At 50.3% G+C, this 71,413-nt stretch overlaps 2 long non-coding RNA genes across 9 annotated transcripts; both read left to right on the top strand.

The window, feature by feature from the left end:
• The first annotated feature begins 11,780 nt into the window (after positions 1-11,780).
• On the top strand, positions 11,781-34,812 carry LOC120874960. 8 transcript variants are annotated; one of them, XR_005723779.1, is made up of 4 exons: positions 11,781-11,872; positions 28,103-28,853; positions 31,197-31,328; positions 33,735-34,812. It is a non-coding gene; the product is annotated as an uncharacterized LOC120874960 (long non-coding RNA). The 8 variants fall into 8 exon arrangements; XR_005723778.1 differs by lacking the exon at positions 11,781-11,872 and adding an exon at positions 24,939-25,293; XR_005723781.1 differs by lacking the exon at positions 11,781-11,872 and having other exon boundaries at positions 25,300-28,853; positions 33,735-33,904; positions 34,345-34,812.
• On the top strand, positions 11,998-18,598 carry LOC120874983. Its single transcript, XR_005723786.1, has 2 exons — positions 11,998-12,068; positions 18,411-18,598. It is a non-coding gene; the product is annotated as an uncharacterized LOC120874983 (long non-coding RNA).
• Positions 34,813-71,413: the final 36,601 nt, after the last annotated feature.

Genomic DNA, 71,413 nt, shown 5'->3' on the forward strand with positions numbered 1-71,413 from the left:
CCCAGCTTTATTGGCTGCGCTACTTGGCATGTGGGATCTTAGTTCCTGGATCAGGGATCAAACCCAGGCCCCCTGCAGTGGAATCATGGAGTCTTAAGTACTGGACCACCAGGGGAATTCTCTGACCAGCTATTTCAGTGTCCACTGTGGGTTCCCAGAAGGTACCAGAGGGGCTGGGGGTGGGAAGCACTCCACCAATTAGACCGCTTGGCAGCTTCTCCACCGTCCACCCACCTCAGTGGGAAGCAGCCCCTGGCCTCTCCCCAGACTGTCCCAACCTCCAGCCGGCCGGCCCCCCACACCATCAGTTATCTTCCTCAGACTGTCTCTCGCGGGTGTATCTCTGACCTGTCCAGGTTCCTTTTGACCTGTCCCCTCACCTGTTATCCTGACAGACCTACCAAGAAACCTTGTTACCAAGGCTAAGACAGAATTTTTCTGAGTCTTTGAGGGAGAGGCTGTGGCTATTTAAAAAAAGAATACTTTCTGTTCACAAGGCTGACCACTCTCATGGATGTGACCCAGCAACTTTGTTCCTTCCAAATCCGCAGCCCAGGACAGCCAGGGCAACCCTCCGCCCATCCCTGTTTGCCTGGGACTATCCCAGCTTTATCCCCGGAAACCCCTCAATTCTGGGCAAACCAGGATGCTGGGGTCTCCCCATTTCCTTTCTTGCCAAGGAAGCCAGTTTGAATGTCATCTCAGGGACTCTGTTAAGAGGCTTGGGGACAAGCCGCCACAGCTCTCATCATTCCTGTGAGGAATGACTGCCAGCTTCTGAACACCCAGAAAGGCCCTGCTCCTGCTGGAACCCCAGGCTCCACAGTTTTCCCTGATGAGGCCCCGAGCTCAAGTCTCACACCCCACCATCTTGATTTCCACCATACCCTGTGCCACCCACATGGTGTTCCACTAATATTTTCCTTTCACTTCACTCACCTTGATAACCTGGATGATTTTTATTTCAAAAGAAACACATTATCTCAGTTCCACATATGGAAAAAGAGCACCATCTGCCATAAATAGATGATAATTACTTTAAAATGCAATGAAAGCAAAATGGTGTTGGTACATTGCATATCAACGCTGCTACCAATGAAATGTTCTAAGCCAGAAGCTTGGGCTCCCTTCCTTAACAGAGGGCTTAATAAGGGTTAGGAAGGTATGAAGCAAAACCCAACTAAGACTTTCTTCTTCACAAGATCAGAAGAGGTATAGGAAAAGTGAAAAGGGAATGCATTTCTACTTGGTTATTCAGAGCTATCTAGTGCCTCCTCCATGCAGGATCTAAAATCAACCTAGTTCTACCATATAGGCCTTGTACATTAGCGGGGTGTGCTTAGTCGCCCAGTCCTGTCCAACTGTGTGAAACTCCATGGACTGTAGCTCGCCAGGCTCTGTCCATGGGAGTCTCCAGGCCAGAATATTGGAGTGGGTTGCCATGCCCTCCTCCAGGGGATCTTCCCAACCCAAGGATGGAACCCCAGTCTCCCGGAATAGGCAGATTCTTTACCGTTTGAGCCACCAGGGGTGTTAGAGCTAGGTCTCTCCAATAAGCCAATGGAGTGAGTGTTAGTTGCTCAGTCATGTCCAACTCTGTGAGACGCCATGGACTGTAGCTTGCCAGGCTCTACTCTGTCCTGATATTCTCCAGGAATCTTCAAAACTACTGGAGTGAGTTGTCATTTCCTTCTCCAGGGGATCTTCCCAACACAAGAATTGAATCTGAGTCTCCTGAATTGGCAGGTGGACCCTTTACCATCTGAGTCAACAGGGAATACTCAAAAGAGTAACCTGGTACCTAACCAGGAATTGAACCTGAGCTGCAGCGGTGAAAGTGCTGAATCCTAACCACTAGACCACCAGAGAGGGAGGGAGGACAATAAGCCAACAGCTGGCAGCAAGCCATCTGATCCTTCGGAGACTCTCAGAGTGTAGCGACCCCGCCATCAGCCAAAATCTACTGTGAACTCTCTGGATGCTGAGTCTGGGAGAAGGACCTTTACATGACGAGTCACCGAATCTTACAGCAGTGCTCATAGCAACCAGAAACGGAAGCTGAGAGAGGTTCGCTGGCTTGTCTAAGTTCACCCAGCTAAAAACTAGCAGAGCGAGGGCTCAGATCCATATCTGCTCATCTTGTGGTCAGTGTCACCCAAGGATTGCTGTATCCCCGAGAAGCAAGTAGAGATCCAGACCCTGGATGAGCCCACGTTGTCCCAGAAAGCACTGATAATTGCACATTGCATCCGTTAGTGGTAAAACAATTAAGGTCACATGAAGATCAGCTGGCTGAATTGACCTCAGCTCCAGCTGGAAAAAGAAAGCATTTTAGGTCAAGAGGTCAAAACTCAGAAACATATACAGCCAGGCAGGTGACCTAAGTGGACCAGTTTGGATATTTTATTCTACAAGGAACAGGAATTTCTTGGCTCAAGCTAGCTTAAACAGTAAGATAATTTATTATGCAATTCTCAGGAAATGTAGAAGTAGGGTAGATTTCTGGATTAGTTATTTAAGCAGCTCCATCAGGCCATTGAAGAACTGATGCTTTCAAACTATGATGCTGGAGAAGACTCTTGAGAGTCCCTTGGACAGCCAAGATCAAACCAGTCAATCTTAAAGGAAATCAACCCTGAATACTCATTGGAAGGACTGATGCTGAAGCTCCAATACTTTGACCACCTGATGCAAACAGCCTACTCACTGGAAAAGGCCCTGATGCTAAGAAAGATTGAAGGCAGAAGGAGAAGGGGGTGACAGAGGACGAGATGGTTGGAAGGCATCACCGATGCAACAGATATGAACTTGGGCAAATTCCCACAGATGATGGGGGACAGGGGTCTCGAAGAGTTGGACATGACTTGGCGACTGAACAACAACATATCAGGCCACCAGACACACGGGTTCCTTCTAGCTCTCTTTTCCGCCATCACTGGGTTGGTTTCAGCCCCCAAGGTGGGTCCCCATGTGGCTCCTGTTGTTCCAGGCATCGTATGCAAATCCATCTTGTCTCATTGGCTAGGATTGTAGCACATGACTCTTCTCCAACCAATGACAGTTTCCCTTGGGCCCAGTGACTGAGCTGGGGAGAGGTGAGGAAGGACAATGGGAAGAATAGAACTCCCACAACTAAGTGGAGAAAGCATGTGGGGCAGCCGCTTGCAACCGGGATGCTGCTGCTCATAAGCCTCTGTGTCCTCCTCTTCCTCCCGGTCCCTAGCCAGGCACCACATTTCACAGCCCTGTTGGGTCCCTTTTGGGCCTCATGGCTGGTTCCTACCACTGTGGGACACTTCCCAGTTGATGCAGTCAAAACCTAGTCTGCTTTCCTATAGCCTCCTTCCTGATCCTCCAGCTCAACGAAGGAAGAATGAAGACCTTGAAGACTGCCACGAAGTGGGAGACACTTGTGCCTAAAAAACACCCCCAACCCCTACTTCCTGGTATGATATTGTAATAAGGAATTTATAATCTATTACAAATTAATTCCTAAGGGGATGTTGCCTACAAGCTTAAATTATACGTAATAGCCCATCTCTGGAAACCCTGTTTCTCAAGTAATGAGCATTAAGTTAAAATACCTCTGTTTAGCTCACGGGAAACATCCTGACAGTACCGCCTATGAATGACTACAGGAAGGAAGAAATTAACTCATCTCCTCTGGAGGCTGATGGGAACCAGGAAACCTTTGACTTTGCTCCCTCCCCTTTCAGTATAAAAGAAGCCGGAACTCTAACTCAGGCAAGATGATTCTTTGGGACACAAGTCCACCTTCTTGGTCTACTGACTTTCTGAATGAAGTCGCTATTTCTTACCCCAACAACTCATCTCTCCATTTATTGGCCTGTTGGCGAGCAGTATGAGCTTGGACTTGGTAACAATATGAGCAAGAAATGAACTGATATTGTGGTAATCCACTGAAAGCTTGGGGATGTTAGTCATAGCTGCTGGCCTTTCCAGACTAACACTTTTTTATCCACTATTCTGCTCCAATCAACTGTGGCCCTGCAGGAAGTCAGGCCCATAGCGGCCAAATCTTCTGCTCATCAGTTTTGTTATTTTTTTTAAGCAGCTAGAAATCTGGATTATTTAAATATGAAATTTCCTGATTTAAAAATGTTGGCCACCAAATCAAATTTATTATTATTATCTCAAAGACTCTGTAGGCCAAACGAAACACATCTGTGGGCCCTGCTTGGCCTATGAGCTGCCATCTGCAACCTCACATCAAAAAAACTCCAAATTCAACAGCATTTATTTTCAAATCACTACTGGCCTGAGAGGTGGTACTGGGTCCACGGTCATGTGAGTTCCAGAGAAGAATTCTATGAAGGAGATGTTGGTCAACTCTTTCATTTCCACCTGGGGTGGGTGTGGAGCATTCTTCTAGTTTTGTGACACAATTTGGCCACCCATGTTGAAATTCCAAAAAGCCAACTCTGGGTGACACTTTCTGGGTGAGAGGTCTAGCTGGGCGGAGTTGGTCCACCCACCCAGACCCTGGACCTGCCTCCGCTTTGGCTTCATTGGGCTGAGAGGCGACCGAGGATGAAACTGATGGGCAGGGACACCAATCACATCTTAAAGGAAAAGCCCTTGCACTCGTAAATCTATTCCTACATCCCAGGCATGGCTGCTTCAACACCCCTACTGAAGGGCTAATGATAATTGCTACAATTTATTGAGCACTTAGTATCTGCCAGACCCAGACAAGCACTTCATGAAAATCATGCAATTTAATACTTTTAATATCCCCACTGCCGACAATGAGGAAACAGATTCAAGAAGACTAAGGATTTGTCCCAAGTCAGAGCCTGATTTCTACCTTCTCTCTTTTTATTTTTTTACTTTAAAAACCCCATGTATTTGGAAATTAAATGTCTACTTTTAAATGATGGGTGTACCTAAGAAGCCATAACAAGGAAATAGAAAATACTTGTAATAGAATAAAAATGAAAAGAGAATTTATCAGAATTTGTTGCATGTGGCTGAAGCTGCTCAATGCAATACAATGTGGAGTCTTGAATAAGGTATGAAAACAAATAATTCTACCTTTTCTTTTCATTACAAAGCCTCTCTTAACCAGCCTCTTGAGGACTGGGGTCATGATCCCCTTAGCAGGAGAAGATCCTGTTTCCAGCCCACCAGGAACCACTCACCTCTTGGTCTCACCAATGGTACTTTGTCCTTATGTCCACCCAGGGCCTGAAGTTACCCACCTCCTGAGGAATCTGACATCCCAGGTTCACTACCTCTCTTTCAGTACTTTTCCTTCCTTCTCTTATTCATTTTCTAACAAATCTTTATTTTGCCCTACCATGTGAGAGTTGGACCATAAAAAAGGCTGAGCGCCAAAGAATTGAGGCTTTCAAACCATGGTGCTGAGTCCCTTGGACAGCAAGGAGATCAAATCAGTCAATCCTAAAGCAAATCAACCCTGAATATTCATTGGAAGGATGGATGCTGAAGTTCCAATATTTTGGCCACCTGATACAAAGAGCCAACTCATTAGAAAAGACCCTGATGCTGGGAAAGATTGAAGGCAGGAGGAGAAGAGGGCGACAGGGGATGAGATGGTTGGATGGCATCACTGACTCAAAATGGACATGAATTTGAGCCAATGCTGGGAGATAGTGAAGGACAGGGAAGCCTGGTGTGCAGCCCATGGGGGTCGCAAAGCTTAGCAACTGAACAACAAATGTGCCAGACAGGCCAGGGTGGCGGGGCTACAGGACCTGAGTGAGCAGATTGTCCTCATGTTTCCCCACTTCATAAAGAAACACAAGGCTACAGACCCACAACAGACTGGTTCAAAATGGGGAAAGGAGTATGTTAAGGCTGTATATTGTCATCCTACTTATTTAACTTCTATGCAGAGTACACCATGAGAAATGCTGGGCTGGATGAAGCACAAGCTGGAATCAAGATTGCTGGGAGAAACATCAATAATCTCATATATGCAGTTGATGCCACCCTCATGGCAGAGAGAGAATAGGAACTAAAGAGCCTCTTGAAGGTGAAAGAGGAAAGTGAAAAAGCTGGCTTAAAACTCAAAAAACTAAGATCATGGCATCCTGTCCCATTATTTTATGGCAAATAGATGGGGAAACAATGAAAACAGTGTCAGACTTTATTTTTTTGGGCTCCAAAATCACTGCAGATGGTGACTACAGCCATGAAATTAAAAGATGCTTGCTCCTTGGAAGAAAAGCTATGACCAACCTAGACAGTGTGTATTTAAAAGCAGAGACATCACTTCACCTACAAAGGTCTGTCCAGTCAAAGCTATGGTATTTCCAATAGTCACGTATGGATATGAGAGCTGGACCATAAACAAGGCTGAGCGCTGAAGAAGTGATACTTTTGAACTGGGGTGTTGGAGAAGACTCTTGAGAGTCCCTTGGACAGCTAGGAAATCAAAGCAGTCAATCTTAAATATTCATTGAATGGACTGATTCATTTGGCCACCTGATGCGAAGAGCCAACTCATTAGAAAAGATCCTGATGCTGGGAAAGATTGAAGGCAGGAAGAGAAGGGGACAACAGAGGATGAGATGGTCGGGTGACATTACTGAATTTGAGCAACCTCCGGGAGATGGTGAAGGACAGGGAAGGCTGGTGTGCTCCAGTGCATAGGGTCGCAGAGTTGGACACGACTGAGCAACTGAACAACAGGCTCACAGGGACCTGTGACTCTTGGTGGCCTTAATAAAACTCAGGCAGGGGACTTCCCTCAAGGTCCAGTGGCTAAGACTCTGTACTCCCAATGTAGAGGGCCCCAGGTTCAATCCCTGGTCAGGGAACTAGACCCCACATGCCACAATAAGAGTTCACATGTCACAACTAAGACCCAGTGCAACCAAATGAAATAAATCAATATTAGAAAAAGAAAGAAAAGAAAACTCAGGTGGGCCAGGACATCTCCATCTGCCATCACAGAGCCCGAGGGCCAGGGCCATGGAAACTGGTTTCCCTCTCCTGCTCTTTGCCCCCCATTCCTGTTGTTCCCTACAGGGCACAGGCACCACTGTGGCGGGTGGGCAGAGCCAAATGTAAGGCCTTGCAGTTGCTCCCACCCACTCAGCAACCTGTTCAGGGACCTAGGCTAGGGTAGGGTGAGAGTGTGGGGACTGCTGGCTTTAAGGGAGCTTTGAACCAAACTTGTAAGGACCACTGGGCCTAAGGCCTGGTATTCAGAAAGCTATTTTAGGCTAGATTCTGAACATTATCTCCAGAAGTGTCACAAGGGCGGTCACTGTCGCCTCCTGATCAAACTTCAGACTTATGTCCCATGAACCTGGGTGGACACACCTAAGAATGTATTTTCTATAAATCCTGCCACTGTTTCAAGTCTGATGTAACCACTTCGCTACAACTGTAATCCTGTTTGTGTGTATCTGTTTTTTAAAAGTCCACACCTGTTTGATGCAAATGTTTAAAACCTGTTGTACAGGGGCTGCCCTGGTGGTTCAGTGGTAAAGTATCCACCTGCCAATGCAGGAGACAGAAGTTCAATCCAAGATCCGGGAGGATCCCACAGGCCTCGGAGCAACTAAGCCCAGGCGTCACAAGTACTGAGCCTGTGCTCTAGAGCCTCTGAGCCTCAACTACTGAGCCCGTGGGCCCTCGGGCCTGTGATCTGCAGCAAGAAGCCACTGCAATGAGAAACCGACGTTCTGCAACTAGAGGGTAGGCTCTACTTACCGCAACTAGAGAAAAACCCACGCAGCAACGGGTTTGGACCCAGCAAAGCCAAAAATAAGTAAATAATTTTTTTTAAAAAATTAGGGTAAAAGAAAGATTAAAAAAAAAATCTATTACACAATGATTTTTGTCTGCCTGCTTTGGAAGTCTTTCATTTTTGATATTCTAGGAGTCTCAGGAGATGGCCTCCTTTCTGCAGGCCCAGAGGAAAACCTACAAAGAGGCAGGGTGAGACCTGTGCCTGGCTCAGTCTCTCTCTCTCTCTCCGGGCCTGGGAGCCAGGAGTCCAGGCCTTTCCAGGAGGCTCGCCCTCCATCCCTATGGCCTCTCTGCACTCCTGGCCTGGGGCTTGGCACCCTCCCTGAGCCAGAAACCTAGGTGCGGGTGGGGCTCCTTCCTGGGAGAAGGCCAGAGCCGGCCTCTGGGGCTTCCGGCCCAGGAGCCGGTTGTTTTCGGGAGTCTGGCTGCACTTCCGGTGCTTAACTGGATTTCAGGCCCGCCACTAGCTTGAGTCATGGGAAGCTGAGCCAGAACAGGCAAGGGCAGGCCTCAAAGGGATCTGGGGGGCATCTTTTAGGGTGCTTTTAAAGTGCAAGGCAAAGGCAGGGCGCTTGCAGCCTTTGTGAGACTTTGCCCATGTCCCATTAGAACCTGCTTTTTCCTTCATCCAGCGCCCAGGGTGTGAACTGGGGAGTGATGAGGCGAGCTTCCAGAATCCTGCGGCTCAGGGCACAGATGTGGGTTGGGGGGCAGCTCCTGCCAGGACCTTGAGCCAGGCTGCTGTAGTCTGGGAGCCACTTCAAGCTCCCCAGAGGCGCTTCCCATGGGCTACACCACCCCTCTCACTGCCCCAGTATTTTTCCTCTTTCCACTCTCAGCACAGACATCCCCTCCTCCACGTTAATAACACGGGGCACAACCAATCATCTGATGAAGGCACTCAGAGGTCCTTCTTGATCAAATGTTAATATTACAGGAGAAATCCAGTTTTCAACTTTGAACTACCAACGAATTTGGCAAACTGGCTTCCTTCTGCAAAATGAGAGCAAAAAGAGAAGAAATCGGAAATATAACCCTGACGCTGCAGGAAGATCAGAGCAAAGAGAAAAAAAAGAAGCATAGGGACACTTACTCAACAGAAACATCTTTAGATGAAGGAACAGAACAGTATGTCAGCAGGATCTCCGAGTGACCATTTCTGATGTTTGTCAGTATTGCATTCAGACACTGAGTGACTTTCTACTTTGGGTATAGAGGGTGAAGACCTGAAATGCTTCCTATTTAGAGTGATTTGGAAATGTTAATCCATCTACAAAAGTCATATCACTAATTTCCAACAAAGAATGTATTAAGTAAATGTCTCAATATGTTAATGAAGCCCAGTTTTTCAGCAATTTTTTTTTTTCACTTCTTAAGAAGCTTTTGTTATGTTTTATCAATATATTTAAAACTGCAACTGGGGGCCTGGGTTCAATCCCTGGTCAGGGAACCAGATCCCACATGCCATAACTAAGAGGTTGTATGCCACAACTTAAAGAACCCACATGACCCAAACTAAAAAATACACTGCATAAGACAACAAAGATCAAAGATTCTGCATGCAGCAACCAAGACCCACTGCAGCCCCATGAACATTTTAAAAAACACTTCAACGTCTAAGCACAATATAAATAAAAAGAAAGTATTTAGAAGAGAAAAAGAAATTTTGATTGCCAAATTATCCTACATGAACTTTGTCTCGTTTATTTCCCCCAAAAGTCCCATACTGCTGGTATTGTTGTTTAGTCCTATTTTACAGATGAGAAAACTGAGGCCTGGAGATGCTAAACTGGGCCCAGGGACTTGCAACTGGTGAGAAGCAGCAGAGGGTAGAGAGCCTCTCTCTGGCTCTACCCCAAAGAGGGGAATGACCCAGAGGACAATGCAGCCTGAATGGAGGGACACTGACTGGGACCAGTATCGAGGCCCAGGTGGGACGTCCCAGCCCAGCCTCAGTCTCTCGTGTTCCCTGACCCCAAGCAGCTAGGCTCCAACGCTCATGTCCTGGACCAAGAGGGAAGCATGGTAACCCGCTGCTGACTTGGGTCTCTTCCTGGGACAATGAGTTTCTCGAGGGCAGGGACCTGTCCCGCTTGCCAGTGTGGTCCTAGCATCAGCTCTGTGCTCAGCAGAGGGCAAGCAAGCCTTAACTCAATGAACAACCTTTAAGCCTCAGTCAGCCTTCTAGCCTGACTGAGGAATGGGGTGAGTTCAGTAAGAGAGCATATATACTATGTGCTTGGCACATAGTAGGTCCTCAGGAGGAAATGGGGATTAATGATTACCAGTCCTCTGCCTTAAGAGGGGTCTGACTTAGTCTCCCTTTCGCTCAACCCTCGTCCAAACCCTTATTGGAGAAACCATACCGCCGGGGCGGAGGTTGGGAGGGTGTCCCCAAGCCGGGGGTGAGCCCAGAGGCCCCCACCTTGCCTCTCCTTGAGCACGACCCTCCCAGACTTCTGGAGTTGGAACCCAACAGGCCTTGGGGGGCGGGGAAGGGACATGAGCTGCAAGGCCAGTGGGTCAAAGTCCAGTGCAGAGGCTACAAGCCATCTCCCAGGGAGGTGGGGGGGGGGGGGCAGGGCAGGGGCGCAGCTGGGGCAGGAGAGGAGGGGGCTGTCTGTGTGGCTCACTTCCTCTGGCTGGGGTCCCTGGGAGCCACCCCTCCCCCCCAGTGGCATCAGGAGCGTCCACGGGGTTGGGCGATGTGTTTTCCGAGTGTGACACCCGGCCGCCAACAGAGGACAGCAAATACATTTTTTATGATCCTGGGAGGCTCAGGCCAGTCACGTTTGCGTGAAAAGAGGCTGGGCGGCCAAAGGGTACAAGTCATGTCTCAGTTATGTGGATACTCTTCGGGCAGGAGGGGTCACTCGTGGGATGACCTGGGGGTTCTGAGAAAGGGGTGCAGCAGCGCGGGGGCAGACTTGAGGAGGGGGCTGGGTTGTGGGAGAGGGTCCCCCATACTCTTGGAACCTTCTGAAGTTTATGGAGCGGGAGTAGCTTATGCGGGGTTGGGGGTGGCGGTCAGCACCAGGCGCCGATCTTAGCCAGGTGGAGAGGGTACCCTCGTTAGCCAGGTGGAGAGGGTACCCTCATGCCCCACCCTTCAATTTCGAGACTATCTCCCAGAGCCTGGGACTCTGAAAGTATCAACAGGACTGGACTGGATGAGGGGAAGCACAACTTTAGGTTTGGGGTTGGTATTTTGGGGATTTCTTGGGAATAGAGCATGTCCGTCCAATTTCAACCCTGGGGCTTCTGGGGGACTCCCAGGAGGGGGTCAGGGGGCCGCCAAGGGGTGGGTGACCAGGTGTGGGGCCAGACTTGGTGCAGCCCCGACTTCTGTTGGTTCACGAGGGGTAGGGGAGTGAGAAGCAGCAGAGGAAGGGCTGAAAGCGCCTGCTGGCACTGTCGCTGAGTGTTCCCGAAAGTGGGGTGGTGGTGGTGATCTGGGGGCAAGGTCTGAATCTTAGGCAGATGTATCCCCATTCAGACACCCCCGGCTGAGGGATCCCGGGAGCACATTTGGGGGAACCCTATCCTCCCCCCCCCCCACCTCGGAGGGAGGCCCAGCCTAGGCTCCCTCCTCCGGGCCGCGGGGGTATTGGAAGTGGGGTATCTCCCATCTTCCCCGTTCCCCCCCAGTTTGGAGAACCCCAGCCTCTGCCCCCCCATAGGTCGGGGCTGACGTCGCCGCCGCATTTCGAGGAATGCCCCTATCCGCCGACTATATTTGGCGAGGGTTTCTAGGAAGGCCCCCCCACTCCAGACCCGGCCCCCGCCCCAGCCCCCACCCCGGGCCGGCGGGCACGCTCGGCTTCCAGGCTCTCGCCCTCTCTCCCGGGCCGGGGAGGAGCGGCCCAGCCTGCTGGGCCGCCGCCGCTGCCGCCGCCTCCCCAGCACGGCCAACCCCAGGCTGGCCCAGCCCCCGCCCCGGGCCGGCCATAGGGCGTGGGGGGTGGGGAGCGGGGGAGGGTGGGGGCCGGGCCGGGATTGGGGGGGGCGGGGGCGCGGCTTTGTGGCGGCAGCGGACCGTGGAGGCCGGGTGCAGCCCCGTCGGCTCCGCGCTCCCAGCAGAAAGGGCTTTTCTACGCCCCCCGCCCATCACTTGGATTTGGTCTGGGTAAGGAGGGTTTTTTTTTTTTTTTTGGGAAGGCCCCCCCCCCCCCACCCGCGGTGAAGGATTTGAGGCTGGGCTCCAATCTAGGCGGAGGCTGCTAGGGCCCGCGGGGCGCCCCCCGCCCCGCGCACGCCTCCCAGGAGCCCTGGAAGGCACAACCCTGGGGGCCCCCCTTGCACCCCCAGAGGCGGCAGCGGCGGTGAGTCTCCCCCCTTTTTTTCCTGCATGGCACCCCTCCCGCGGGCCAGGGCAGGGGCCGCGGCAGGTGGGTGCCCAGGCCCCCGGGACGGAAGGGGGTGCGGGGCAGCTGCCTGGGGGGTGGGTGGCGACACGAGAGGGGAGGTGGCGGCGGGGGAAGCGCGCGACTCTCCCGGGACGCAGCGCTAGACACTCGTCTGGGAGGGGATCCGCCGCCGCTGCGCGCCCCCCGAGGCGGCGGGGCTGGGCTCCCCCGCTCCCGACGCCCCTCCCTGGCTCTGGAGAGGGGCGTGTTAGGCGGGGAGGTGGAAAGGGGGCGAGGCAGCACCCCTCACCGCCCTAATGCCGGGGCTCGGAAATTAACGAGGCGCTTTGGAAGCCTCCCACCCCGCCCCCACCCCGGAAAGCCCGTTCGGGAAACTGACTCGCGGCGTGACCCCGATATCGGTGCCACGCGGAGCGCAGGCCGCCCCGCTCGCCTGTCCACGCCCGCCGCACCGCGCCGCTCCACGTGCGCCCGGGGCCGCGCTGGCACTGGCAGAGGGGCCCGGCTCTAGCCTCTGGGGGCTGGGCCCCGGGGACGACCAGAGAAGCCGGGAGCATCGTCCCCAGAGAGTTACCACCTCCCCGAAGTAAAGTTGGCCACCCCCTCCCTCCGAGGAGCAGGCAGCCATGGCACTGTTGGCTGTAGCTTTTGCTGGACAGGAGTTAAAAAAAAAAAAACAACTAGGTTCCGGGGTGCGGATCCGGGTGGCAGGGCCCGAGACCACACCAAGTTGCTCTGGCAAAAGTTAGGAGAGGGAAAAAGGAAAAGTCATTTTGATTTGGGGTTGGTGGGGGGGAGTGGCGTTTCTGGTTTCTCCTGCTTCCGAGCCCCACCGTGGGGAGCGTTGGAATGTGCCGCTAAGATCCTCTGAGGACACATCCATATTTATAATTTATTTTTAGGAGAAGTTGTGAAAAAGGGAGGGGGTTTAAAATGGGGAGAAAAGGTGTGTGTAGCCGGTGGCCTTTCCAGAGCCCAGAGGCTAATTGAGCTATTAAGATGGAAATCACTTCCCCCAGTCTGGGCAAGTTGCAAATTTGACTTTAATAAGACAATTAAGGGCACAAACAACTAAACTTTAGCTGCATTTGGGAAGGAGTAAGGGGGTGTGGGACCGCAGGAAGCGCCCGGCACTCCTTTTGCGTTTCGGCTGATGGACATTTTGGACGCTGAAAGTCTTTCTCTGAAGATGTCAGGCCCAGCTATGGGTCTGGGGGTAAGGGAGGGAAAAGATACCCCATGTGGCAGGCAGAAAACGCCCTCCGTTTCTACCAAGCAGCCCTGGCTTTGGGGAGAGATCAACTGTTCTCCCGTCATTCCTTCAGGAAAACCCAGTAATGATTCCTTTAATTATCCAGGATTCTCCAAAACTCTGCCTCAAACGCAGCCTGCCCCACTAGCTGTGTGAGCTGTGGAGGAGGACACCCTTCTGGAGAAAGGAGGCTTTGGACGCTGTGGTCCCAGAATCGGGGTTTTGAGGGCGAGATGAGTTTATGTTTTATCCAACTGGCCCACAAAGTCCCGCTTTTGGGGTCATTCTAGACGGCGAGGGATTCAAACTCCGGTGGCCCCTGTAGCGAAAGGGCAGAGAGCTAGTTGCACTGCGAAGGTGGTGGGGGTTGGGGGGCGGGTGGAGAAACGCTCTGGTGGGAGAAAAGAGGGGAGGTTTGCTACTTTTGGTAAAAGCGAAAGAAAGGCCGTGTCTAGATGGTCATTTTTGTGTATGTGTACGTATGTGTTCTCTGTTTGTTGAACCTGCTGTTTTCAGGGGCATTTCTTTGGGAGGCCCAGAAGCATAGGAGAAGGTGAAAGTAACCCCCCACCCCGCCCCCTGCCAGTGGTTTAATGAGATGTTTCAGTAGACAGGATTTTAAGGGAATGAGTGATAATGTGGGTCGTGTCAAACCGTTTGACACCCTCGAAACAAAACATTGCTGAAATCATGAATTGCAGTTACATTAGATTTGCCTGCTTGCCCCCACATGGAATTGCAGTGTTTCTTTGCAATTCTGTTATCCTGGATCTTAGTTATTTTATAAGGAACTCTGGATAATGTGTTATCAGGGAATTCTTAAGGCAAGGGTGATGGGAGTACAAATGTCCCTCCCATTAACCTTATTAAGTTCTGTTAATTTACACACACACACACCCCTACCCTCCAGTTGTAACCTATATGGATTTTCACATATCTTAAGTTTATTTATTTGCAAACCTGGATTTCAATCAGGTGTTCACAGCAGGGCATAGAAAAGGGAGCTGTACCTGAAAAACTTTTGAACACAAAGTCCCTAATAGAACATTCGAGTTGAATAGAAATGGCACGTAGACACACTGTTGACATGTGCGCTCCTGGGGCCTTGGCAAAAACCACTTCTTTACTTTTTAGAGTTCTTTCCCTTTGGTATGGGACACGATGAAACAGCACAATTTTCAGAAGTCCACAATCCCAGCGTGGCTGGGCGATGGGAAATTGTCATGTTGTGAATTGCTGAATCGTCACCCCCCATCGTAGTGCCAGAGAGCTGACTGTCAGGTCGTATTTGCTTTGCTAAATAAGGACATCTCACCAAATTAGCCTCTAATGATACTTCTACAAATAGGGTGTTTTACGTGAATTAACGAGGCCGGAACACCAAATGTCGCGCCAAGATACTGAGCTCTAATCGCAGCGATGAAGCTGCATGTTAAAATGACTGAATTGTTAAGTGTGGAAAATCAGAATTGAGTGCTGAATGTGAGCCGGGGGCTGCTTTCATGCAAGCATTTGCAACAGGAAAGCCCCTGCTTACACTCAGCCCTCTGAAAGGGTGCATGTAATTATGAATACGGTAAGCAAACTATGCCCGCCTCCCCCTGCAACACACACACACCTCCCTGCCCCAAGCCTGGAAACAGGCATAGTAGTATGGTGAAGAGATTATAAATCAGGACTTTGCAGTAAGAAGTGGTCATTAATTCGGCAAAGAATCACAGTTTCTTTTCATATTCTGACCACTGCCCTCCCCCCTACCCAACCAATAAGAAAAAAAAATAGCTCAAAGGTGGAACTGCTGAATACATTTCACTGTTTCTCCTTTTGCTCCCCTGTGTGAAATTTCACTAATCAGATGTCATCCCAACCCCCCCCCCCAGTGGATTTCAAAAACAAAAAATAGCAACTTTGAATTTCAGTCTTAGCAAGACAAGCTATAGCGACTCCCCTAGGGGGAAAATGTTTCAATAGAAAAGAATATAGAGTAGCTGGGGTGTGTGTGTGAAATATTTAGAAGAGGGGCTCCAATGAAACTCCTACTTCCTTAAAAATAAAACAGTGCCTTTCTGACTCAAGCCAATGAAAGCTGGAAAAGTCCCTAAGGGAGCACTCCTCTATTTCTTGCTTCTCAGCCTCCCACCCCCTGAGATTAAGAGCAGAAAGAAGAGTCTGGCCAGAGAAATTTACAGCTTCCTAATAGTAGACCAGCTCAGCCTCTTGTAATTGCGATTGCAGAGTAAATACAGCTATTTTAGGCAAGAGGATAGAGATGGATCTGATGAAAAGTGAAGGCAAACTTGGTACTTAGACTCACTTGCCAGAAAGGGCATCCTCCAATAAAATAATCCATTTTCTTTCTGGAATTTTCTTTCTTGCTCAGCATCCCAAACTTGGGAAAATGCAAAGTCCTTTTTGCTTCTCATATGGGGAACAAGGTGAAAGTAAGCACCCAAGAAAAACACCTGTGCAAATGCCGTATAAAAACGATCACAGACTTTAGGTCTAGTGGTCGCATGGGCTTTTCAGTCAAAAGGGTGCATGTAGAAGAGAGTTTGGAAGGAGTGGATCTGGGGTCCAAAATGCCCCCCAACAAGTCCTCTTTCCCAGCAACCTCCATTGTACGGGGGCTGCGTAAATATTTACAAAACTTTCAAGTTTCTGATTTTACATCATCTTCACGGTATAAAACATTTGAGTTGAAGGAACCCCAAAGCAAACCCCTTTCTCAGCGTCTCCGGAAAGGTGCACCACTAGCATGAAAAGGGAGCACACCTGGAAAATGAAAACTCGTGTTGGTGTCCCAGGGAAAGCCATTGGCGAAAGGCACTGGGAAGAGGGCGGCAAATTTAGGGTATGCTGGAGGCTTGGGCCCAGGTGAGGGGGAGAGCCCGAAGTGGCTGCGCAGCACGGCGTGAAAGCTTTCTGAGAGACGTGCCGAAAACCAGACTCCCTGGTTGGAATAACCTGTGAGATCAGTGCCTGGGCCTGTTGGCATCTCTGCCCCAAACAGCCTGGACCGCCGCCAGCCCAGGCCTGAACGTGGCCTTGGAGCCACCACAGGAGCCCGAACAAGCCCCAGACAGGTGCTCAGGGCGGTCTCTCCTGCTGTGGCCCTCGGTGGGGCGCACAGCATTTCTTGGCTAGAAGGGGAGCAGCGGGTTGTGTGTTGGTGGGGGCGGGAGCTTAGGCTCTTGAGAACAGCCTCCCCAGAGGCTCTTCGGGGTTGACTGTCCCAGTTACCAGGTGACCTCTTCGGAGGGCAGAACCCAGCTTTGCTCAGCAGGCTAGCAGGTTCCAGGCCCGAGAGCGCTGAGCTTTCTCTCTGCCCTCCCTCCAGGCTGTGATCCTGCCATTCAGGGTGGGCCCAGGGGGGAATGACATGGGGCCAGCCCCAGAGCAGGGACACATCGAAGCCACCGTGCAAGCCACCCCATGTGGGTGTGTTTTCGCATACCTTCTCCAGCCAGAGGCCGCCCCGTCCACCTGGGGTCCTGAGCCCTCTTGTTTCAATCCAAGTACAGGGAAAACCCATGCCAGAAGGGCAAGGCTGCAGCCTGAAAGTGGGGAGAAGGCTATGGCAGGTCATCCGAGGGCCAGGAGGGAGGGTCAGGGGGGTAGATGAAGGGCCCTGCGTCTGAGCCAGCCCTCTGGGGGTGGGAAAAGAGAGAGAGAACTGGGTGGTCCCTGCGGGATAAAACACGCAGCAAAGAAGCCTGTTCAGCCTTGGCACCGGGACACCCCCTCTGGGGCGTGGTGCACCCTGCCCTGAGCCAGCCAATCCCACGGGCCTCCCATTTGGCCTCAGTAACTGGACTCCAGGCCACCAAAAGGCCGGTGGGTTCCTGATTGTATGTCTTCGAATGGCATTAAAAGGTCCAGACCAGGCACTCATAGGCCAGGCCATATTTAGCTTCAGGTTCACCCAGAGAATATTTTAGGTGCTGTTTGAAAGGCGAGATCTGGGCCCGGTTGCCGGCTGTCACATGGCAAGTGTAGGATGGCTCCCTTGCGGGCCTGGCCGGGTGGGTGCTGATGCCCACGGATGCCTGAGTCCCTGCCAGAGCGCCAGGGCCACGCGACACAGTGCCAGGGAGCCAGGGAGCACCCGGGTCGTGGGTTCTCTGCCCGCAGGGCTTTTCGCCCTGTTTTTCGCTCTGATGGCGATAAGGCCACTTCCATTCACAGAACTCACAGAGGCTGTTTTCAGCCCCTTCTTCCCCGATGGCCCAGTGTGATATGCCAGCTTGCTGAGCGAGCAACTGCCTCCTCCTGTGTCAGCAACAATGGAGTGGTTAACCCTTTCAAGGCCGGGGTAGGGGGGACGGGGTGCTGACTGGCTAGGGGGAGGGCCCTGTCCCCAGAGACCCTTGGAGGTCACGCATCCCAGGGAGCCCCTGCCCTTGATTTCTTGAGTCTGCACCGTGGACCTTAGCCGTGGTTTTCCCACTCTGGCCCCATCGGTGATAACCACCAGGATCCCCGACCCAAGCTCTCACCCTCACTTGTTCATACAGCCCTGGAAATCCCTGCTTGCTTGTATCTTCATCCATGTTTCTGAGCTGATAACTTTTCACATCCCAAAGAAAAGAGAAATGGAAGGATCTGTGATTCACTCAGATTAGTAATGAGGGTTGGGAATAATAATCATTCATGGTCTGGGGGAGATGGCCCCAGGCTCCCTAGAATCACTTGACCTGAGGGCCTGATCCTTATCACCTGCCCTGGGATCCCAGATCCTGGTTTTTCTGGACATGGAGGAGGTGTATCTGTATGGAAACCTGTGTGGAGACCTATTTAGCCAATTCTTAGCCTTTAGGGAGCCTAGGTGGAGCCACCGCCGTGCACTGGGGAAAGCGCCGGCTTCTCTCAAGTTTGCTCTAACTATCTGCATTTTTTCCTGTTTAGTTTTGGCTCTTGGGGTTCCAAGAGCCCTCACTTCCTGCCCAGCTGGTTGGTTACCGCAGGGAAAATGAGGGACTTTTGGGGGCAGATGTGTTTGCATTCCACTATCATAATGCCCCTAAAAATCCTTATTGCTCTTGCAGTATTCCTCGGGGGTCCTTGGGCCGGCCACGGCAGCTGAGTTTCTCCAGCAACTAAAAGAAGAGAGAAAGATGTCCCCCGCTACCGCCCCCACCCCAAACCCTCCTTGCTGGTCCCTGGGAGTGCTCCCCTCGTGGCGCTGAGAACTGGTTGGTGATCACAGCGGAAAAGAAAAAAGATGCCATCCGCAGATGGTTGCTAAACACACTTTTTGCCCTCCAGGGTCCAAATGTTGGAGATGAGGCTTGGGAAACAGGACAACTGCGGCTGCTGTCTGCGTGTGCTGTGTGCTGTGGGGGCTCGTGGCGGGGGAGGTGGGGAAGAAACAAGTGTTACCTGTTTGACAAGGCTGGTTCACATTTAGCCTGGGCCTTGCAGCAGGGCCTCTGGGCTCCTCACCTTGGCAGAAGCCCTGGACAGTCATGACTGGCTCACCGGCTTCCCCAAATCAGCCCACTTTCCCACCCTCTGCCTTGGTTTCCTTCCCCCATGCTCCAGCCTGAAAGGGTTCTCACTTGTACCTGCCGTGTTATCGTGAGTTCAAGTGATAGACAGGCTCAGAAGGCGCTGGGAAAGTGAGAATAAGCATTACACATAGAAGCTGTCTGTGCTGATACTAATACCCGCCGCGCAGGCAGAGACAACTCAAGACAGGAGCAGGACTGCGGTCCAACATATGCACAGGTTTCTGCAATTCTGGAATCAGGCGGCCCCAACTCTGCAGCTCTTGCAGTGTGTCACCCCCCTAGGCAAGTGACTCAGCCTCTATGGACCTCCATTGCCTCTCATAGGAAACCCACGTTTTGGGATAGAAGTTTCTCAAGTCTGATAGGCACAGGATTTTAAGTGGTTCCTGGCTAGAGAGGTAAATTATTCGAACAGGTATTTCTTTCGTACAGCCGATTTTTACCATGGCAAGCAGTTGGCTTTCAGTTTAGGGTTCCGAGGAAGAGGGCTCTTTTCTTTTTACATCAATTTCTTGCCTGGAGAATCCCCATCGACAGAGGAGCCTGGCGGGCTACATCCATGGGGTCGCAAAGAGTCAGACATGACTGAGCGACCAAGCACAGCACAGCATGTAAGATAAAGACGGTGAGTTGCTTGCAAGGAAACATTCAAGCAAAGGAAAGTACAGGTGGCAGGATGGGGCAGGACTCAAGATGATCCTTTGTTAAGTTTCATCTCCTTTTTATTTTGATCCTGGCTTGTGGGATCTTAGCTTCCGGATTAGGGATTGAACCTGGGCTCTCAGCAGTGAGCGCTTGGAGTCCTAACCACTGGGCCACCTGGGACGTCCCCATAATCCACTTTTTCAGAATTCTCATTTGTCTTAGGGATTTTCTGCACCCGTGGAATTGGTGTGCCACTTCCAACTTGTGGTGGGCTCCACCTGTGACAACCTGGGTGCCACGAGTCTCCCCCCGCCAACTCCTGCCCTGCATGCCAACAACAGTGAGATGCCTCGGATCTCTGCCCCCACACCCACCCATAGCTCTGATTGGTCTCTTATTTTAGGATCTTGCTACCCCAGTGCCCTCTTTCCTGGCCAGGGCACCTCTCTGAGCCTCAGTTTTCTCTGTGCAATGGGGAGAATAGTTACCCAACCCCCCAGAGCAGTGTGAAGATCCAGAACTCAGTTGGGCAGCTCTGGTGGCTCACAAACAGGGCACAGCTCAGAAGGCGGTGGGCACCGGTGGCCCTGGGATGGGCAGGGGCACAGCGGCACGCTTGGCCTGGAGGGTCACTCCTTGGACAGGCTGCTGCCCGGCCCGGCCATCCTCTCCCCACCCACCCCCTGGGATGGGGAAACAGCGGGCACTGGGTCCCAGCCAGCAGGGGCGGGTCTGGTTTCACTTTCTGCTGTGTCATGGGGTGGGGGGTGGCATTGGGGCCCAGCTGGCCAGCTGGGGCGGGCATTGAGAGGCTGGCGGACAGCTGGGGCCCAGCTGCCAGAGCACAACCTGTGCTCTTGCCCTTCTGCCTGCTGGGCTGGGGGCTGGGCCCCAGGGATTCCCTGTGAATGCCCCTTACCCGCCGCTGCCCCCTGCCTTGCACAGTGGGAGAACCCCAAGTGAGAAAAGCCAGCAGGGTGTGAGATGGTTTGCCTGCAGTCTTGAGGTTCCTGGACTGCAGCTACTGATTCTGCGTCAGAGTGCTCTGGTTGGATGCCTGCTTCCTGCTGCCTCCACTGGTGCATGCCTCCTGAGGGCCTACTGTGTGCTCAGCACAGTCCCTGGTGCCAGGGATGCCGTGGGAAGCAAGACGGTGCCTGCCCTCCTAGGGCTCCCGGTTGAATGGTGCGGCAAAATCAAAAGAGCAAGTAAAGAGAGAAAGAATCCCACGCGATGGGGACAGTCCCACACGGTCCGCTTCACGTTAGCATCTCAGGGGAGGGGCATGTGTACGTGTGTGTGTGTGTGTGTATGTGTACGTGTCAGGGATGTGATGACTCCTGGAACACATAGGTCAGTTGAGAACACAGGCCTGGGGGGCCAGGTGTCCCCGGCTTGAATGTGGATTTTTCCACTGGTGGGTGTGAAACCTGAAGCAAATTTCTTCTCTTTGGGCCTCAATTTCTCCATCTCTATAATGGTACCTAGAGAGCAGGGCTGCATGGAAGATGAAATGAATATCCATAAAGAACTAAAGACAGTGCCTGGCATCGACTGTCTGCTGTCTAAGTCTCAGCCACTGTCTACTAACTAAGCATCATAAACACGCCCTGTCCTCAGAGATGACACGAGGCCGTCACCGCAGGCTAACAGCAGCAGTGATGCTGTTGAGCCCACCCTCCCCCACTCAGAGCTTTACCCGCCCCCCTTTCTCTCGCCTCACCAGCCTCAGGTAGGCCTTAGCACCTCTTTGTTCAGATGAGGACACGGAAGCTCAGGTAGGTGAAGAGATGTGTCCAAGTGGACCCAGCTTAAACCAGTCTGACCCTGGGTGTGGGGTCGGCTTCAGAGTGTGGGCCCTGCTGGTTCAATGCTCCACTCTTGTCATTGAAATTCTGAATAATTTTGGGAACAAGGGGTTCATGTTTTCGTTTTGCAAATTACAAAGCCAGTCTTGCCCAGATCTGACTTCCTCCAAAGCTGGCCCTCTTAACTCCTACCATCAATCTCTCATAGATGGATGGTCCGGAACAGTTTTCCAGTTCATCATTACAGTATTTAGCGTGGGACTGAAATCCTGGGGAGCAAACAGGACTTACTACGGGGCCAAATTGCCCTAGTTTTTGTTTGATTGTCTGTTGTACCCATTAGAAGGAAGGCGGGGCAGCTGCCCAGGGCAGGGGGTGAATCATTCATTGCGGTATCCCCAGGACCTGGCGTGTACTAGCTGCTCAGTTAATAATTGTGAAATGAAGCAAATGAATGGCAGGCTGCTGGATCTCCTTAACTAAAACAGATTTAAATGACACTACCAAGAAAGCAGGTCAAAGTGGTGGCTATCGTCCCCTGGCTTCTGGACAATCCCCTGAAGGGTGTGGAGGCAAAGGTCTCTTCCCTCCCCAGGCGGCAAACCTGAATGCTGATAGCTTGCAGCAGATTACTGTTTAAGCAGGTCTGGGGCTTCCCTGGCAGTCCAGTAGTTAAGACTCCATGCTTCCACTGCAGGTGGGTTCCATCCCTGATTCAGGAATTAAGATCCTACATGCCACGTGGTATGGCCAAAAAAAACCCCAAAACAGGCGCTGGTGGGGACTTCAGAGGCAACACAACTGTTTAAAGAAAACACAGGCCTGGATTCCTGTGCACCAGTTATTGGAGAAGATGCCATCTCAGCCAAAAGAATATTGTAATTCTGGGCAGGTTCAAGTCCCAGCCAAGGATCAGGGGGTACAGTTTCCTGGACTGGTAAATGAGAGTTTGGATTTGGGGGGGTTCAAGTTCCTCTTTTCCTCAGAACTTATAGAGTTTTTCTACATTCTTACAGTTCCAAATTTGCTCCCTTAAAAAAAAACAAAAACTTAGTTTTACTAACAAGCAAAGAATCATCTGAAAATCCTTTAAGAGATTTACAACAATAATTAATGTGTTTTGGACAAGCTGTTTTCACAGGCTCGATCTCTATCGCTTCAGATAATCGCCATATGAAGTAGGAGTTACTGGTCTCATTTCTAAATAATATCATAACTGCCAGCATACACTGAGTGTTTTATATGAGCTAAACACTTTACATGTATGAAGTCTTGTTGCACGAGCAACATATCGGGAGGCACTGTTACTGTTTCTGGCTTCCTGATGAAGCAACAAGCTTAGAGAGAGGAACTGACTTGTCCAAGGTCGCACACCCAGTGTGTGATGAGCCAGAGTTTAAGCTGGAAACTTCCAGATCAGGCGTCAGCAAACTTTTTCTGGAAAGGGCCAGATACTAAATATTTTAGACTTTACAGGTCATACAGTCCCTTGTCACAGCTATTCCACTCTGCTGTTGTAATAAGAAAACAGCCAGAAACATTAAGTAAATGAGTAGTCCTGGCTGTGTGTTCCAATAAAACTTTATTTACAAAATCAGGAAGTGGGGTAATTTTGGCCCCACAGACTATATAGTTCACCTCCCCTCCACGTTCCAGACCCTAACACCTGCCTTCGAGTTAGGAAGCACCTGGCCTGGCCACGTTCTTCCTCACCGTCTCTCCCTACCTGTGAGGCGACTCAGTCACGTCTCAGAACAGAGCCTGCTGGGCCTTGGCAGAGGGTCAGTTGGCCCCTCTCTCCTTGGGATTATGAAGCTCTTGGAATTTACAACTATTAGGACTTGTTAGTGACTGCCATGATCGATCACCATGGGGACTGTAATTTTAATAGCTGTTAAGTGAGTAACTTAAAGAGGAAAGTGTTAAAAGAGTTTTAGGAGAATACCTCAATGGGGCACTTTGGCTGTGGAAGGAACTTCTCTTGGAGGAGGCATTTCTCTGGAGTTGGTGAGAATGGCAACAGGAGGGAAACTGTCTTAAGGCGGAAGAAGGTAACGAGAAGGGGAGATGGGAAGAGTGTGTGTGCACGTGTGTGTGCGCAGAGAGAGGGTGGAGGAGAGAGATTTCCCAAAGCAGGAGGCTGGAGCCCAACGGATTCCTGACAGAAGAAGGGGTCGGGCAGGGAGATATGACTTTTTCCCCCCAACAGCTTTATTGAGATAAACTTCGTTTACCACACAATTCAACCATTTCAAACAGTACTCCCCGCAAATGGCTGTGAGCATGTTCACAGAGTTGTGCAACAGTCATCACAGGCAATTTTAAAACATTTTCATCACTTCAAAAAGAAAACCCTGTCCCCTTTACCAGCCCACTACTCCCACTGACTCTTCTAACCCCCTCCCCCATCCCCCAGTCCTAAACAGTCACTAGTCTCCTCTTCGTCTTCGCCTGTTCTGGATCCTTCATACAAATGAAACACATATTCCATAGGGAATGTGACCCTCTGTGACCGGCTTCTTTCACTCAGCATTGTGTTCTCAAGGTTTGTCCATGCTGCAGCCCATATCAGAACGTCATTCTTTTTCATGGCGGAATCACACCAACCTGGCACTTAGATTAACAGGACTTTGTCATGAAGGGGAAGGCAACATGACTGAGAAGGCGGTGGGGGGGCGGGGGGCGCGTGTCCCTGAGGAGAGAACAGATACAGACCTGGCAGCTCCTCCTGTTCTCTGTGGGATGTTCAATGAATGCGTGAATGTCCATTCATTCCGTTTCTTAAGCTGTTGCTTAGTCATTGGGGTCACAAAGAGTCGGACACAACCAGTGACTAACACTTTAGTCACTCAGTCCTGTCTGACTCTTGTGATCCCCATGGACTGTAGCCTGCCAGGCCCTTCTGTCCATGGGATTTCCCAGGCAAGAACACTGGAGTGGGTTGCCATTTCCTTCTCCACGGGATCTTCCCAATCCAGGGATTGAACCTGCATCTCCTCTATTAGCAGGCAGATTCTTTATCACTGAGCCACCAGTGAAGCCCAATTATTTGAGTACTTACTATATTACTATAAATTCTAAATTTGGGGGGCTCCAAGATCACTGCAGATGGTGGCTGCAGCCATGAAATTAAAAGATGCTTCTTGGAAGAAAAGTGATGATCAACCTAGACAGCATATTAAAAAGCAGAGACATCACTTTGCCAACAAAGGCCCGTCTAGTCAAAGCTATGGTTTTTCCAGTAGTCATGTATGGGTATGAGAGTTGGACCATAAAGAAAACTGAGCATCGAAGAACTGATGCTTTTGAACTGTGGTGTTGGAGAAGACTCTTGAGAGTCCCTTGGACTGCAAGGAGATCCAACCAGTCCATCCCAAAGGAAATCAGCCCTGGGTGTTCACTGGAAGGACTGATGCTGAAGCTGAAATGCTGATACTTTGGCCACCTGATGTGAAGAACTGACTCATTGGAAAAGACCCTGTTGCTGGGAAAGATTGAAGGCAGGAGGAGAAGGGGACAACAGAGGATGAGATGGTTGGATGGCATCACCGACTCGATGGACATGAGATTGAGCAAGCTCTAGAAGTTGGTGACGGACAGGGAAGCCTGATGTGCTGCAGTCCATGGGGTTGCAAGGAGTCAGACACGACTGAGCAACTGAACTGAACTATAAATTAAGAGGCTAAGTACGGGGCATGAGCTGTAACCAACAAGACAGACACAGTTCCTACTTAGGGACAGGAGAGGAAATCATAAACCAAAGAGGAAGAAAACATTTTACGTTTGATTAAAATAATATAGCAACAATGGCAGGAAACAATTAGAACACCAGGTCTGAGTAAATCCTTGCAAACATGGGGTTTACAAACAGCATATCTTAACACAAGGCCCAACTCAGAATTGTGGCAATCTTCCTCTTAGAGTGACTATGAAAGCAGCACAGCCAGGAGAAGGCTCTGGAAGAGGTAGGTGGCTCTGGGTTTTTTGTTTTTTTTTCCTGCCAGCATTTTCTACCCCTCCAAGTAAGAAACAGTATGCCCAGTGGGAATATGGCCAAAGATGGCTGCTTACAACACTCAAGCCTCAGCTACAGTAATGGGTCCGGGTGTAGACACGTGACTCGATATGAAAAATCATAGCAGCCCACTCCTGAGCTGGGCTGCAGGGCTTGGTCCACGTGTGGTCACGTGACCTAAGCAGGGCCAAGGCAGGATTGTTTTAAGCAGAGCTGGGGACAGGATTGGTTTTCCCACCCACTCAGTAGCATCCAGAGCTACTAGTGAATGCAAAGACTGAGGCCAACATGGAGGGAGGGAGGGAGGGACACGGGATGGGATGGGGGTTTGAGGAGGAGACAGAGAGACTGGCGCTGCGTTCTGTCCCTGGGTCCAAGAGTGACTCAGCCTCTCCTGTCCTTCAGCATGGTTACCTGCGTAATGAATCCCCCATCATACCTCACTCAGATCAGCTCTGGTTTCTGTATGCACCAGAGCATCCCAATTCAGGACTTGGGAACTGTTTGTTCCTTCTCATGGACTGTGTGAAGCTAAGCAGGGTAGGTTATCCTCAGAACTCAGTTCTCCCCCTAGGTTTGTCTTGCTGTGTTTGGGAATGAGAGATTCCCCCAGGCCCCTCTCCATCTCTGCCCACCACCACCAGCCTGCTTCCAATTAATTTACCACTGAATCAGAGCTCAACATTTATTCTTGGACTTCGAGCCCCAACCTCTTTCTGCTTGCCTGCATCTCCCTGACCTCATTCCCAACACACGCCCACTTCTCACCAGGCTCTCCACCATGGACGGAGCCTGCAGCTTGTCCCGGCCTCTGCTCCAGCGCCCACCACGTTAACGGAATGACATGTTCTCCCTGTGAGTGGTGACCTTGAACCTGGAGGCCCAGGTCTCACTCATCTTTGCACTCCAGCCGCTGTCATGCAGCAGGTAGGCAGCAGTGCAGGAGGCAGGGAAGGGAGAAGGGGAGAGAGGGTCGCTCCTTCCTGCTGATTCAGGTCAACCAGTGTGTTGAGTTCTACACTGGTTTCCTCTGCCAGATACTCTTGCACCACGTGGACACGCAGCTCATGCCCTCATCTCCTTTAGGCCTCTCCTCCAACGTCAGTCCTCCAATGTCCTGTACTGCAGTTCCCAGGGAACTGCATTCTCCTAGACCCCATCTTGATCCCTACTTTTCTCCGTGCTTTCTTGTTCCCTTCCACCACCACTGGTCTTTCTCCATGCTCAATTTATCTACTTTCTCTCTCTGAAATGTCAGCTCCACATGGGCAGCTGTCTTTGATTTGTTCTCTGCTGTGTCCTCAGCACCTAGTAGGTGCTCGCTAATCCTCTGTGGCACGAATTCACCAAAACCACCTTACCAAATTTGTCTCTCCCTATGCACTTCATATGGTCCAGGTGTGGTCATGTGACCCAAGCAGGACCAATCCAGGATTGATTTCAGTGGAGCTGCTGAGAAGATTGCTTTTCCCACCCACTCCCCCAGCATCCAGAGCTCCCGTGACTAGTGAGCTGCATTCCATATGTTGATATGGAGAAGGAAATGGCAGCCTACTCCAGTATTCTTGCCTGGAGAATCCCCATGGACAGAGGAGCCTGGCAGGCTACAGTCCATGGGGTCGCAAAGAGTCAGACAGGACTTACTGACTAAGCAACAGAAAAGCACTTCATGCATTTTACAGGTGCTGTGAGTGGCAGGTGATGTGTTAGGTTCCTAGGGCAAGTTACTACAAACTGAGTGGCTTAATGCAACAGAAATCTATCATTTCCTTATTATGATCATAATCTATTAAACCTATGCCTTCTGCAGGCTAGAAGTCCAAACTTGGCAGGGACACACCCCTCCCAGGTGCTCCAGAGGAAACTCCATTCCCTGCCTCCTCCAGCTTCTGGTGGCTCCAGTATCCCTTGGCATGTGGCCGCATCACTCTAATCTCTGCCTCCATCTTCCTGTGTTCTTCCCTGTGTGTCTGCCTCTGCTTCTCTCATAAAAGGATGCTTGTAATTGCATTTAGTGCCCATCTGAATAATCCAGGGTAAATTCCACCTCAAGACCCTTAACTTAACCACAGCTTTTCCATATAAGGAAACCTGTGAAGGCTCTGGGAGAGAAGTGGACATACCTTTTCTCGCTCTAGGAGTCACCATTCAGCCCTCTATATTATTTGCTTAAAGACCAGAAAAGCAAAGGTTTCCCACCACCACTTCACTGGCCTGACAGATATGTGATGAAAAGAGTATTATCATCATATTACCTTGCTCCCGTCAAGTGTGGAAATGATTTTTTAAATGCCATTTTCTGTGTTTTTAATTATCCCAGTTTTCAAAAATAATACCATGCATATGGTAAGAAAAACAGTACGGAAACATGGGAAATACAGGAGCCCCTTTGCAATTTTCCTCTTAACTCCAGTTTCACTTTTTAAATGTAATCACCATATGCAGCCTGCATAATCTTCATAAATTTTCTAAGCATATTCGAGAGCACACACTTTTTTGGCTTCTAACATTAAGAACAGTGGCGGGGGGCTGGGATGGTTTATGTCCTGAAGGCACGACAGCCCTCTGACCTGCCAGAAGCTTTCTAATGACTTCTAGCAATGCACCACACTTAAGCTGTCCCCTACTGTCAGCACTTCAGTTAACTCCAGGATTTTAATGTTACAGATACTCTCTGGTATCTGTCCAGCTATACTCCATCGGATACACTCCTAGACGTGGGATTTCCAGGCCAATGTGTACATTTTAAATTTCGACAGCTATTGCCCAGTGCCATTCACCAAGGTGGTGAAATTCACACGCCCATCGAGAATGCACAGGTGAGGGTGTCTGTTGCCAACACCCTCGCCCATCCTGTCAAGACAGCAGCGTGTCAGATCTCAAACTCAGGTAAGTGGACTTTCCATGTGGGCCTGATGGGGTGGACACCGCCCGTGAGGTTGTCTCTGTAGCTGTCTGAGGCATTGAGCTGCTCAGAGCTCTCATTTAGGTTTTGTAAACAAAGACAGAGTCTGGGTAGGTGAGCCAGAACCAAGCAGTGAGACGCATTGTGCAACTCAGTATTTATTTCTTTAGCACAGCTAGAACTTAAATATGGTCAAAACATATTCTCCTTTTAATTTACACAAACAAATATGTTCCCGGGCTGACACCTCCAGTGCCAAGTTTCTAGGGGAAACGAAATTCTACTGTGAGATGAGAAGCCACCAGAGAGAAGAGGGTGGAAAAGCCATCACCGTCTGCTTCGCACGTCCGAGCTGGGCTTCTCGGAGGGGTGTTTCAGAACTGGGCTGCTGCCTCTTGGTCTCTTTCTGTCTTTGTTGCAGATAAACCTGCCAGTAATTTCAGCAAATGAAACGTGGAACATGTAAAAGCCAAATGATGGAAAACACTCCGGTTTTAATAAAAGGAGGTCTGCTCGGCTGAGACTCCTCTGTCCTGCTAGTCAGGAGATGCAAAGATTTATCCAGAGAGGGGCTGATGAACTGAAGAAACAGAAATGAGGCCAATGTGAGTTGCCTTTCAAGAGCTGTGCTAATATAAAACCAAGCAACTTGAATTTATTCCAAGAGGGGATTAAAGCAACATGTTATTTTGAGTGATTGCTTAATTTATTGAGCTGTGGCTAGATCAGTAATGAAATACAGCCCTTGCAACTGATAACCTCTCGCTGTAATTGAACTTCTACAATTAAGAAATATTTTCTGAGAGTTTCTCTGGAACAGCTCAGAATTTTTAGTCTCCGTAGTCGGGTACTTTTGAGCACTCATTTTCCAGGCAAGTTTTTCTTTCTTTCTTTAAGGACTGATAGGCTGATGTTAATAAGGAAAAAAAAGCAGCATTTTACTGAATGTCTTGTGTATACCAGGCACTTAATATACATTATCTCTAGTCCCCACCACAGCCCAAGGAAGTTATTCTTATTTGTCCCTGTTTTATAGAGATGAGGCTCCTAGATGTTAAGTGATTTCCCAGAGTGGTGGTGTCCAAGATGATAGCTACTAGTCACTTGTGGCTATTTCTGTGTAAATTGGTTTAAAATGTTTTAATCTAAAATTTCACTGCTTAGGTTGCACTAAGCAGGGCTAGTGGCCACCACATTGGATGCTGCAGATATAGATCATTTAGATTACTGCAGAAAGTTCCATTGCTCAGTGCCATTCCAGAGGTTTCCCAGGTAGAGACAGGCAGTGCTAGGTTTCAACCTCAAGCTAATGGGCTTTGAAGGCAGCATCTACCATAGCCCTTGCTTTGTTCTCTTCCTTTGGCTGAGAAGGAAGGACTAGAGCAGTGATTCTAAACCCTGGCTGCACATTAAAATTACCTGGACTCTTATATAATATCCTATCTGGCCATTTTAATGACTATACTCCAGATAGGGAAAATAGCTGTAAAACTGAATTATTTCCTTTATCAATGTTTTATTAACATAACTATACTGACTTTCTAAAATTTTGGTGAACATTAAAAAAAAAAAATTACCTGGACTGAAACTTCCCTGGTAGTCTAGAAAAGCATGGATCTGCCCTCTCGATTCGAGGAGCAGGGCGAGGGGGCACTGGGTTCGACTCCTGGTCAGGGAACTAGATCCCACATGCCACAGCTAAGATCTGGCGGCGGCTGCTGCTGCTAAGTCGCTTCAGTCGTGTCTGACTCTGTGCAACCCCATAGACGGCAGCACACCAGGCTTCCCCATCCCTGGGATTCTCCAGGCAAGAACACTGGAGTGGGTTGCCATTTCCTTCTCCAATGCATGAAAGTAAAAAGTGAAAGTGAAGTCCCTCAGTCGTGTCCGACTCTTTGCGACCCCATGGACTACAGCCTACCAGACTCCTCCATCCGTTGGATTTTCCAGGCAAGAGTACTGGAGTGGGGTGCCATTGCCTTCTCCGTAAGACCTGGCACAGCCACATAAATAAAATTACCTGGCCTGCTTTTTTAAAAAGTGTTAGGGTCCCAGCACCAGAAATTCTGACTTAATTGTGATTGAGAAGGGTTTTCATAATTCCTCATGTGACTCAAATGTGCTTTGTGGATTAAGAGCAATCAGATGTGAGGTTCCAAACACAGGGTGATGAAAAGAACTGGTTCATTTGCCATGAGAATATGATCCCTTGTGGACCACAACATGGGCTTCTCTCAGAGCCACTTCTAAACCTCATCAGAGACAGGCTCATTTCTGAGGGGAAGACTTATGTGCTTTCTCACATGCTTCCTGCTTGATGGGAGATCCATTGGGGAGCTCTGCTTTTAGAAACAGGCTTTGCCGCATGGTCATGCAAGAAAAGAGATGTGGCTGTAAGATCATAGAGATGAAGTGAAAAACCTGGAGTCCCCAGTCTGAATGGGAAGTATTGGTATTACACAATAATACGCTGGTATTACATTTTGCCTTACAAAATAAAGCATGTGTTTCCTATCCCTGTCCACTGAAAAGGTTTGACATAATGGGCAATTCAGGAACAGTGAGCACTTGCAGCACCCATATTGTGGTCTCTAAACCCCACTTCTAACTAGAAGTGCTCTGTGGAGACAGGGCAGACTCCAGGTCTGGGGCAGGAAATGTGCAGGATGAGCATGAACAGCTTGTCATCCAGGTGGCTCAGAAACTGTCACAGACTTAAGGGGACTTGTCAGAAAGGAGTCAGGAAGACAATGTGAAGAGATTCCCACTGGCCAAAGATGGGACATTTTGAGCATCAGTAAGTATAATAACTGCAGTGGATGAAAATGGGTTATGTATGTCCAAACCTGTAAGTCACAATGATACTTAGAAAAACAGGAAAACATAAACTCATTTGTCATCTTTGGAGGATGTTGGAACCAACTTTTTTTTTTTTTTTTTAATCTCAGTTCCCAGACCAGGGATTGAACCCAGGCCACAGCAGCAGAAGCCTGGAATTCCAACCACTAAGCCACCCAAGAACTCCCTGGGACCAGCTTCTTAGTTTGAAAACTGTCAATAAAGAGGAAAGAGTCAAGCATGTATCTGTTCTGGTATGAGCCATACTTTACAGGGACCAAATGGCTGATTAGGAGAGGTTTCTTTATAGACATATTCCAGCTGATATAGAACAGAATTAGTAGGGCACCATTTTCAACCTCTGATAGATCTAGACAGCGGTCATCAGTGGTTGCTAACATCACGAAGGGGGACAACCACAAATTATGTGCCTTCAAATAGAAATAGGAAGCATCCATTAGGAAGCAGTCATACAAACACAAAAAACAAACAGGAATCTAAGTGGACTTCTAGATCTAACTACTGATTTATAAGAAATACAGTGCAGAGAGGAACAGGTATTATGTCAATGTAATACCAGCAGAGGGATGCAATAAGCAAAACCCAGACTGGGACACACTATAGAACAACCAACTCAGTTTCCTCAAAAAATAAATTGCAAGAGAAGAAAAAGAGAGGAGAGGAGAATCTTTGGGTGCAGATCAAGAAAGAGGTAAGAGGCGTATGAACCAATCACAATGTATGAACCATATATGAATCTTGATTTTAGCCAGCTGTAAAGAAGATAGTTAATGAGACAACCAGAAAATTGTGAATAGCAGATATTTTCTGATTATTAAAGCATTATTGTTCATTTTAGTAGGGATGACGGCAGTAAAAAAAAATCCTTATTTTTGGAGTCATTAAAATATTTGCAGAAGATATCGAATTTGCTTGTAAGTATCTAGGATGAGGAAGGAGGGGAAGGGGGGGTTATAGATGGAACAAGGTTGGCTGAGACTTGTGATTATTGAAGCTGAGTGATGGAGAGCTAGGGTTTACGGTACCATGTACTTGTGTGCACTTGTGTTATTTGTTTGACCTGCCTACCCATTGCTGGCATCTCTGAGGCAAGCCTGGGTAGCAGGTTTGTGATACATCTCAGCGCATGCATGTGTGCACACCCTCTTGTGTCGCCATGGCAACTAGCGAGGTGAGAAAGCAGCATCCAAAAGGTTCCTGTCCACATGAGGATCAAGCCAGGCTGCTGGTGCTATGCACGGCCCATCATAGCTGCTCCCTTTGGAGGATTCTTAGTCAGACCTTCACAGCCCTACTCCCTCCACCAGATCTTCCTCCTGCGCTCCTTTGCCATTACTCACGCCTTCCCTATGCGCCCCCTGAGGAAGCAGAGGCCAATAAATGGAGAGAACAAGACCCTGAATCAGTTCCAGGCTCCGTTCTTGACTTCCCCACTTAATGGCAGGACTTTTCATCTCCCCGAGCCTCAATTCTCTCACCAGTAAAATGGGCATGATACAACCTCAGTGAACTCAACAAATCTTTATTATGGGGAGACAGTGGCAAAAAGGGCCTTGTCTCCACCTCATGGAACTGGACACCTGAAGGTGAAAGGCAATCAAGAGTATGTACCGTGATAGAGCTATGACCAACATAAACAGCGTACTAAAAAGCAGAGACATCACTTTGTGGACAAAGGTCTGTCTAGTCAAATCCATGGTTTTTCCAGTAGTCAGGTATGGATGTGAGAGTTGGACCATAAAGAAGGCTGACCACTGAAGAATTGATGCTTTCGAACTGCGGTGTTGGAGAAGACTCTTGAGAGGCCCTTGGACTGCAAGGAGATCCAACCAGTCCATCCTAAAGGAAATCAGTCCTGAATATTCATTGGAAGGACTGATGCTGAAGCTCCAGTACTTGGACCACCTGATACAAAGAGCTGACTCACTGGGCTGGGAAAGATTGAGGACAGGAGGAGAAGGGGATGACAGAGGATGAGATGGTTGGATGGCATCACCGACTCAATGGACATGAGGTTGAGCAAACTCTGGGAGATGGTGAAGGACAGGGAAGCCTGGCATGCTGCAGTTCATGGGGTCGCAAAGAGTCGGATACGACTTAGCAGCTGAACAACAACCAGGGACTTCCCTGATGGTCCAGTGGTTAACACTGTGCTCTCAATGCAGGGGGGCGGGGTTTGATCCCGGTCAGGGGACTAGATCCCACATACTGCAACTGAAAGTCCGCATGCCACATTGAAAATCCGAAGTTCCGCAACTAAGACCCGGAGCAGCCAAAAAAAAAAAAAAGAGTATGTACTGTGATAAAGTACATGTTTAACAAAATGTTTTTGAAAACTGGCAGTCACTAATTAGGAAATACGGTAGCTCATCATTTTATTTTGACCCTGCAGCTTGTGGGATCTTAGTTCCCTGATGAGGGATTGAACCCAGGGCCCAGGAGTGAGAGCACCAAGTCCTAATCACTGGGACCACCAGGGAATTCCCATAACTCTTAATCATAATATCATAATTCTTAATCATACTTTTTGTTAACTAGGATATCCACACTTTGCAACTTGAGAGTATCCAGCTATGCCAAACCCATAGAATATTTTTACTTAACTAAGTGCTCATATTGCCATGAAGTAAGTACTATTCTTCCAACTATTTTATGGAGGAAGTGAGATACTTGCCCAGGGCTCCACTGTGGGTACATGGCCCTGCCTTCTTTGCTTAGCCCTCTGCGATGATTCAGCTCTGAAATGCAGCAGCAGGGCCAGGAAACCAGAACTTCCAGGAGATGAAAAGCTCACCAGGTCAAACTCTCTTTTGCAGTTAAGGAAACAGTGGCCCAGAGAGACCAAGTAACTTATTCCAAGCCACACAGCAAACTGGCCGCTTAACCTGTGTCCAAGCTGCTTGGGGAAGTCCCACATGCTAAGGGAGGCTGCTTCCTGCCCCATTTCAGCCTATCCCAGGGTGGGGTGACCAGTCATCTTGGGGTTTCCCGGGACTGGGAACTTTAGGTGCTTAAATCAAGAAAGTCCTGAGCCAACTGGGATGAGTCAGTCACTCTGTCTCAGAGCGAGGCATCTAAAGGGATGTTTTCTAGGACGTGAGAACCAGCGCCAAGTCCCCACAGAAGTACTGGGGTTTCATGCCTTATATAATTAATATCTAGGCTCCCCCACCCCAGCCAGACTCCCCACCCATGGGAGGTGGGGACTGGTATGTAATGTACACTTCTGTTTTACAGCCCCTGATTCAATGGTGACACATGACTGATGCTCAGTAAACAGTCATCAAATGGACCAACCAACCAGGCTATCTCCACTTCTGACTGCGCCTCCATCTGAAATGGCAGAAACCCTCTATAGCCACCGTGACCTCCAGTTCCCATTTCAGACAGGCTGACATCCACGACGTCACATGATAGAAGGGGACTCCAGGGAAACTGACTACAAGGCTCCTGGAGGGAGCTATGGCAGAAAAGAGCGGGTGTGGTTTTTCTTTAATTATTGTACCTGTTTTGTCTGTTCTTTCTTGGCTCTGTTCACATCCCCACCCCAGCACCAGTGCAGGAAAAAAAAAATAAAAACAGAACAAAAACAAAACACTGCAGAGTTTGAGACAAGATAGCTGGCCCATTCCCTCTCTGCTTGTAATTAATGCTGAAAATGACTTGCCTTGGCCACAAAGGTAATAATAAAGTCAGGAAGTCTGATTATTTGGCTACTAATTTCCTTCTAGGTTCCCCCACCCCTTCTCCTTTCCTTAAATTAATTCCAGAGTTCCTCCAGATTTCTCGTTGCTAAGCTATAAAGTTCCAGGTTTCCCAGCGCCCATGCTGATTGGCAGGGAGGTTCCAGGCAGCTCCAATCAGAGGCAGGTTGCTGAAAGGAACATCCACATTGCAGCTTGCCCTGGGGTACTGGAATTTTTTCCCTGATGTTATGAACCATCAAAGTCTTTCTCTAACTGTGCAAAACCTGTTCTCTTGATCTTGTCTGCCTCTCTCTTGGTGTGCAGGCTACTGGGGGCACACCAGAAGTCCTGGAATATCCCCCTTGGTCCTGGAGGAATAGAGAGTCCCGGGGTTGCCAGGTTTGGGGTCAGTGAAAGAAATGCCCAGGGCCTGTTCATGGCTGACCAGAGATGACAGCATGGTGTCCCGCCACAGGCTGGGGGCTGCCTCAGACCCAGCCTGTCTGACCTCTCTCATGCCATCTCTTAAGCTTGGTGAAAGGCTCAAGGGGGTTGAGGGAGAGTAGATGCCACTGCATGTAGGGTTGTTCAGGGGTAGAGGCTGCATTTGTAAAGATGTTAAAACAGGTAAATGGGGACTTCCCTGGTGGTCTGGTGGTTAAAAATCTGCCTTGCAATGCAGGGGGTGCAGGTTCGATCTCTGGTCGGGCAACTAAGTCCACGTGCCACAACTCCAGAGCCTGGGCACCACAGTGAAAGACCAGACGCAGCCAAATAAATAAATAAAAACATGTCGATGGTAAGGGCACCTGGGAGGACCATTCTGGTGTTTCACCTCCAGAACACTGATACAAGCAGCCACCGTGAATTAAGTTCCTACTGTGCGCCAGAAACTTTTATTTTTTAGAACCACTGTCTTGAGGTATTGTTGACATATAAAAAGCTGTCTACATTTAATGTATACAACCTGAGTTTGGAGATAAGTATACACCCGTGGGACATAGAGAACAGAGTGGCGGTTGCCAAGGGGGAAGTGTGAGGGAGACAGAGTGAGCAGAGGTAAGGTTTTTTTTTTTTTCAGAGGTAAGCTTTTATATATACAATGGATAAACAGCAAAGTCCTACTGTATAGCACAGGGAACTATATTCAATATCCTATGATCAGCCATAACAGAAGAATATTAAGAAAGAATAGGTATGTATAACGGAACCACTTTGCTGCACGGCAGTAATTAACACAACAGTGAGCTAAGTCACTTCAGTCGTGTCCAACTCTTTGTGACCCCATGGACTGTAGCCCACCCGGCTCTTCTGTCCATAGGATTCTCCAGGCAAGAATACTGGAGTGGATTGCCATGCCCTCTTCCAGGGGATCTTCCTACCCCGGGGATCGAACCCACATTTCCTGCAGCTCCTAAATTGCAAGTGGCTTCTTTACCACTGAGCCACTGGGGAAGCCCCCGCTCCCCAAATAAATATATACTCATGAAAGTATCACCACAGTCAGTCTATGCCATAAATATATCCATCACCTCCAAAAATTCCCTCCCGCCTTCTTTATGTTCTTTTACCCTCTTAGCAAGTTTCAAGTGTACCATACAGTGTTGTTAACTGTCAGTACCATGCTGTACATTAGATTTCCAGAACTCAGCCATCTTGCAGACCTGAAGCTTTGGACCCCTTGACCAATATCTTCCTATCCCCCGCCTCCCACCCCCTGGCAATCCCCATTCTACTCTCCAGTTCTCTGTGTTTGACTATTTTAGACTCCATATAAGTGGTATGACGTAGTATTTGTCCTGTGTCCGGCTTATTTCACTTTGCGTCATGCCTTCCAGGTTCATCTGTGTGTTCACATAGGACAGAATTACCTTCTTTTCAAGGCTGAATAGTATTCCATCGCATATACCACATTTTCTTTATCCATTCATCTGTCCATGGACATTTAAGTTGCCTCCATGTCTTGCCTATTGTGCTAGAAACTTACATATGTATCTCCTTCCATCTCCAACTCCCACTGGACACAGAACGTGACGGATGTCTACTGGTTTCCCCTGCACTATTTCATCTTTCACTAACAGGGGAAGCATGACAGAGGGGAAATCGTGTGACCCAAGCCTGGCCACAGTGATTGGCTCTGGGATGGGCACACGGCCAAGCTGAGCCAATCAGAATCATTCTTGTGGTTTTTTTTTTTTGCCAAAACTACAGGAAAAGCCTCCCTCTTGCCACTGGATTTGCTGACCTGGTGATCACTGTGAACGCAGGTGGAAAGTGCCTGAGGGAGATAAGGAGCCCCTGAGATGATGCTGAGCTCTGCATGCAGCTGTAGGAGATCTCAGGTCTATCCCCTGGGTTCTAGTTAAAGGAACAGAAGCTCCAATACTTTGGCCACCTGCTGTGAAGAACTGACTCATTGGAAAAGACTCTGATGCTGGGAAAGACTGAAAGCAGGAGAAGAAGGGGACAATAGAGGATGAGATGGTTGGATGGCATCACTGACACGATGGACATGAGTTTGAGCAAGCTCCGGGAGTAGGTGATGGACAGGGAAGCCTGGCGTGCTGCAGTCCATGGGGTGGCAAAGAGTCGGACACGACTGAGTGACTGAACTGAAATTATTATTTAGTGTGTTCAAGCCAGTTCGACTTGTGTGTCTGTTGCTTTTAACTGACAGAGTGTGACTAACACTGACACGTTTTCTCCTTGTGGTGCTTGACTCTGGCGTGGGCAATTTTCATATCTTCCCACATAGGGTCCTCATATTCACCTGGGGAGGTATTCCATTTTGCAGACAGGAAAGCCAAGGCCCAGAGGGGTGAGGGAGCCTGGAGCAGATGATCCTGCCCGTATGTGCTCAGGGACTCAAAAAACCTGGTCCAATGGACATCTTGGTGGCTCATCAAATTCAACTTGTCCAAAGCTGAATTTGAGAACCTCCCTCCAAGCCTGATTTTCCCCCAGGGCCCCCATCTCAGGGATAGTGCCTCCTTCAGTCTGGTGGGGTTAACTGGAAGCCAGGTGTTCTTGACCCCTCCCAGCCTCACCAAGTCTTGTCCACCACTGCTCCACAGGCCTGGAAGCAAGCAATTTACTCCTTCCTCTGTCCAACTCTCCACCCCTGCCCAAGCTGTCCTCACTTCTCAAAACCTTGGCCTTTTAGAATTGCCTCCCACCTGGTTCTCCTATGAAAAGTGAAAGTGATAGTCACGCAGTCCTATCCAACTCTTTGTGATCCCCATGGACTGTAGCCAGCCAGGCTCCTTTGTCCATGGGATTTTCCCAGCAAGAACACTGGAGCAGGTACCCATTTCTTTCTCCAGGGGATCTTCCTGACCCAGGAATCGAACCCAGGTCTCCTGCATTGCAGGTGGATTCTTTACTGTTTGAGCTTCCAGGGAAGCCCTGGTTCTCCTATACACACACTCATACACATTCCTGCCCCCTCCTCCAAATACGGCTTCCCTTGGCATTCAGAGGAATTGGCTCAGAATGCCAATCTGGTCATAAAGCCTTGCTGGGAGAGTCTGTGTTTATTGATCTGATGGCACATTTGTCTCTGGGGAGGTTTTGAGAGTCATGCAACCCGTTGGTCCTACCTGACTTCAGGCAAATAGTCAGCAAGGCCAGATCTGGGAAGGACACAGTCGCCTGCATTCTGAGCCGCTCTGTCGTTTATTTCAAAAAGATTTGCAAGCGCCTCCCAGGCCCTGTCCCCTGTGCTGGGGGTCCAGAGATGAAAAACAGCAGCCTGAGCAAACCTCATAGTGTACTCACTTGAGGGCCCAACCCTACACTCTGGCCTGCTCCTCCAGCAACTCTATGAAACAGTGACTTATTTTAAAAATTTTCTGGAAATTTGCTTTCTTCTCTTTTATTTATTGCCACACTGTGCAGCATGCAGGATCTTAGTTCCCCGACTAAGGATTGAACCCGTGCCCCCTGCAGGGTTCGGAGACCTAACCACTGGGCCACCAGGGAATTCCCCAAACAGTGATGATTACTCATTTCACTTTACAGAGAAGGAAAAGATCCCTTTTCTCATGAAACTTATATGCTAGTAAGGAAGACCAACAAAAAATCAAACATACACATGGGTGACATAATACAGAAAATAACGGAGCAAAGGTAATTCTTCGAGTCTGAGTCCAGAGGCTCCTAGATGCTTTCATCTCATCTCACAGTCTTCAACCCAGAAGGCCAAGGCTGAACTCAGACCTCTCCCAAACTCCTTAGAGTTTCACAAGCCACCACCTTCTCTCCCCACTCTCCACTCTGCCTTGAGGGACCTGTGATCACACCTCAGGTTAAAAGTCCAAGGCCTGTGCCAAGCCCCTCTTGGGTTTAGGGGTGCATACACTGGAAGCTAGCAGGGCAGATCTTGGGGAGACACCTGGGCAGGCTTTGGAATTGGCTCAGCGCTGCTGGGGCAGGGAGTTTGAGGGTCCCGGACACCCAGGACGTGGCCCAGAAACGCGGAGGTGGGGGTCCATGTGGGCATATCCCTCTGGCTCCACGGCTCCCTACCTTGTGTGGAGGAGCCTGGCTGGAGGAGGACTGGAACGGGCCCCTGCAAGTCACAGGGCCAGACTTGCCCAAGTCTCAAAAAAGGCAGTTCTGCTGGCCTTCTGGTTTAGTGTGGAACTCTTGCTCTCTGCACCCTAACGTCCCCCGTCTCTGAAAGTCTGCCTCTGGCGTCCCTCCTGCATGGACTGAATGATGTCCCCAACATGCATGTCCACTCAGAACTTCAGAATGTGACCTCGCTTGGAAGCCAGGTCTTTGCAGACGTCATCAAGATAAGATGAGGTCATACTAGATTAGAGTGGCTGACATCCTTATAAGAAGAGAGGGGAACGTCCCTGGCGGTTCTGTGGTTAAGGTTGCACCTTCCGATGCAGGAGATATGGGTTCCATCCCTGGTCAGGAAGCTAGGATCCCACATGGCTGGCGGCCCAAATACCAAAATATAAAACAGAAACAATATTTTAACAAATTCCATATAGACTTTAAAAATGATCCACATTAAAAAAAAGTCTAAAAAGAGAAAGGAGAAGACACACAGGAAGAAGGCCATATGACAATGGAGGCAGTGACTGCGGTGATGTAGCTGCAAGCCAGGAGTGAATGACAAGGGTTATAGGGAATTTGCTGGAAGAAGCAAGGGCTGATTCTTTCCTAGAGCCCTTGGCGGGAGCATGGCCCTGCTAACCTCTTGATTTCAGACTCCTCGCCTTCAGAATGGTGAGCTGGTAAATTTCTGTTGTCTTACACCTCCAGGTTTGTTGTGGTTTGCCACGTACCCCAAGGAAGGTCATGCACCTCCCCGGCAGCTCCTCCTTCCCCCTTTCCCACACCTGGTGTCAGCCTGGGGTAGGAAAAAAATGTCCCCCTTGCAATTCACCTTGGCAATCCCAGAGCAAAATGTTCTTAAAAACCCATCTTTTCCAGGAAAATGACCTCCACCCTTGCCCTTGGCAGCCCTGGAGAGGGGTTCTGGCTCCAGGGGGATGTGCCCCGTCCTTGAAGCAGGACCTCAAAGATTGTGGGCTCTGCTCTAACAGCTAGTCGGGGAGCCCCTCACTGCAGCCTGCCCCAGCCTCACGCACACCAGCCAGTGCCTGGGGCAACAGATGTCAACAATCCCACTTGGGCTGCGACCACATGTGGTTTGTTGCGTTCCAGTGGGAAGCTTGGCTGTGTTTGTCACAATTGTTAATGTTTGGCTACATTTAACCAAGGCCAGGGAGGTGGAGGTATGTGTGTATGGGAGAGAGAGGGTGCACAAAGCTGCCAGGGGATCGCCTGACCTTCCCCACTTGCCAAATTCAGATGACCAAAAAGTAAACTGAGCAACATGGCAGGTCTCTCTAGAAATCAGAGTGTTTGACTCAACAGCAAAGACCTGCTGTTTACTCCGAACTTCATAAAATGAGATTTCTCGCCACCAGATGAGGACATACTGTCATCAGGACTATATACTGTTTGAATGCCAAAGCCATTTGTTTGTTCATCCATCCATCTACGCACCTACCTATCCATCCATCCACCTGTTCATCCACTTGTCCATCCACCTATCTATACATTCACCCAACATTTGCTAAATTCCCATTATAATTACTATAATAACAGTTCCCATTCAATGGACACTTTCAGTGAGACAGGCTGTGCGCAGAACACTTTGCATACGTCATGTTTAATTCTCACAAACAAGTCTATAAAATAGACCCCAACAGACCAGGTTCACAGAGTGGGGAAATGGGGGTACAGGGAGGTTAGGTCACTTGCCTAAGACTTTATAGCCTACTGATGGTAAAGAATCTGCCTGCGCTGCAGGAGCTGCAGGTTTGATCCCTGGGTCAGAAAGGTCCCCTGGGGAAGGAAATGGCAACCCATTCCAGTGTTCTTGCCTGGAAAATCCCATAAACAGAGGAGCCTGGTGGACTACAGTCCATGGGATTGCAAAGAGTTGGACATGACTGAGTGACTAATTTTTCACTTCTCATGGAAGATCAAATATGGCCAGAAATTCCCTGCTGCTCTTTCCACCAAGAGGCAGATTCTATTTCTGCTCTCCCCTCATAACTTGCTTTGACTAATAGAATGTGCCAGAAGTAATGTTGTTTGAGTCCCAAGCCCAGGCCTCAAGAAGCCTGGCAGCTGCTGTCTTTGTTGACTCAGAATGCTGACCTGAAGCCTCCACAAAAGGAAGCAGGTCTTGCACGTTGGAATATGAGAGGCCAACTGAGGCCACCCAGCCAATAGCCAGCACCAGCTGCCACACATCTAAGGGAAGACATCTGCTCCTTCCTGTCTGGCTAATCCTCCAGCCAAGGGAACCCAATCAAAACCAACAGAGGAATCACCAAGCCAATCACAGAATCATGAAAAGTAATACATTGTTGTTTTATGCCATTATGTTCTGGGGCATGTTTGTCATGCAGCCAAGGCTCACTGAGACATGTTGTAAGAGGCCAAGCTGAGATTCGAACCTGGGTCTCCCATTTCTAGAATCTGGGCCTCTCAGAGGCAGGGACTGTGGCCACACAGCTCAAGAGGATACAGCCCCTGAGTGTGGGCAGCTCAGGTACAGAATCCTACAAAGACCCTTCTGGGTCATCCATGTGAAGGAAGGTGTTCTTGGGACCTTGACAAATGTGTTTCACTTACACAGAGGCTAGCTTCCGCATGCCCGCCAGGGGACAGTCACTAAGCTAGATGCCGTGTCTGTGGAAGCAAGCCGCAATCTCTGATCCCAGGAAGCTCGAAATTTAGGGAAGAAGACAGACAAAAGTAAACCAGTAACCGAGCCACGACAAGTTGTAAAAAATGTTGTCAAAGAAACTAAGAGGCCCTGAGGAGAGAAAATGATGGAATGAAATAAGTTTAGATCAGGTGGTCAGGAAAGATTTTTCCACGAAGGTGATGGTTAAGCTGAGTCCACCAGAAGGGTAGAGAGACAAGCAAAGAGTTACAGGAAAAATAATCCAAACTGAAGCAACTGCATGAGCGAAGGTCCTGAGGAAAGATGGAGAACTAGAATTTCTAGCAAAACTGGGAGCAGGGCGAGCAAGGAGAAGGGTGTATGTAGACAAAGAAAGAAATGTGGGCCAGGCCAGAATATGTGCTCTTGGAGGCTGTCTTAGTCCCTTTGGGGTGCTAGAACCAAAATACCACAGACTATGTGGCTTATACACAACTCAATTTATTTCCAGCAGCTCTGGAGGCTAGGAGTTCCAAGATCAAGAACTGTGTTAGTCACTCAGTCGTGTCCCAAGGTCAAGGTGCTGGCCAATTTGGTGTGTGCTAAGGACCTGCTTCTGGTTCATAGAGGGCCATGTTCTTGCTGTGTCCTCAGATGGCAGAAAGGGAGAGAACGCTGTGGTGTCACTTGTATAAGAGCACGAATCCATCAGTGAGGGCTCCACCCTCATGGCCTAATCACCTTCCCTAAGACCCACATCCAAATACCATCAGATGGAAGATGTGGTTTCAACATAGGAATTTTCAGGGGATGCAAATCCTCAGTCTAAAGCGGGAGTTATGGGACTTCCCTGGTGGCCCAGTGGTTAAGACTTCACCTTCCGGTGCAGGAGGCGCAGGTTCAATCCCTGGTCAGGGAGCTAAAATCCCACATGGCTCATGGCCAGAAAACCAAAACATGAAAAAGAAAAAGAAAAACTCAGAAGCAATATTATAACAAATTCAATGAAGACTTAAAAAAAAAAAAGTTGTGAGAAACAACTGGAAATTTTTTCCAAGTGTTCTGGGAGAACCATGGGAAGTTTTGAGCAGAAGAGGAACATGATTTTATTTAGATTTCAATAGTTACCTCTACTGTGTGTGGATGACAGATTGAAGGGAGGTCATGGAAGAAAGGACCTTAACAAAGGTGCTGCTGCTGCTGTCCAGGAAGATCTGTTGTCTAGGGACAGTGGCTGTGGAATTGAGGAAGGGATTTGAGACATGTTGTGGAAAAAAAATCACTTGATAGGACTTAGAGATTGGATCAAGTGGGAAAAGAAGTATCTGATGGTAGCTTGAGCTGCCCCAGAAGCAAATGCTGAGACGAGGACCAGAATGGTAGACGTGGGACTTCCTTGGTGGCCCAGCGGTTAAGAATCCTCCTACCAGTGCAGGGGACACAGGTTTGATCCCTGGTCTGGGAAAACTAAGATCCTACGTGCTGCAGAGCAACTAAACCCATGAACTGCAACCACTGAAGCCCGTGAGCCATAAGAAGAAAAGCTACTGCAATGAGAAGCCCGTGCACTGCAGCCAGAGAGAAGCCTCCACTCGCCACAACTAGAGAGAAGCCTCCACTCGCCACAACTAGAGAAAAGCCTGCATGTGGCCATGAAGACCAACACAGCCAGAAATACGGCAACGATTTTAGGTGGTGGAAGCAATCTGGTGGGAGGAGACCTGAGGTTGCCTGGGTGTAGAGGAGGAAGGGAGACAGGAAAGCACGCCAGTGGTGATGTGTCACGAAGCACGTCACTTCTGTGGGCAGCCAGGGCTCGTTTCCACTGAAGAGCCTGGGGCGACGATGGTGAACATACGCCGCAGAATGGATCCAGCAGAGAGGCGAGGCACCTGGGGTATTTACACATCATCTCCCTCCAGTCACTGGTCAAGGGCTGGTTGTCACTGTTCAGAGCGTGTGTGTATTAGTCCCTCAATTGTGTCCGACTCTTTGTGACCCCAGGGGCAGTAGCCCATCTGGCTCCTCTGTCCACAGGAGTCTCCAGGCAAGATTCCTGGAGTGGGTGGCCATTCCCTTCTCCAGGGGATCTTCCCTACCCAGGGATCGAACCTGGGTCTACTGCATCGTAGGCAGATTCTTTCCCATCTGAGCCAGCAGGGAAGCCCGGTCACTGGTCGAGGGCTGGTTGTTATGCTTAGAGTAGTGACAACATACCTTGTTTCTCCACATGGTTTCTACCTATGGCTGGAGATTTCCATTCGCTCTGGACATAATTAGGTTCTATCTCTGTCCCACCTGAGGGTGAGCCGGTGGGCATGGTTCCCAGCCTACTTCACACCATGCATGTCCAGATCCACATTCTGGGACAGCTACAGGGGTTCCCACTCAACCTCTAAACAGGCACTTCTGTACTTTCCTCCTAACTCGCTGTGGCCCCCTCAAACATGGGACATGGATAATGTGATGTAAGATCCTTCTCTGTCCCCAGGCACCACCTCCGACGCTTGCCAGCTGTGCCCCTGTGGGCAAGTCACTCAACCTCCTTGGTCCTCAGTTTCCCCATCTGAAAGATCAGGTGATAAGTGCACACACCCCACTATGTTCATTAAGGCCTTGTGCGATTGGAGTAAAGGCAGAGAAGGAGATAAATGCTGTCACTCCCATCGTTAGCAGAGCATCTGGCTTGATACCTTTCTAAGGATATGTTGTTTTCGATTTTCCTTCCAAGCTAGAGGGGCAATATACATTCCTTGAAACAAGGCAAACAACAGAGGTGAGCAAAGAAAACAACAGATCTCCTTCTCTGCCTTTACTCCAGTCGCACAAGGCCAGCCCCTTTGCACACACCCTGTGTGTCCCTGGAGGAGGTAACAGTGGTTATATTTCCTTCCAAACCATCCTCTTTACAGAATCATCCGTTTGCCTGTGTGTGACTTATTGCTCTCATTTGTGCAGCTATGAGTTCATCCCATCCATATTTCCCCAGGCCAGTACCATAGAAATCCATCTCCCTCTTTTTAGTGGCTTCCTAATGTTTCTCAGACAGCAAGGAGATCAAACCAGTTAATTCTAAAGGAAATCAGTCCTGACTATTCATGGGAAGGACTGATGCTGAAGCTGAAGCTCCATTACTTTTGCCACTTGATGCGAAGACATGGTTCATTGGAAAAGACCCTGATGCTGGGAAAGATTGAGGGCAGGAGGAGAAAGGGACAGCAGAGAATGAGATGATTAAATAGCATCACCGACTCAGTGGACATGAATCTGAGCAAACTCTGGGAGATAGTGAAGGCCAGGGGAGCCGGGTATGCTGCAGGCCATGGGGTGGTAAAGAGTCAGACATGACTGCACAACAAAACAACAGTATTCCCCATTGGTGGCATTGCCCACTCCCCTCCACTGACGCTGTTTAGGATGTTTCCAGTGCTTCACTCAGCCATTCATGCTGCCCTGACCCCCTTAACATCCATGTCCTTGTTTCTATAGTAGGGGTTCTCTAGAGTGAGGTCAATGGGCACAGTTCTGTTTTCTTTAATAAAAATGTGCTGCTGAATGTGTGTTGAGTGACTGATCGTGGGTGGTCTCAATTTTATTCTGCTGTCTCTAGAAGCCCCTAGGTTCCCAATTGCCTTAGCAGGGCAGACATCCACTCGGGCCCACAAAAGGGACATGGTTTTACCCACCAGCAGGGAAAAGAAAGCTCTACATTCTACTTTCAGAGCTTAAGAAAGACCTGAGGAAGGGACTTCCCTGGTGGGCCAGCGGCTAAGAATCTGCCCTGAAATGCAGGGGATGCAGGTTCGATCCCTGCTTGGGGAACTAAGATCCCACATGATGTGCAACAACTAAGCCCGCGTGGTACAACGAGAGAGCCCGCATGCCACAACTAAAGACCTGAGACAGCCAAATGTTTGGAAAAAGGGAGAAAGACCCGGGGAAGGAGGAAGAACCAGGAGCACAGGTGGGCCCTGGAGGTGACCCAGGTTCTGGATTTTCACAGAGCCTCACTTCCCGACACGAGGCTGGAGGCTGTCTCCAAGCCGGCAGAGATGAAGACAAATGTCACCCTCATCCTTTGCCAGAGCTCCAGGGGACAGGCGGCGGCTCCAGTGGCAACACTAATGAGATTAGGAGACAGCAGAGAGCCTGCCTGCCCTGGGGAGCCCTGCGGCCAGAGAACCCTCCAGATAAGAGTTCTACGACCTGAGGATCCCGAGGGTGCAGTGCAGACTGAGCCTCTGCAGCGCCGTGAGGTGCCACAGCACGCGGGCAGGGAGGGGACCTCAGTCCTCATTTACAAACGAGAGACTGAGCTGCGACCCCAAGGACGCTGCCGCCCCTGTCCCTACACGTGTAAGACGGGGGCCGTGGTAGCATGTCTAGCCCTCCCAGCTTGGCCACGAGTGTTCAGCTAAGGTGGTGGGATGCAGCTGGTGCCAAGCGCGCTTGCCCACCCCTCTCCCTGCCCCTGCTCTGCCAGCATCCTTGCTGACCATCCTCTGGGGTCCTTGATCTTCTCGGCTCCAGCACGCCCTCCTTCTCCCCATCCCAACCACCTGCACCGGGCCAATTCCTGATCCTCACCATCGCTGATAACTGAACATCACAGTAACTCCACCTCCACCCTCTCTCTAACCACTGCATCCTGGCTTCTGGACCACTTTCCTCCCTGGGGGACCATCGGCGCCCAGAGCAGCAGCTAGCACATAGTAGGACCACAGAAATGATGTGTCAGATGGATGAACAGACGAACAAAGGTTTGGCAGCTACTACTAGCATATGAGAATTGCTACAATACTAGGCATACATTCCCGTAGGGAAATGGGGGAGAAGCTCTTTAGAAAGGGGTTAAGTCTTCCTGGAGATTCAGCAGGAAGCAAAGCCCGAGGCAGAGGAGGTATTTAATGCCCACAAGCATTCATTTAAAACACACATGCTTATAACAGCCAGGACATGGAAGCAACCTAGATGTCCATCAGCAGATGAATAGATAAGAAAGCTGTGGTACATATACACAATGGAGTATTACTCAGCCATTAAAAAGAATACATTTGAATCAGTTCTAATGAGGTGGATGAAGCTGGAGCCTATTATACAGAGTGAAGTAAGCCAAAAAGAAAAACACCAATACAGTATACTAATGCATAAATATGTAATTTAGAAAGATAGTAATGATAACCCTGTATGTGAGACAGCAAAAGAGACACAGATGTATAGAATAGTCTTTTGGACTCTGTGGGAGAGGGAGAGGGTGGGATGATTTGGGAGAATGGCATTGAAACATGTATAATATCATATATGAAATGAATCGCCAGTCCAGGTTCAATGCATGATACAGGATGCTTGGGGCTGGTACACTGGGATGACCCAGAGGGATGGTATGGGGTGGGAGGAGGGAGGGGGCTTCAAGATGGGGAACACGTGTATACCTGTGGCATATTCATGTTGATGTATGGCAAAACCAGTACAATATTGTAAAGTAATTAGCCTCCAATTAAAATAAATAAATTTATATTAAAAAATAATAAATAAATAAAACACACATGCTGAGTACATCCCTCGTGGTCCAGTGGCTAAGCCTCCATGCTCCCAAAGCAGGGGGCCCTGGCTCGATCCCTGGTCAGGGAACGAGATCCCACACGCCACAACTACAAAGATTCCGTGTGCTGCAATTAAGACCCGGCGCAGTCAAATAAATAAATAATAGTAAAGCAAAACATTTGAGTTGCAGGTGAGCAAAATAAACCTGTGATCACTCACCTAGAGGCAGACATCCTGGAATGTGACGTCAACTGGGCCTTGCTGCTGCTGCTAAGTCGCTTCAGTCGTGTCCGACTCTGTGCGACCCCAGAGATGGCAGCCCACCAGGCTCCCCCATCCCTGGGATTCTCCAGGCAATAACACTGGAGTGGGTTGCCATTTCCTTCTCCAATGCATGAAAGTGAAAAGTGAAAGTGAAGTCGCTCAGTCGTGTCTGACTCTTAGCTACCCCATGGACTGCAGCCCACCAGGCTCCTCCATCCATAGGATTTTCCAGGCAAGAGTACTGGAGTGGGGTGCCATTGCCTTCTCCCAAGTGGGGCTTAGGAAGTATCAATACGAACAAAGCTAGTGGAGGTGATGGAATTCCAGTTGAGCTGTTTCAAATCCTGCAAGATGATGCTGTGAAAGTGCTGCACTCAATATGCCAGCATGTTTGGAAAACTCAGCAGTGGCCACAGGACTGGAAAAGGTCAGTTTTCATTCCAATCCCCAAAGAAAGGCAATGCCAAAGAATGCTCAAACTACCGCACAATTGCACTCATCTCACATGCTAGTAAAGTAATGCTCAAAATTCTCCAAGCCACGCTTCAGCAATACATGAACTGTGAACTTCCAGATGTTCAAGCTGGTTTTAGAAAAGGCAGAGGAACTAGAGATCAAATTGCCAACATCCGCTGGATCATGGAAAAAGCAAGAGAGTTCCAGAAAAACATCTATTTCTGCTTTATTGACTATGCCAAAGCCTTTGACTGTGTGGGTCACAATAAACTGTGGAAAATTCTTCAAGAATTGGGAATACCAGACCACCTGACCTGCTTCTTGAGAAACCTGTATGCAGGTCAGGAAACAACAGTTAGAACTGGACATGGAACAACAGACTGGTTCCAAATAGGAAAAGGAGTACGTCAAGGCTGTATATTGTCATCCTGCTTATTTAACTTATATGCAGAGTACATCATGAGAAACCCTGGACTGGAAGAAACACAAGCTGGAATCAAGATTGCCGGGAGAACTATCAATAACCTCAGATATGCAGATGACACCACCCTTGTGGCAGAAAGTGAAGAACTAAAGAGCCTCTTGATGAAAGTGAAAGAGGAGAGTGACAAAGTTGGCTTAAAGCTCAACATTCAGAAAATGAAGATCATGGCATCCGGTCCCATCAATTCATGGCAAATAGATGGGGAAACAGTGGAAACAGTGTCAAACTTTATTTTGGGGGGCTCCAAAATCACTGCAGATGGTGACTGCAGCCATGAATTAAAAGACGCTTACTCCTTAGAAGAAAAGTTATGACCAACCTAGACAGCATATTAAAAAGCAGAGATATTACTTTGTCAACAAAGGTCTGTCTAGTCAAGGCTATGGTTTTTCCAGTGGTCATGTATGGATATGAGAGTTGGACTGTGAAAAAGGCTGAGCACCGAAGAACTGATGCTTTTGAACTGTGGTGTTGGAGAAGACTCTTGAGAGTCCCTAGGGCTGCAAGGAGATCCAACCCATCCATCCTAAAGGAGATCAGTCCTGGGTGTTCATTGGAAGGATTGATGTTGAAGCTGAAACTCTAATACTTTGGCCACCTGATGCAAAGAGCTGACTCACTGGAAAAGACCCTGATGTTTGAGGGCAGGAGGAGAAGGGGTCAACAGAGGATGAGATGGTTGGATGGCACCACCGACTCGATGGACATGGGTTTGGGTGAACTCTGGGAATTGGTGATGGACAGGGAGGCCTGGCTTGCTGTGGTTCATCGGGTCACAAAGAGTCAGACACGACTGAGCGACTGAACTGAATTGAACTGAAAATAAACCCAGGACTTCACCAGGAAGATAAAACAATGATCCGTCGAAGGAGCAGAGAGGTGGGCCGGGCGGCAATGGACTGGAAGTGTCTGACCTTGACCGCACAGACGCCAATCAGAGCGTGTGCCTGCCCTCGTCCTGTGGCCTCCGCCGCACTGAGCACTAAGCCCTTGGTGCTGGTCATGGGAGCTCTGGGGGTGGAGCCGGGGTGGCTGTGGCAATGGGGTGCTCTGGGAGGTCTCCAGGCTACAGCTACTTGCTGAGTCTGGAAATGTTTCAGTATTCCGATACCTCAGTAAGCGTGACCCAAGCCACAGTATGGCAGGAACGTGCCAGGTCAAGGGGACTGCCTTGGGCAAGGGTTCTATGCTGCCACCTCTAGCTAGCTCATCAGCTAGGTCCCAGGGGAGACCCAGACCTCCCGGCTCTGGTTCCTAGACCAGGGGCCTCTCCCTGAATGACACTTGGTGCTGCCCTCCGATCTCCCTCCCTGGCACCGGCCTTGTGGGCTCAGCCGTGCCCTCCCTGGGAGGTTTATTTCGGGGGTGATGGGCAGGAACAGCTGGGGCTGTGGGCCGCTGAGGCCCTCGGAGGGGAGGCTGCTCTGGGAGTCCCCAGGTGCCTCCAAGGGGTCCCCTGAAGGGACACCCCAGGTGCTCTCTGTCCACCCAGCGTGAGGTGGGAGGGAGCTTGCCTGGCACCCACAGCTACCAATGTCCCCCAGATGTCCACAGAAGGGACAAATGGCTCGGGGAGGAGGGAGGAAAGATGGAGGGAGCCAGTCCTCCCAGTGTGGGGCTGGGCCCCTGCTTCAGAATGAACAGCTGACTTTCCCCCGAGCCAGCACTTCCCAGAGGATGGAGCAGGGAGGCTCATTCCTTCCGTCCCAGAGACTCAGGGCTGGGGCTGGGGCTGGGGCTGGGGTCTGGCCAGAGGATCTTAGGGGTGGCCTGGCTCCTTTTTCACAGTCCCGTGGGCTGACTTCCAGTGTGTATCACTCAGTCGTGTCCAACTCTGTGATCCCATGGACTGTAGCCCGCCAGGCTCCTCTGTCCATGGAATTCTCCAGGCTAGAATACTGGAATGGGTGGCCATTCTCTTTTCCAGGGGATCTTCCCCACCCAGGGATCGAACCCAGGTCTCCTGCATGGCCAGCAGATTCTTTCCCGTCTGAGCCATCAGGGAAGCTCTGACTTTCAGAGAAGCCCTCTTCTTCCAGTCACCCTGGACCCCTCACCTGCTCAGCCTCCCAGCTGCTCCCCCTAAAGAAAGAAAGAAAGTGAACAGCTCAGTTGTGTCCGACTCTTTGTGACCGCATGGACTATAGCCTACCAGGCTCCTCCGTCCATGGGATTACCCAGGCAAGAATACTGGAATGGGTTGCCATTTCCTTCTCCAGGGGATCTTCCCAACCCAGGGATCGAACCCGGGTCTCCCGCATTGTAGGCAGACGCTTTACCGTCTGAGTAAAGCCGCCTTCAACCACCAGGAACCATCCCCTCCCCCGCTCCTCTCTGAGCCTGGCTCCCTCTTCTGTCCTTTGGGGCTGAGCTCAATAGGGACCTTCCTGTCTCAGGGGACCCTGCCCCACCTCAGCTTGCTGCCCTTGTCTCCCAACACCTTGTTCTCTTTGAGATGACCTTGAAGGGGCCCCGCCTCTTCTAATCCTCTAATCACCATATGGGCTCTGTGGAGGGTCCCCTGGGAGATGCTGAAGGTTGGGAGCACAGACTCGCCCAGCCTTTTGGCTGCATGATCCCTAGATCAGTCAAGGCACCTGCATGCAGTCGGTGCTCAACATTTGCTGGGACCAAAGGAAGAACCATCCCACAGCAGGTTTAAGGAGAGGGCCAGGGGCTTAAGGTTTAAGACCTCCAGGTCATGGCCTTGACCTGTGTCCTTGACTAGATTAGAGAAATCTAATCCGCAATACACACTGAGTGATCTCTGATCACTGGGTCCCTGGGTCGCTGCCTTGATGACCCACCTCTCCTTGCGGTACTTCTCAAAGCTTCTCATGTGCTTCACTGGTCCCACCCCTGCCCTACTGCCCCCAGAAGGCAGAGGAAGGTGACCCTGGTGGAGAGGAGCTGAGATTATGGGGGGCGGAAAGCAAAAGAGAGCGCTTGATGGGGCAATGCTGGCTCTGAGCCAGATTAAGGGAAGGAGTTAAGAGCGGCTCCAGGTCAGGGAAGAGCAGATGCAAAGACCAGGAGGCCGGGAAGGGCTGGCTTCCCTGTGTCGTCCCCCAGAGACAGCGGCCCCCTCCTCGAGGAACACCACGCTCTTCTCTGCAGCTTAGTCCTCCTTTCCTGAGAGGTCTTTTCCTAACTTCCCAAGCTGGCCTCCACATCTTCTTTCTCTGATTATAGCATTTGGCCCCATTCATTTTGATGTTTGTTAATAACCTTTATTTAGGAGACATTTTGGATTGACTGGTGGCTCAAGTGGTTAAAAAATCTGCCTGCAAGGCAGGAGATCCAGGTTCAATTGAATGCAGAAATGTTCCCCCGGAGAAAGTGAAAGTTGCTCAGTCTGTGTCTGACTCTTTGCGATCCCATGGACTATACGGTGCACGGAATTCTCCAGGCCAGAATACTGGAGTGGGTAGGCTCTCCCTTCTCCAGGGGATCTTCCCAACCCCAGTATCGAACCCAGGTCTTCTGCATTGTGGGCAGATTCTTTACCAGCTGAGCCACAAGGGAAGCCCTCCCCTGGAGAAGGGAATGACAACCAACTCCAGTTTTCTTGCCTGGAGAATCCCATGGACAGAGGAGCCTGGAGGGTCTACAGTCCACGGGGTCGAAATGAGTTGGACACAACTGAGTGACTAACAGTTTGGATTGACAGAAGAGTCACAAAGATAGAACATAGGGTCCCACACACACTTCATGTGGCTTCCCCTCACGCTAACCTCTTGAGGGACTATGGTACTTCGGTCCAAACTAAGCAGTTAACATGTGTTACTATAACTTTGTACACACTGGACTTTATTCGATTTCCCCCGTTTTTTCCACGAATACCCTTTTTCCTGTTCCAGCACCCCATCCAGGATATCATGCCACAGTTCCCCTCCCCATCCCCAAAATGATAGCTGAGTGTCAGACACACAAGTCTTTCAGGCGCTTGACCTCAGTGAATTCTCACCATCATCACCTCCCCCATTTTGCAGATAAGGAAACTGAGGCCTGGAGATGATAAGCATGTCAAAGTCCTTGAAGTACCCGCTCCCCCTGAGAAATCGGGTTCCTACCGCACCAGCCTCAATCCGCTCCATGTAACCCAGGCCTGTTGTGTATGCTATTCCAGGCCTTCCTGAACTTGAATCACATTTGATTTTTCATCCTGTTCTCTTTGCTTAATATTTTTTCTTGACATCAACTCTTCTTTTTTTTATGGCCTCACCCCATGGCATGTGGGATCTTAGTTCCCTGAACAAGGATCGAACCTGTGCCTCTGCAGTGCACAGTTAAGGCTCCTTAACCACTGGACTGCCAGGGAAATCCCAAAACCAACTCATTTTTTTAAAACTGAAAACATTCTTAAAGGACTCAGCACACATCTGTCATAGTGGAAAGCCTGGACTATTGGCTGTAGGTAGCAGGTAGTTGTGTAAATAGCGACGATGAAGATGAGATGATCTTATAAATTCCAGCAGATGCTAGCGTTCAGGGCTCTGGGTGAGTGAAGCCTCAGCATGAGGCCCTCTCCCCGAGTGATCCGAGGGATGACACACCCTCCCTGCTCCAACCAAGACCTGGACCCTGTCCTCAGGAGGCTGCTGGCGAAACCCAGATGAGTCAACATAGCACAAGGCAGGGAAGAAGGGATCCAGCAGAGGTTAACACTAAACGTTCCCTGTTATCAGGCACCCATGGCCTGCAAGGCGCTGGGCACTGGTTCCCTGACGTCCTCCACAAGTTGATCTTACTCATCATCCCCATTTCACAGAGGCAAAAACTGAGGCTCCGGGAAGTGCCACAGAGAGGCCACAAACACAGAAAGAAGGGGGACTTAAGGATTTCACTCCCTTAGTTCAGTTCAGTTGCTCAGTCATGTCTGACTCTTTGTGACCCCACGGACTATAATGTGCCAGGCTTCCCTGTCCATCACCGACTCCCAGAGCTTTCTCAAACTCATGTCGATCGAGTCAGTGATGCCAGCCAACCATCTCACCCTCTGTCATCCCCTTCTTCTCCTGCCTTCAATTCACTTCCTGAATCTTGCCGTTTCTGTATCTAAGCATCTCTCTCATCACTTTAACTCTCTGCCCAAGATAATTAGAACATGAGGCTGGCTTGTCAATTTGCATTCATTAAACACCCACCTCAGCCAGGCCTCAGGCCGGGAACATGACAAACTGCCATGGAAGCCTTGGGACAACTCTGAGCAGAGATGGCATGGATGTCCTCAATTTACAGTTTAGGCCCAGAGAGGCAGGGCGTCTTGTTCAGAGTCAGGGAAAAAGTGGCAACCAGGACCCACCCCAGACCAGCCTTAGTCAAGAGACATTGGTTACACATCTGGGAGTGCTGGGGACTTACCAGAACTCGGGATGGTTGCAAAAGAGCTTTTGAGAATCTGATGACCCCAGAGGCATCAAGCACAGGTAGCATTAGGCAAATCACTGTAGGGAAATGTATCTTCCCCTCAAAGGTAAATTAGGGAGTATTTGATTTACAAAAGTCTCAGTCCTCTGGGCACTTTCTCCTTTTCCTTCTTTCTCAGCGAGGAGTCTGCCCTTCCTCTGACCTCCAGGAGAAGTACAACCGGTGCGACAGGATCACTTTCTGGGTCTTTACATTAAGGCTCTGGCTTACATATGCTGAGGCCAGGGAGCAGCCAGCTACAGTCTGGTTTGAGGTGGGTTTTTTTTTTTTTTAATGTAGTAAGACAAAGGTCCGCACAGTCAAATCTACGGTTTTTCCATTAGTCATGTACGGGTGTGAGAGTTGGACCTTAAAGAAGGCTGAGTGCTGAAGATGAGATGCTTTTGAACTGTGGTGCTGGAGAAGACTCTTGAGAGCCCCTTGGACCGAAAGGAGACCAAACCAGTCCATCCTAAAGGAAATCAATCCTGAAAGACGAAATCATTGGAAAGACTGATGCTGAAGCTGAAGCTCCAATAGTTTGGCCACCTGATGCAAAGAGCTGACTCACTGGAAAAGACTCTGATTCTGGGAAAGACTGAAGGCAGGAGGAGAAGGGGGCGACAGTGGATGAGATGGTTGGATGGCATCAATGACTCAAAAGGACATGAGTTTGAGCAAGCTCTGGGAGATGGTGAAGGATAGGGAAGCCTGGCATGCTGCAGTTCCTGAGTCGGACATGACTTAGCAACTGAATGACAACAAATAACACTTAACATGAAAACATGAGATCAACCTCTTAAAAAATGTTTAAGTACACAATACTGTCAACTAGAGGCACTCTTTTGTTCAGCAGATCTCTACACTTTATCTTACACGACTGAAACTTGATACTCATTGGACAGCAAGTCCCCTCTTCCTATCTCCCAAGCCCGCGGCCACGATCATCCTACTTCTGTGAGTCTATTTTTTTTATTTTTTGGCTGTGCTGGGCCCTGTTGCTGCGAGTGCGGGCTTTCTCTAGCTGTAGAGAGTGGGGGCTCCTCTCCAGTTTTGGTGCTCCGAGCTTCTCGCTGCAGTGACTTCCGTGAGCTCTAGGCACTCGGGTCTCAGCAGTTGCAGTGCACGGGTTTTGTTGCTCTGCAGCATATGGGATCTTCCCGGACCAGGGATTGAACGTGTGTCCCCCGCACTGGCGGGCGGATTCCTAACCAGTAGACCTGCAGGCAAGTCAGAGTTTGACTATTTTAGATTCCTCATTTAAGTGGAAAAATACACTATTTATCCCTCTGGAACTGACTTATTTCATTTCCCATGAATTCCAGTTTCATCCATGTCACAAATGGCAAGATCTCTGTCTCTCCTAAGGCCGAATGCTATTCCACTGTATGTTTTTGTTAATTTATTCATCTGTCAGTGGACCTTAGCTTCCATATCTTGACTATTGGGAAGAATGCTGCAAGAAACACGGGAGTACACATAGCTCTTTGAGACCCTGATTCAATCTCTTTGGATATAAATGTAGAAGTGGAATTGTTGGACCATGTGGCGCTTCTGTTAATTTTTTGAGAAGCCTCCAGGCGGTTTCCCAAGCTGACTGTTTCTTCTGCTGTGCTATGTTTGCAAATAAAGTTTTACTGGGTCACAGGCCTGCCCATTTGCTTCTGTATTGTCTGGGGCTGCCTCTGACCCACAGAGAGACTATACAGCCTGTAAAACTTAAAACATGTACTATCTGGCGCTTTACAGGAAGTTTGCCAACCCCTGTTCTAGCCCTCGGTGCCTCCAGGGAATGGAGGCCAGGGCGCCATGTTTGTACCAGGAACATGTTGGAAGCACTAGGGTAAAGCTTATGCTGAGTAGGGGAAGAAGAAGAGGCTCATACTCTGATTCCTGAGTGTCAGAGAGACCCCCAAGAGAGAAAAGGGATGACCCTGCCCATTGGGTCCTGTCCCAGGCAGCCCCAATCTTCCAGATCTCAAGGGACCCCAATGCCCCTCCGCACACATCTGCATCTGTCAACGTCAGCAGACCACAGCGTTCACTCTCACAGGTGGGTAAGCCCTGACAAACCGAGCCTAAACCTTCCCACCAGCCTGGCAGGATGGAGGACCCACAGCAACGGAATAAATTTATACAAAACTCAAACTCCCAGACATCTGAGTCTGGAGCTACGTCTTACCCATCCACTCAAGTCGACTGTGTTTTAGGGACTTCCTTGGTAGTCCAGTGGATAAGAATCCCTCTTCCAAGGCAGGGGATGGGGGAGAAACCCCTGGTCAGGGAACTAAAAGACTCCAGACACCACGGGGCAACTAAGGCCTGGTGCTACAACTAAAGAAGCTCCCAACGAAGACCCAGAGTAGGCAAAAAATAAATAAATAAATAAAATTCTATTGTAATCAGAAGTCACATGACAGAAGGCACGTCGACTTGGATTTCAGGACCGTCTCCACCGAGTAAAGGCAAATGCACAGATGAGGGCATGGGTCCCCTGGTCCCTCTTCCCTCCAAAGAAGGAAAGCCTTTGTCCTCATGGGGAGGAGGCAGGGGGGCAATGGCCCCATTTCACAGGTGAACAAACTGAGGCACAGGGGCTGTTTCTCCAGTGAAACCAGCCCCCAAAGCTTTGGTGGGTAGAACCATCTGGGAAAAAAAAAACCCTCCCTGGGCAGGAGTGGGAAGGCCTCCGACCTGAGGGCTGGGTCTGGCTCACTCTGTGTCCAGGGCTGGAGTCTGGGCAGGCGGTGTGCAGCTCTGCTGGTGTCATCCATGCAGCATGAGGGCTGGGGTAGTCGTGGGGGTCCACGCAAGGACGACACCCCGGGCCCCACACACTTACTGTTTCCAGGAATTAGAACCAATGTCAGGAGGCCAGAGCCAGCTCCAAAGGGACACACCACCAAGGGCTCCCATTCACAGAAACCCAACTGGTCCTCACATGCCTGAGCTCAGCCCTCTTCTCCCTTCCTTCCCGAAGACACACACTCAGGACTCAAGACTGTGAGATCTCCCCATGCCCACTGTGCTGAGCACGCAGATAGAGAGCAGAAAGACGGGAGACACCACTGTCACTTAATAAATGGCTCCTGTCAGGCCAGGGCCCCTGTGGCAGAGGCAAGACACAGACACTAGAGAGAAGGCTCACAGCAGCTCTGGGGCTCACATCACATTGCTTTCAGAAAGCCAACCCTCTGCCACCATCTACCCACTCTTGTTACTTGCCGACTGCATGCCAGGCACTGGGCACACTGATCTCATTTAATCCTTCCAACAGCCCAAGGTTGAGACTGTTATTACTCGCACTTCATGGGCAGAGGAACTGAAACCAGAGAGGCTGAGTAACCTGCCCAAGGTCACACAGCCACTAGAGGCTGAAGCAAGATGCAACAGGGACATCTGAGCTGCGGCTGCTGCTTTAAAACATGCTTATTTCAGGGACTTCCCAGGTGGTCCAGTGGCTGACTCTGCACTCCCAAAGCAGGGGGCCCAGGTTCAGTCAGGTTCAGAGAATTAGACCTGGCATGCTGCAGCAAAAGTTGCCACAGCTAGGGCCTGGGATGGCCAAACAGCTAAATCAATATTTCAAAAACAAACAAAAAAGTGCTTTCCTTCAAAGATGCTTTTTTTTTAAAATTTGCAATTTTGAAAACTAGATATTTCACGTTATTGTTTAGTCATTAAGTCATGCCCAACTCTTTGTGACTCCGTGGCCTGTAGCCCGCCAGGCTCCTCTGTCCATGGGATTCACCAGGCAAGATTACTGGAGTGGGTTGCCATTTCCTCCTCCAGGGGATCTTCCCAACCCAGAGATTGAATCTGCATCTCCCACACTGCAGGTGGATTTTTTTTTTTTAACCACTGAGCCACTCAGAAAACAGGCAATGAACAAATCAATGTCCCTTCCCGTCTCTGTGTACCCCAACCACCAAGTTTCACCCCCCAACTCCACAGTTAACCTTTAGTTATTCAGTGGGTAGCCACAGTTTCTTTATGCAAATATGAGCTGATACAAATGTATACTCACCCCTCCCTTTTTATGCAAAGAGGAATATACTGTTTGGAAGCTTGCTTTTCTCACCTAATAAACCTTAGAGAAGGTTCCACACTGTTCTTTATAGCAGCAGAGTACAGTATTCCATTATAGGATTGTGCTGGTGTCGTTAATCAGCCCCCTACTGATGGAGGGTTTAGGTTGCTTTCAGTATCTGGCTTTTAAACAATGCTGTAAAGGGTAACCTTGTACATAAATAATGTCCCATGAGTCCCAGTTTATCTGTAGGATTATTGCTGGGCAGTAGCCCAGCTAGGACAGAGGGTTTCTGCGTTTGTAATTTGGGCAGATATTGCCAAAGGAGGGACTGGATTCCAAACAAGGCACAGCTCAACCTCCTAAGCGGGTGGGCAGAGACCGGTGAGATACAGCCCCTGGCGGTGTGGTCCAGGGCAGGGGGCGTGGCTCAGGGCAGTGGGCGGGCCCGAGGGGAATTACAAACAGCTCCACCCCCTCGCCCCACCAGCGCTGGCTCCTCTCGTCCAGCCACCTCCTCAGCACTCGCTCCCCACCTGCTCCCTCTAAATCTTCCCATGATGACTAAACCGTCACGGCAGCGCATTGCCTTAAACACGATGAATTAGCACACAGCTGCAACAGGTAAGGAGGTCAGCAGAAGAAGAGCACCAAGCTGTGTTAAAAGGGAGCAAAACACGAAAACACGCAGGGAGGGGAAGCCCCCATCATTCCCTGACCATCCCCCAAGGATGACCATGTGCGCCGGGGCGAGGTGTTATTTTCCTAACTAGCTGAGCCACTCAACTAGGACGGCGAGATGCCTGCCACTGAGGTCTGTGCATTTCCTAATCGGGAGGGTATTCGTGGCAGCCCCGCCCCATGCAGAGGGTTTCACGTGCATTATTCCAGTGAAGCCTCCCAGCCACCCATGAGGTCAGTTCTATTATTACCTCCGTCCTCGCTCCAGAAGAGGACACAGGTGAGGTAACTGCCAAGCCACACGCTCCACAGAAAGTCTCTTTGGATCATCAGAGCCACAAATCATTAGCAGGACATTTGAAGGGGTGGGTAATGGGGCTAAAAATATTTATTTGGAACAGATTGGAAGGGCAGACCAAATTCTCCGCTTAAACCCCCACCTCCTGTTACAATAGCTTTGGGTTCAGGGAAGGACTGGTAAGGGTTCCTTTCTAGTTCTTCTTTTAGGATACACATGGATTTATTTATTATGCAATAAAGTTAACACATGCTTATGGCAGAAAATCAGAACATCCAGGGAGAAAATGAATCCAAAAAACCCTCCACTCGGGGAAGCCTCTATTAACATCGTGAGACAATGGCTGCCAGCCTCTGTTCTCGGCATGTACATACATGTTAACACGTTAATTGAAATAGAATATGGGTGTAGAAAGGTGTACAGATCAATGCATAGCTCAAGTTTGAGTGAAAACTCTTGGGTAACAAGCATCTGCATCAAAAAACAGAACTGGGACTTCTCTGGTGGCCCTGTGGATAAGAATCCACCTGCCAATGCAGGGGACACGGGTTCAATCCCCGGCCCGGGAAGGTTCCACATGCTGCAGGGCAACTAAGCCCCTGTGTTGCACCTACCAAAGCCCAAGTGCTCTAGGGCCCCGGAGATGCAACTACTGAGCCTGTGCGCCCTAGAGCCTGTTCTCTGCAACAAGAGTCACGGCAATGAGAAGCTCTCACATCGCAACTAAGAGTAGCCCCCACTCGCTGCAACTAGAGAAGGCCCATGCAAAAGCAATGAAGACCCATCACAGCCAAAAATTAATTTTTAAAAAGAAACAGAACGTGAGTGACCACACATGTGTCTGAAACAAAATCAAGATCCTCTAATGTCGTGGGTGATTGTGCACCCCCCCAAAAAAAAACAGGTGTTGAAGTCCTAAGCCCAGGTACCATGGCTTTATTTAGAAATCAGGACTTTGCTGATATAATCAAGTCAAGATGAGGTCGGCGTGGATTAGGGTCCAATCAATGGGATCTTTACAAAAAGGGACCCAGGGAAGAAGGCCTAGGCTCTGATGAAGGAGGCAGAGATGGGAGGGATGTAGTTACAACCTGGGAACACTGAGGACTGCTGCCAAATGCCAGAAGCTAGAAGAGACAGGCAGAGAGTCCCTCCTTGGAAACTTGAGAGGAGGCAGGGTTTTGCCAGCAACCTAACTCAGACGTCCAGCCTCCAGAGCTCTGAGCGAAACAATTTCTGTTTTGTTTTTACATTGAACTGTATTTCTTCCAATTTTTGTTATTTTAGGCTACGCTGTTTGTGGCAGTTTGTCATGGCAGTCCAAGGAAACAAATACCTATGATGTATGCAGTTTAGTATTTTTTCTGGTTGTGGGAGTCACATGAGTTCACCTTTCATCTGGACACATGCTCCAGCTCCTGATCTAAGAATGTCACCTCCTGCAGCCTGGTGACCACTGCAGACACATATGAGATGATGTCACCAGCCAAAGTACTTCAGTGGCTCACTCGTGTCCTGCGGCCTGGCTCCTGTATTCACCCACCTCATCTTGTACCTTGCTCCCATGTCCAGCCACTCAGGCCCCTTTTGCCCCCTCCATCTCTGCAGCCACAGGGCCTTAGCACATGCTGTGCCATCTGCCACAGGTGCCCCCTACTCTCCCCTTGACATGCATCCAGTTCATCGTCATCCTTCAGATCTCAACTCTTCCCGGCCTCCCTATACTAGGTACCTTGTAACACCAGTGATCTGGGGACCTCTTCTTAGGGTGTTCAGGGGAGAGGCTTTCAGGGAATGGCCCCTGGTCTATCATTGCCAAGGTTCTTGGCTCCGCTTCCCCCACTCCCGGAGAAGAGACCTCCTCCTCCACCTCCAGCCAGTGGTCCCCAGGGCTCCTTCTAAACCTCTTCCACATCTCTTATCACCCATGGCCATGTCTCGGCGATGTAATACAACCCCCTACCCCTTTATTCTCCACATTCAGCTGAGGGCTCTAGAAAACTCACCTCAGCCCCTTACTGAAAACCCTTCCATTCCTCCCCACTAGCATCAGGACACACTTCTAGCTCCCACTTCCCGAGTCTCATTTTTGTTTTGTTGTTTAATATTTACTTGGCTATGCCAGGTCTTAGCTGTGGCATGTAAGCTCAGGGATTGAACCTGAGCCCTCAACACTGGGAGCTCAGTCTTGGTCACTGGATCACCAGGGAAGACCCTCGACAAGGCGGTTCTCATCCAGCCTCAGCCCCCGGGGCCAACTCACCTCAGTCCTCTGTCCCCAACAGGCTGGGTGCCCTCACGCCTCCGTGCCTTCTCCCACTGTTTCTCTTCTCTTGGGGCCCTTTCTCCTCTGGGCTTCGCCTGCCTAGGTACTCACTGCACCCTTTACAACTCCCACCAAGGTGTTACCTCTTCCAGGAAGCCTTCCCTATGGCCCCAACTGTGTTTTCCCTAAGGCAAGAATGATGTTTCAATTGAACTGAAGACCACCCCCCCCAAGTGGGTATCAATGAGCATTTATCAGAGAAATTATATTCCTATGATGAGGCCTGTGAGAACAGTCTGGTTTTCATTTCACATTCAGATTATCGTGACTGTACCAGGATCCCACCAGGATGGAAACTTCTTCATCCAAGCTGCTGAGTTAGGCTTCACCCCATGGGCCCAGGGACGGTAGCTTGGGTGTATCACTCCAGCCCTTGTCAACCACAGACGGCATTCTGTTCCAAGCCCCACCACCACCAGGACCATCTTCAGAGCGTCTCTGAAGCCCGCCTGTCTTACTCTGAACCCACCTCCCATCTCAAAGGAGGGGCACAATTCTGTCCCCTGAGATCCAGACCCACAACACCCCCAAAGCCTCAGGTCACTTCTGACCCTGTTCTGAGGCTTACCTTCCCCATGCTGTGCTCCTGGTCCAGGGTGGGTTTATTCTCAGACTCACTCCTTGAAAGGAAGCACACCCCTCCCAGAAGAAATGATCGGGACCCACAGCTAAAATAAAGCCATCCCACTGACTGCCAACCCTGCGAAGTCATTTCACCAGGGGGTCACCCAAGGCAGGCAAGGTCTCTCTTGGCCTTGACCCACTCAGTCCTGCCTCTCTCCACGCTCTGCTCCAGCACGAAACAGGATACAGGGGCATCTACCTTCCACCTGAACAGGCAGTCCTGCTGGGCCCCAGCCCCCAAAGCACCAGCAGACTGGCGCATGGATGCAGTGTTGGCCAATCCTTCAGTTTACAGGGCAAGGCAGATATCCACACTTCTGTGCCAAATAGTTCGACTTGAAAAGTGGACTCAAATTTTCCCCATCTCGGGACTTCCGTAGTGGTTCCAGAGGCTAAGACTCCACACTCCCAGTTCAAGGGGCCTGGGTTTGATCCCTGATCAGGAAACTAGATCCCATCCCATCCCACATGCCACAGCTAAAGATGTCACAATAAAGACCAAAGACCCGGTGCAGCAAAATAAAAATCAATCCATTTCTTTCCCAGATCTCTTAAGTGGCCAGATAGGAGCCAAGGTCATGGACCTCAGGGCTGAGGAGGCCAGCAGGGTCCATAGGGAAATTAGGGAAGGTTTTGGCTTTCCCAAGCATCACCAGAGGGGACGTGGTTTAAGTCACGTAATTGAAAACTAAGTCACATCACTGCTGTGAGGCTCCGAGGCCAGCTGGGATGGGCTATGGAGATGCTGGACGGGCAGCGTGAGCATGTGGAGTTCTGTCTGGAAACAGAGGCCAGGGGTGGGGAGAGAAAGCTGGAGCATTATCACCTGTGACTCAGCATGCCCTTGGGTGAATATCCCTAGAAAGGCAGCCAGGGTAGGGTTCTCAGCCGGGCGGCAGGAAGCTCACATCGTGGGGGGTGCATGGCCGTCTGTGATCCAGGGTGATTTCCTCATCTTCCTCCAAGGAGGGGAGCCTCTCAAGAATTGACTGTCATGGATCATTTCCCAAGCTGGGAGCTCAGGGCCGCCTCCCTCTTAACAAGACCGGGCAGCCCAGGATGAGGAAAGAGGGACTCAGGGGCAAGTCTGTGCCCATCTGGGGCAGGGCCCTGGCAGGGAATGCAGCAAAGCTCAGCTCACGTCTGCTCATCACCTGCCCTGCAACTGGCCCAGAGAAGGCTCTGCCCAGCAGGGCCTGGCACGCCGTCAGCACTCAGTACATACTTGTTGAATGTATGGCTGATTGGCTGGCTGGATGAATAGATGGTTGGACAGATAGACGGATGCATAGATACGAGAATGGATGGATGCGTGGATAAACAGATGAACGGATGGATGGATGAACAGACAGATGGAAGCATGCATGGATGGATGGATGAACAGATGGATGAGTAGATGCATGGATGTACAGACAAGATGGATAGAGAGGTGGGCAAATGAATAGATGACTAACGGATGAACAGAGAGATTGATGCCTGAATGGATGGTGGACAGACAGATGGAGAGAGGGACAGATGGAGCTGTCAACATTTAAGGGTTGAGAAAGACACTTTGCAGGGCCAAGGTGCCAACTGGGCATGCCAGAAGCAACCCAGGCTCAAGGTAACCCTGAGCCTCCAGCAGAGAGAGCACCATGGAGGGTGGGTGGGGCCAGCGGTCCCTAACCTTTTTGGCACCAGGGACTGGTTTCATGGAAGACAATTTTTCCACAGACTGGGCGGGGAGGGGCAGGGGATGATCTTGGGATGATTCAAGCACATTACATTGATTGTGCACTTTATTACACCAGCTCCACCTCAGATCACCAGGCATTAGATCCTGGAGGCTGGGGACCTCTGATCTGGGCAATTTCACATACCTGGCACTCATGGAGACAGGGACAGGGGTATGACTGCATTTACATACCTCCAGGACTTGGCCTACACTGTTCCTTTTGCCTAGAATACCCTTTTCCACCTCTTTGCCTGTTCATCTTCCACTCCATCTTTTATGGTCCATCTCAGACTTCTGTGTCCAATGAAGTCACCTGAGAGGTCCTCATTCCTCTAACCTGGCCTGCCAGGGTCTCCCGGCAGAGCTCCCCGCCTCGAGTCATGATGGTCTGACCACCCCCCCAACTCCTGACCCCCTCCCCACAGTGGGCTGTGGGCCCCTGGCAACCAGAGACCACGGCCGGGCTCCTGTCTCCATCCCCAGCGCCGAGCCAGGCACGCGCAGCACTCAGGAAATGCCAGGGAACCAAAGCAGGCACCCAGAGCGGGGTGGGTTGTGTCCCCCATCTCCGCCAGTGCACAGAAAATGTGATCTGATCAGAAAGATACTTGCTCAACTCAATTTTAAAAAATGAAAGTGGAGCCACAAAAGTGAAGCAGGCTCAGAAATGAAAACACTGAGCTCTAGACTTGCGGTTTGACGGGCCAGGAAAGCTCCATACTTGTGTTGTGTCTCACAGTCCACAAAGAGCCGGCCCGTGAGTCAGCTCAGTCCTGTCATGGCAGCCACGCTGGCTGAGTGTGAAACAGAGGCCCCCAGCTGCAGAGACTCGCCCAAGGTCAGGGTGAGTGCTGGGACCCAGACCGGGGCCTCACCTGCCAATCCACTTGTCCCTCTTGTGACCACTGGCTGCTTTTCAGGTTAGGAAGCTGTTGGCAGCTGGGCCAGCTCCGGAGGCAAAGGTCAATTGCCCTATACGGAAGCGACAGCAAGGCTCAGAGAGTCTAAGTCACCTGCCTGGGCTCACACAGCGAGGAAGGTAAGAAGTAGCCAGCTGAGGAGAAGGGCCGGCCTGGAACCTTGGGCTGGGCAGAGACTTCATCCCTTGGGCCCCTCCCCTGCTGCCTGGACCCACAGCTGGGCAGGCGGGCACCCTGGGCAGAATCTAGATCTCTCAGAGCCCCAGGCTGGCCCTACCTGGACTTGAAAGACAAGACTCCTTCAGCAGAACTGGCGTCAGACTGTCCTCATGGGCTCAGCCAGAAGATGCCCAGGTTGGGGTCAAAGAGACACGGTTCTGACTTCTAGCTCTGCCACTTGTGACCTGGGGGAGCTTCTGCATGCGTTTGGCGGTCATAAAGCCTGCTGGCAGGGTGGTCATGCCGATCACACGAAATCGTATATTCAAGCACTGGCCACACACCTGGGAAGCCACAGGCGGCATCATCCTCGCTGCTTATAGCATCTTCATGGCACGAAAGCACAGCGGAGAGGCTCCGAGGTGGCTGCAGGGGAGGATGAGTTGCAAAGAATGAGTCTCCTCTCCTTTAGCCACAGCTTCTCAGACCAATATGGGAAGGATAGAGGGTCGGGGGGCAGGTGGGGAGTCCCTTCCAGCAGGGACCAGGGTGGCAGGAAAGGCAGGGCCACCCACTGGAGCCGAGGTGACCCAGCTGGTGACAGATCCACGGCCCCCTCTGTGATGGAGAGAGGAAGGGCCAGGGCAAAGGTCAAGAGATAGGAACTGGTCCAGCCTGGCAAGGAGGGAGTGGGCAGGTCCTGGCCCTCCTCTCACCAGGGTCTCTGCTCCCCACTCACCCCTCCAGGTCCGCCTCCCTGGTCTGCTCACTGCTCACGCTGACTTCCCACACCGATTCCTGCCACCCAGCAAGGAAGGGTACCTGCCCCAGAGGCTTTGGGAGTCATATGAGGCCGGATTCAAATTCTGATGTTCCCACTTGCTAGCTCCACGCTGTTTGTCCTGGAAAGAGGGGACTGAACAGCCCCTGTGGGACAGGAATCAAACACAGCACACAGGCTGCTCTGGATCCCAGGACAGCCTCCCTGGTCTCCTAACGGATGCTTCTCTTCCAAACGATAGACCTGTATGTCCACTCGGGAAGAGAGTGTGTCCGTTTCTCGAACGCTAAACATAAACTCAGATGTTTATACCATCCCACTCCTGGGTGGGCATTTAGCCCAGAGAAATGAAAACTCAGAGCCACACAAAAACCGGCAGCATCTTCATTCAGAACAGCCCCAAACTGGAAACAGCCCACATGCCCCTCAACAGGTGGAGCAGACTGTGGCACAGGAACGTCGCGGGTTACTCCCCAGCCAGAAAAGGGAATGAGCCAGGGACACAGAAGACAACTCAGACGGATCTCAGGGGCATTATGCTGTGTGGGGAACATGCCAGTTCCCAAGGGTACAAGCTAGGTGAGCCCATCTATTGTCATTCTCAACTGACAAAATTATAGAGATGGAGACCAGATTAGTGGTGGCCAGGGGGTCAGAGGTAGCCTCCTGGTATGACTGTTGTGCTGATGGAGTAGTTCCGGTCTTCACTGTGATAGTGGTGAAGGAAATCCACACATGTGACAAAATGGCACACACTATGTGTGCACAGAGGCAAGCCTGTGCGTGCGCACACACACGCACACATGCATCCTCTACACCAATCTCAATTCCAGGTTTTGATACTGTAACCATTACAACTGGGTGAAGAATACATATGACCACGCTGTACTGTCTTTGCAATTTCCTCAGACTCTAGAATTATTTCAGAAGTGGTTTGTTTTTTTTTTAATGGCACGCATGGTATGATGTCTACAATTGGCTTTCAAATACTCCAGCCATAAAGGGAAAAAAGCAGGAGAAGGAGCCCGCAAGGAGGTGATAAAACAAGATTGTGAAACACTGCTGATGACGCCGCCGAGGGGTGGGGATGCCGGAATCACTGTCTGGTCCTCCCGATTTCTGTGCATTTTTGAAATGTTCCATAATAAAGCTGTTAAATTAAAAATGCTGATACGCATGGGTGGGCTCACGTAGGCCCAGACATCAGCATGCAGGCGTGTGCTGAGAGCCCTGACTCACACCCGCTCCAAGCCCAGGAATCGTTCCAGACAGCTGTATGTGTATACATGTGCATTAAAGGAAATAAATAACGCTTAACCACCGTTGTGGAATCCAGCCAGGCTGGGTCACACATTCATCAGGCCATCTGCAGGGTGGGGCCTAAAGGGGTCCATGGGCTGTTCTGAATTCCCAGAGAGAACTTTCTGGAAACTGGGGGAGGTGGTGGATGGTGACTGAGATGGCTCCTTATGGAGGAGGGTGTTTGGGAGAGGAAAACTCCCAAGAAGGGGTTAGATCACAGAACTTTCCCCAGAGTCTGGGTGCTGGGGAGGAGATGGCTTCGAGGCAAGAGGAGGTTTGGGGAGGGGGTTTGTCACGGCAGGGGAGGGGGGTGGTCCCTCAGTGTCCCTGGGGGGCGGCTCTGCCAGTCGACCCTGCTTGATCCCTTTTGTGGCATTATTAACTCCACCTTTAAAAACAATGGCTTGGGGATTCCCCTGGTGGTCCAGTGGCTAAGACGCCAAGCTCCCATTGCAGGGGGCCCAGGTTCAAGCCCTGGTTAGGGAACTAGATGCCACATGCCACAGTTAAGGGTTCATATGCTGCAACTAAGACCTGGCACAGCCAAATAAATTATTAAAAATATTGTAAATATTTTTTTAAAACTTAATTAAAAAAATGATAGCTTGACCTTGGGGGAAGTCCCTACTTGCTCTGAACCTCAGTTTTGTTGACTAGAAAATGGGTCCAATGACAGCACAAATCTCACAGCGTTTCTGTGAAAATCAGATATTGATGGCTGCAGTCAGGCACAGAGCTGACTGAGCACCGGGCCTGCACTCAGGACTCCGTACGTGTTAAGTCCTTCAGCATATGGCACTGTTACCACCCCCACCTGCAAGATGAGAAACCAAGGCACAGAGAGGAGGGGAAAACTTGCCCAAGGTCACACAGGCATTAGGTTGAGGACTGTGATTCAACCACTGAGATCCAGGCCCGTGGTACCTAAAGGTTATTTATAGTGATGATTTTAAGTTTTAAAGCAGGTTCATAGCTAAAGCATGAGTTGGGAGAGAAATACAGGGTAGAAAATGCCTTTCTGTACCCACTTGAAGACTTGCTGCCAGCTGAGCTGGAAAGATAACTAGAGGACCGGTGAGTCCAGGCCAAAAATGAGCACTCCCACCAGGAAGGGCCAGTCAGACCAGGAAGGGCAGGGAGGCAGCCCCCAGCCTGGTCTTGTCAACATCACATGTCACGGAGGAGTAAGGGGATGGCACAGGGACTTCGAGATGGAGGGAAGGACATTGGCCTGTCAAGCTCAGAAAATGCCTGCTTGTTCATCACTGTGGAACAGAGCCTCAGCTGCCCCCTCTGTGCAATGGGCCTACTGCCCGGGGAGCTCTGAGATGCAGCCGGTGCCCCACTGCATTCCACAGCCATCTATGACTTTCCTTTTTAAAATTTATTCATTTATTCATTTTTGGCTGTGTTGGGGCTTATTGCAGCATGTAGGCTTTCTCCAGTTGCAGTGTGTCGGTGTCTCATTGTGGTGGCTTCAGGCTTAGTTGCCCCGCAGCATGTGGAATCTTCAAGAACCAGGGATCAAACCCGTGTTCCCTGCATCGGCAGGTGGATTCCTTACCACTGGGTAGCTCAGATGGTAAAGAATCTGCCTGCCGCTACAGGAGACCCAGGTTCGATCCCTGGGTCAGCAAGATCCCCTGGAGAAGAGAATGGCAAACCACCCCAGTATTCTTGCCTGGAGAATTCCATGGATGGAGGAACCTGGTGGGCAACAGTCCATGGGGTTGCAAAAGAGTTGGACACGACTGAGTGACTAACCTTTTTTTTCCTTCTTTACCACTGAACCACTGTGAAGTCATTTTTCTTCTTTCTTGAAGCAGTTTCTTCCTCACAAAGGAGGCCACACCAGCAAGAACACGAGCGCAGGTATGTGAGGAGAGAGAAGCAGCTAGAAGCATCCAGAAAACTCTCCAGCACTGAGGCCCGTGGGGCCCCAGGCACGTTGCCGCCCCGCGCCTCCCTCCCCAACCCTCCACGGTGGAGCCAGGGCAGACCCCAGACTAGAAATGACATCTTGGGCCTTCCAGGCTCCTTCTGCAAGGCTCTGGGCAGCTCTGGTTTCCACGGTCGGCACAGGGTGCTGAGTCACCAGGAAGCCTGGTCAGCGGCTCATGACTGAGCCAGGGAGCCCGCAGGCGCAGGCGAACGCCAGGGTGTCCCGGGGACTGTACGGAGGCCTCCCTGCCACCCCCGCGTCCAGGAAGGACGCTTCTGCGCAGGGGCTGCCCCCGGGTGGTGTAGAAAGCCTTCAATTACCGCTGATGACAACCTTCCAGACGGTTTTACGGAACAGTTTATGGAGAGTTTGATCCAGACGTGAAGAGGTTCCTTGTGGGATGAAAGGTTAGCTAGGAGGGCGAGAGGGGGCAGGAGATGGAGACAGCCTGGGAAAAGGAGACAGACCTGTGGAGCGTCATCAGGAGACCAGTCTCGGCCGGAGGCTGGTGTGCGCCATCCTTCCATACCACGCCCACCACCTGGGCTCAAGACTTGTTGGCACCTGGCGTGGGGGCGGCTGGGGTGGAGGGGCGGTGACCACAACAGTCTGGACTCCCGGCACCGTCTTCTCCTCCAAGCCCCACCCTGGCCTCCATGATCGCCCCCTCGCAACGTGGCTCTGCACTGCCCCCAGCGAGAACCATAAACTCACATGCCCTCAGTGACAGGCCAGGGGGCCAGGGAGTGAAAGGAGGCTGGTGAGAGGCACTAGGGGGTGGTGGAGACTGTGGACAACGGGCCTTCCGAGGCCCCGGCTCTGGGCAGCTGTCACTCAGCTCCAGCTGGGGCCTGTCAGGTGGGGATGGAGGTTCAGGGCTGCTGGAGTTTTCCATTGTTCAAGTGAGTACAGCATCCCTGAGCTCCCCAGGGTGAGGGGACTCATTCCCTGGGGCCCCCGAGAGCCGCCACTGAAAGCACAGAGCACACAGGACTGAAGTAAGCCTGTGTGCTCCATTCTAAGCCTCTAATGACCTGATAACAGCATCTAGACAAAAAATATATACACTGCTTCAACTCCCAACCCTCCCCCAAGGTCTGCAGCTCCAGGACACGTTGCCCCTGGCAACCTCTCTGAATGCAAACCCCTCCCTCATTTGACTCTGCAACAGCCTCACTCTTTCATCCCAAGAGGGCCCAGCCCCCTCCTGCCGCAGGACCTTTGCACGTGCCAGTTCCCAGAATGCTTTCCCAACAGATCTTGCCATGGCTTGAGCTGGGGGCGTGGAAGGTGAGGAGCACATCCCTCAGCAGACCTCAACCTTACTCCTTTGTAAAGTGACACCTGCACTGGCTTCAAGCCTCCTAATGGGGCCAACATCACAGCTACTTTGTGCCTCAGCGCCTTTGGCCAGGCAGTGTCTTCAGCCGGGGATGTCTACCTTTGGACCCTGTATTAACTTTCCCCCTGCAGGGCTCAGTTCAAAATTCACCTCCTTGGGGGCCTCCCTGGTGGTCCAGTGGTTAAGAATTCACCTGCCAGTGCAGGGTATATGGATTTGATCCCTGGTCCAGGAGGATACCACATGCCACAGGGCAGCTAAGCCCATGTACCACAACTACTGAGCCCATGTGCCCTAGAGCCCATGTTTCACAACAAGAGAAGCCACCACAATGAGCACCCCAATGAAGAGCAGCCCCTGCTCGCCACAGCTAGAGAAAGCCACTGGGCAGCAATGAAGACCCAGCACAGTCAAAAATAAATACATTAATTCTCTATAAAGTCACCTCCTTAGAGAAGCTTTCCCTTCAAAACTCTCCAGGACAGGTCTCCCCAAGGCCCTTCCTTGGATACCCTCTCTCCCTTTGCCTCATTTTATTTCCTTCTGGAACTCACCGGTCCCTGACATCGTCGTGTTCATGTACGCCTTTCTCTCCCTCTCCCATCAAGGATGTGAGTGCCACGAAGCCAGAGGCTTCACCTGTTCCTTCTCTGCTAACCCCCAGGTGCCCCACGAGCATCCAGGCACCAATAAACACAAGTGATGCCAGTGCCCATTAAACTGGCATGTTATTAGAAGACTCTCAAATTCCAGAAATTATTCACATCTGAGAAAAAAAAATACATCTTAGAGGCACAGAAATACTGGGTCTGAAATATGTGCCTCCTAGATGCCCGTGCATCCCAGATGGATGAGCCCTTTTTGAGTCCCTCCGTGGAGGTTGAAGTGTCTGCCCCACAGGCAGCTGCTTAAGTCCCAGTCCGGCTCTGCAGGCTCCAGGCAAACCCTACCTCGTTTCACACTCGTGCCAGACCTGGGAGGCAGTTGGCCATGTCCCCATTTTGCAGATGAGGAAACTGAGGCTCAGTGAGACCAAGGGCCGCCCATCAAAGTTACATAGCAGAAAAGGCACAAGATCCTAGCCCTTCCCAACCTCTCCCCACCCCACGTGCCCCAGAAGAGGGGGAAGGAGAGGAGGAA

Source organism: Oryx dammah, unplaced genomic scaffold (assembly GCF_014754425.2).
Source record: "Oryx dammah isolate SB20612 unplaced genomic scaffold, SCBI_Odam_1.1 HiC_scaffold_2, whole genome shotgun sequence".
Classification (NCBI taxonomy): domain Eukaryota; kingdom Metazoa; phylum Chordata; class Mammalia; order Artiodactyla; family Bovidae; genus Oryx; species Oryx dammah.